The sequence below is a fragment of the Myotis yumanensis genome, unplaced genomic scaffold (assembly GCF_028538775.1).
Source record: "Myotis yumanensis isolate MYYU_CA2020_CCGP unplaced genomic scaffold, mMyoYum1.0.hap1 SCAF_24, whole genome shotgun sequence".
Taxonomy (NCBI): domain Eukaryota; kingdom Metazoa; phylum Chordata; class Mammalia; order Chiroptera; family Vespertilionidae; genus Myotis; species Myotis yumanensis.
Window position 1 is genome coordinate 5,150,790 of NW_027223775.1, and position 72,089 is coordinate 5,222,878.

Consider the following 72,089-nt stretch of genomic DNA (forward strand, 5'->3'; position numbering starts at 1 on the left):
GGAGATCCTGGCTGGAGGTACTGACTGGGCTGCTGATCGGCTGAAGGCTGTCTTTGTGTCGTTCTTTCTTCGCCGACTCCGTCCACACCTTTGGGACCCCTGGACCCGCTGGGATTGGACCCCAGCAGTGAATCTAGGTGAAGAAATACATACAAGCATTTTCTTACAATTGCTCTGGAACTCTGAAATTTTTTCAAACTAAACATTTAAAAATTAAAAAAAAAAAAAAAAGAAAAACCACTTTCTAAAACTTCTAGTGGCCTAGTCTATGTGGCTCAGTAGTTGAGCATGGACCTCAGGGTTTGATTCCCAGTCAGGGCACCAGCCCAGGTTGTGGGCTCAAGCTCTGGTAGGGGGCATTCAGGACGCAGCCTATCAGATTCACTGTCATCATCGATGTTTCTGCAAATCAAAACAACGAGATCCCATTTCATCTCCCAACCTCTCTCTGAAATCAATGAAAACATATTAAAAAATAGTCGAGAAAAATGGTGACCAGCAGGAAGGTAGGGAGGGAGAGAGTGTGAGAGCACGAGGGAGTGATAGAGGAGTGTGTGGGCGTGTGTGGAGTGTGTGTATGAGATAGGGGACAGTTAGATTCTCCAGGTCTTCAAAGGGGCTGCTAAACCGGGCAGTCTTAAATGGTGGAGCCCCGCTCCCTGCACGGACACTCCTGGGCAGCCGGCACGGGCACAGTGACCACACCATCTTGGGAAATAGAGCTGCTTGAGACTAGGATCCTGGCCTCAGCACCACCCAGTCTGATTTCAGACGCAGCCACTGGGGACAGAGACCTGTGACCACAGCTTCAGACCTGCAAACACCAAAAGTTCAGAAATCCCCATGGCAGATCCATGAGTAACAGAGCCCATTTCCCCTTCCTGCAGGTTCGCAGGCAGCACCATAGTAACTGATAGATAGATCCACCCCTGGCCAGGGCCTCAGCACTGCCACAGGAACTTTAGCCTGGAAGTGCGCAAGCACCTTGGAACTAATCCCACTTAGGGCCAGGGTCAGGAGTCCTGGGCTGGGAAAAATCGCCCGAACAGTGGGAACTAATCCTATGTGCACTGGCAGCTTCGGAGCCCTAGGCTGGGAGCAATTGTGTGAACACCCGGAATTTGTCCCACGGAGCACAGGCCCAGGGACCCTGATTCTCTGGGCAGGAGGCAGCACCAAGCACCAGTGACTTGACGGTATTTCTTATCAATTGCGCCTGAGATCCTGATTCCCTGTGCATTCATACTAAGAGCCAGTGACTCCAATTCCTGGTGCAAGGGCACACAGGGACCCTGATTCTCAAGGCGAGGTCGCGCGAAGCAACAGAGACTCTGATACTGGATTCCTGGGGAACTCTGACTCCTGGCGCATGTTAGGGGGCACTGATTTTCAACACGCTCCAGGGGGGTCTCTGTTTCAGCACAGTACAGGCAGGGTCCCTGATTCTAAAGGCACGCAGGAGGCTACATTGAGCACTGGCCACACTGACTCTGAGCGAGCCTGGTTCAAACCAACCCACAAGAACCACACATCTTAATGTCAGAGCTCTTCAGTGACACTAGGGTGGCGGGAGGCTCCCACTGCACACGGCCCAGGGCCACGCAACTCGACGTTTGAATCATCAGGAGATAATCAAAATGAAGAGACGACATAACACCCAGAGGAAAGAAAATGAGGAGTCGCCAAGAAAGGAAATTAATGAAGTTGAAGCATGCAAAATGACAGAAAAAGAATTCAGAATAATGGTTATAAAATTCATTCACTGGATGGATGAGAAAATCAACAACCTATGCAAGAATCAGGAAGAAATGAAAAGTGATATAGCTACAATCAAAAACACCATGGAAAGTTTCAACAGCTGACTAAAAGAAGCAGAGGACCGAATTAGTGAGTTAGAAGATAAGGCAGAGAAACAAGCTCAATCAGAACAGCAACTGGAGAAAAAAAAATTAAAAAGCAGGAAGAGAGCCTAAGGGAGCTTTGGGACAACATGAAACAAAGTAACATATGCATAACAGGGTTGCAAGAAGGACAAGAAGAGCAGCAAGACTTAGAAAATCTATTTGAAGAAATAATGACAGAAAATTTCCCAGATATGGGGAAGAAAAAAGTTACACAACTACAGAGAGTCCCAAGCAAAATGAACCCCAAAAGACCCAAACCAAGACACGTCATAATAATGATGGAAAATGTACAAGACAAAGAGAGAATCTTAAAGGCTGCAAGAGAGAAACAGAGAGTGACCTACAAAGGATCCCCCATTAGATTATCAAATGATTTCTAGCCAGAAAAGAATGGACAGAAATTTTCAAAGTGATGCAAAGCAAAGGACTGAATCCAAGAATACTCTATCCAGCAAGGCTATCATTAAAAATTGAAGGGGAAATAAGAAGCTTCACAGACAAAAAAAAGGCTAAGGGAGTTTATCACCACCAAGCCAGCCATGCAAGAAATGCTAAAGGGACTGGTGTAAAAAGAAGAAATAAAAAGCTCAGAAAGAAAACAGCCACACACACAAAAAGAAATGGCTACAAACAAGCACCTTTCAATAATAACTTTAAATGTAAATGGAATAAATGCTCCAACCAAAAGACATCGAGTGGCTGAATGGATAAAATACCATGACCCATACATCTGCTATCTACAAGAGACCCACCTCATTAGAAGGGACACACACAGACTGAAAGTGAAAGGATGGAAAAATATCTTTCAGGCAAATGGAAAGGAAAAGAAAGCTGGGGTAGCAATACTTATATCAGTCAAAATAGACCTCAAAGTGAAGGCCGTAACAAGAGATAAGGAAGGCCACTTCATAATACTAAAGGGATCAATACAACAAGAGGATATAACCCTGGAAACATATATGCACCCAATGCAAGAGCACCCACATACATAAGAAAACTTCTGGAAGATATCAGGGGAGAGATCGACAACAATACAATCATAGTAGGGGACTTTAATATACCACTGACATCACTATATAAATCCTCTAGACAAACAATCAGAAAAGAAATAGCAATCCTAAATGACTCAATAGATCAGATGAACTTAATAGACATCTTCAGAACACTTCACCCCAAAGACACGGAATATACATCCCACTCAAGTGCTCATGGGTCACAAATAGACTACATATTGGGTCACAAACAATGTCTCCCAAAATTCAAGAAGATTGAAATCATAACAAGCATCTTCTCAGACCACGATGGCATAATTTTAGAAATAAACTACAATAAAACAACCCAAAATACTCAAACACTTGGAAGCTGAATAGCATGTTATGAAATATTGATTTGCTTACCAATGATATCAAAGAAGAAATTAAAAACATCCTGGAAACTAATGACAATGAAAACACAACAATCCAAAACCTATGGGACACAATCAAAGCAGTCAGTCCTCAGAGGGAAGTTTATACCTCTACAGGTCTATCTCAAAAAAAAAAAAAAAAGAAAAAAATGGTATTAAATCATCTAACTCAAAAACTCAAAGAATTAGAAAGAGAGCAACAAGAAAAGCCCAGAGTGAGCAGAAGGAAGGAGATAATAGAGATTACAACAGAAATAAATGACATAGAGATAAAAAAAATACAGAAAATCAATGAAACCAAGAGCTGGTTCTTTGAAAGGATAAACAAGATTGACAAACCTCTAGGCAGGCTCACCAAGAAGCAAAGCGAGAGGACCCAAATAAACAAAATCAGAAATGATAGAGGGGAAATAACAACAGACCCCACAGAAATACAAATGATTGTTAAACAATACCACGGAAATCTCTACTCCAACAAACTAGACAACTGGGAGAAAATGGACAAATTCCTAGAAAAATACATTCCAAAACTCAATCAGGAAGAATCTAAAAATCTCAATAGGCCAATAACTTTGGAAGAATTTTAAGTAGTCATCAAAATGCTTACAGCAAACAAAAGCCTAGGACCAGATGGCTTCACAGGCGAGTTTTACCAAACATTCAAGGAAGAACTAAAACCTAACCTCTTCAGACTACTACAAAAAATTCAAGAGGAAGGAACATTTCCAAGCTCAATCTATGAAGCCAGCATCACCCTAATACCAAAACCAGGCAAAGACAACACAATGAAAGAGAATTACAGGCCAATATCCCTCATGAACATAGATGCCAAAATCCTCAACAAAATCTTATCAAATCGGACCCAGCAGTACATCAGAAAGATCATACACCATGATCAAGTAGGAGTTATCACAGGGATGCAAGGATGGTACAATATCTGCAAATCAATAAACGTGATACACCACATAAACAAATTGAAAGAAAAAAACTACATGGTCATATCAATCGATGCAGAAAAAACATTTGAAAAAATTCAATACCCATTTTGATAAAAACTCTCAGCAAGGTAGGAACAGAAGGATCATACCTCAACATAATAAAAACCATATATGACAAACCCACAGCCAATATCATACTCAATGGACAAAAACTAACACCATTTCCCCTAAGAACAGGAACAAGACAAGGATGCCCACTCTCACCACTCCTGTTCAACATAGTCCTGGAAGTATTAGCCATTGCAATTAGACAAGAAGAAGAAATAAAAGGCATCCAAATTGGAAAAGAAGAAGTAAAACTGTCCTTATTTGCAGATGACATGATATTATACATAAAAAACCCTAAAGATTCCATCAAAAAACAAGTAGACTTAATAAAAGAATTCGGCAATGTAGCAGGATACAAAACTAACCCCAAGAAATCTATGGCATTTTTATACACCAATAGTGAACTTGCAGAAAGAGAGACTAAAAAAGCAATCCCATTTACCATCGCACCAAAAAAAAATAATCTACTTAGGAATAAACTAAACGAAAAAGGTAAAAGACCTCTACTCAGAAAACTACAGGACATTGAAAAAAGAGATAGAGGAACACATAAAGAGATGGAAGAACATACCATGTTCTTGGATTGGTAGAATCAACATCATTAAAATGTTCATACTATCCAAAGCAATCTATAAATTCAACGTTCTTCCCATTAAAATACCAATGGCGCATTTCACAGACCTAGAATGAACTCTCCAAAAATTCATCTGGAATAAAGAAAGACCCTGAATAGCTGCAGCGATCCTGAGAAAGAACAAAGTAGGTGGAATCTCAATGCCAGATATCAAGCTGTATTACAAAGCCACTGTTCTCAAAACTGCCTGGTACTGGCACAAGAACAGACATATAGATTAATGGAATAGAATAGAGAGCCCAGAAATTGGCCTGAACCAATACGCTCAATTAATATTTGACAAAGGAGGTAAGAACATACATTGGAGTCAAGATAGTCTCTTCAATACATGGTGTTGGGAAAATTGGACAGATACATGCAAGAAAATGAATCTAGACCACCAACTTACACCATTCACAAAAATAAACTCAAAATGGATAAAGGACTTAAATATATGGTGGGAAACCATAAAAATACTAGAAGAATCCAAAGGCAACAAAATCTCAGACATATGCCAAAGCAACTTCTTCATAAGTACAGATCCTAGGGCATTGGAAACTAAAGAGAAAATGAACAAATGGGACTACATCAAAATAAAAAGCTTCTGCACAGCAAAAGAAACCTTCAACAAAACAACAAGAAAGCCCACTACATGGGAGAACATATTTGCCAATCTTATCACTGATAAGGGTTTAATCACCAACATTTATAGGGAACTCATACAACTCAACAAAAGGAAGATAAACAATCCAATCAAAAAATGGGCAAAGGACTTTAATAGACACCTTTCAAAAGAGGACATTCAGAAAACCAAGAGACATATGAAAACATGCTCAAAGTCACTAATCATCTGAGAGTTTCAAATCAGAACAACAATGAGGTACCATCTCCCCACACCTTTCACAATGGCTATCATCAACAAATCAACAAACGGCAAGTGCTGGAGAGGATGTGGAGAAAAAGGAACACTCGTGCACTGCTGGTGGGAATGCAGACTGGTGCAGCCACTATGGAAGACAGTATGGAGTTTCCTCAAAAAACTAAAAATGGAACTCCCATTTGACCCTGTGATCCCACTTCTAGGAATATATCCCAAGAAACCAGAAACACCAATCAGAAAGAATATATGCACCCATATGTTCATAGCAGCACAATTCACCATAGCTAAGATATGCAAACAGCCTAAGTGCCCATCAGTAGATGATGGATTAGAAAACTGTGGTACATCTACACGATGGAATACTATGCTGCCATAAAAAAGAAGGAACTCTTACCATTTGCAACAGCATGGATGGAACTGGAGAGCATTATGCTAAGTGAAACAAGCCAGTCAATGAAGGAAAAATACCACATGATCTCACTCATTTATGGATAATAAAGACCATAATAAACTTTTGAACAAAAATAGATTCAGAGGCAGAGCTGCCTCGAACGGACTATCGAACTATAGCTGGAAGGCTGGGGAGGGTTGAGAGGCAGGAGGGGGCGGGGGTAAGAGATCAACCGAAGGACTTGTATGCATGCATATAAGCATAACCAATGGTCATAAGACTCTGGGGGGTAGGTGAGGCCGGGGGATTGTCAAGGGCGGAAAAAATAAAGGAGACATATGTAATACTCTTTGTAATGCTTTAAGCAATAAAAAGAGAAAGAGAGAGAGAGAGAGAGAGAGAGAGAAAGAGAGAGAGAAGAAATATATATAAAAAAGAAACACAATATGAATTAGCCTTAACTTAGTGTAGTTTTAGAAAAAAAATAGTTCATTTGTAGACATAGATTTATATAATAAATATATTTTATAACCCCCCAAAAAATAAATAAATAAATAAAACTCCTATGTAGGAACCACTACTGCTTTGAGAATCTGTGACTAGTTGAACTAAATTTTAAGGTTATTTTATTTTATCCTTTTAATACTCACCTGGGGATATGTGTGTTTTTAGAGTGTGAAGGGAGACAGGGTCAGAAACAGAGACAAATACATCAATTTAAAAAAAAATGATCAGTTGCCTTCTATTAGGTGCCCTAACTGGGAATCAAACCACAGAACTGTTTGGTGTACAGGACAAAGATTCAACCAACTGAGTCATCTATCCAGGGCTTATGATTATTCACAGTGCACTGTTTTAGCTTTGAAAAAAAAAGTTTTATGTAAAACAGTATAACCTGGCCTGGTTGGTGAGGCTCAGTGCAGGAAGGAGCTGGTCAATAATTCTCTCTCATCATTGATGTTTCTGTCTCTCCCTCTCTCTCCTTTCCTCTCTGAAATCAATCTATAGTGATAAAAGTGTAATATGCTAATTAGACTAGTCATCTTCTGGATGACCTTCTGGATATACTTCCTGACAAAGCCAGGCCAAGGCGAAGCTGCCTGTCCCATTCCTGGGTGCCAGTGTCTGCAGCTGTGGCTTGGGAGAAGGAGAAGCCACATGCATGTGGTCTCAGATACCAGTAGCTGCGGCTGGCCCAGGGAAAGCCGCACCCCCCTGGTCCTGGTCCAAGTCCCTGGGGCCTGCAGCCAGCCAGAGGAGAGAAGCCTGAGTCCCAGGTGTGAGCTGAGGCAGAGGTCGTTAGGGGTGATTAGGGAGGCAGGAAGAAGGGTTAGGGGCGATAAGGCAGGCATGCAGGTGAACGGTTAGGAGCCAGCGGTATCGGTTGCTAGAGACATGTCCAACTTCCAGTTTAGGCCCAATCCCCTGAGGGGTCTTGGATTGCAGAGGGTGCAGGCTGGGCCAAGGGTTCCCCCCAACCCCCATGCACAAATTTCATGCACTGGAAATCTAGTATATCTATATAAATAAAAGGCTAATATGCTAAGTCCCTCTGCCCATCTGACCAGTTGCTTTGATGCACACTGACCACCAGGGGGCAGATGCTCTACATAGGAGCTGTCAAGCTGCAGTGACTTGGCAGCAGCAGTTCTCAGGTGATGCACCCTGAAACTAGAGAGGAGGGAGGCTGATTCCTTGCAGAACTGCATGATTCCACCTTTGGCTGTGGGTTATGTTGTTGCTAGGGCACTGTTGGCCCCAAATCTGGTTTACTACACATTTGCATTTGCATTCCATACCCTGTATGACAGCAACTTTGCAGAGTGCCCTCTCACACTCTGAGACCCCTTGGAAATGTTGGAGAGCCAGTTTTGGCCCAATGCCCACAGAGCAGGCCAAGGCACTCAACCTGCCAGAGGGATCATGCTCACTCCGCTGGGGTGCTGACATAGGGGTGGCCATTTGGGGAGGGACCTCAGGCGTTTGGCTCCAGGGTATGTCTGGCCCATCTTGCTCAGTCTCGCCCTACCAGCCACCTTCTAATTAATTTCCCTTTGATATGCACAAATCCATGCAATGGGTCACTAGTCCTATCTAATAAAAGAGAAACATGGTAATTAGCCATACATACGTTACCCTTCCCATTGGCTAATCAGGGCGATATGCAAATTAACTGCCAGCCAAGATGGTGGCTGGCAGCCAGGCAGCTTGAAGCGAACAGGAGGCTAGCTTGCTTCAGTGACAGAGGAAGCCAATGTTTCCCGCCTGCCTTGCTGGCCTCTGAGCTTGCAGTTTGAAACATTGTTACAAATATCGAAGCTAAACAAAACCCCATAAACCTGATTTCTGCAAGCCGGGATCTCAGAGCTGGAGTTGAAACAGTGTTTCGATTATAGAACCCAAACAAACCAGATACCCGCTTTCAGCAGCCGAGGCCTCAGAGCTAGAGCCAAGCCTCAGAGCTAAAGCTGGCCCAGAATTAAAAAAAAGAAAAAAAGGACATGTTGGGAGCTTCAGTCACCCGCCAGCCTGAAAACAGCCCTCATCCCCTCACCCAGACTGACCAGGCACCCCTGTGGGGACCCCCACCCTGAAGGGGGTGTGAACAGCTGCAAACAGCCATGAGCCCCTCACCCAGGCTGGCCAGAAACCCAAGAGGGACCCCCACCCTGATCCAGGACACCAATCAGGGCAAACCAACTGGCCCCTACTGGTGCACCAGGCCTCTATCCTATATAGTAAAAGGTCACCACTGGGATGCCTGGCCAGTCTGGGTGAGAGGCTGAGGGCCATTTTGAGGCTGGCAGGTGACTGAAGCTCCCAACCTGTCCTTTTTTTCTTTTATTTATCTGGGCCAGCTTTAGCTCTGAGGCTTGGCTCCAGCTCTGAGGCCTCGGGATCAGCACTGGGATCAGTGAGCTGCAAGGCCTCCTGGCACCAGGATCAGCATGACAGGGGGAAGCGCCCAAACCCCCTGATCAGCCTTCGGCTCTGTGTGTGACAGGGGGTGAAGCCACAACCTCCCTATCTGCCCTGCTCTGTTCCTGACAGGGGAAGGCGTCCCAACCCCCTGATCAGCCCTGCTCTGTGTGTGACAGGGTACGGCGCCCCAACCCCCCCTTTCACAGGCCCTGCTCTGTGTATGACGGGGTAGAGCCATAACCTCCCCATCAGCCCTACCCTGAGTGTGACAGGGTGTGGCGCCCCAAGATCTGATCCACCCTGCACTGTGTGTGACAGGGGGAAGTGCCCCAACTCCCCTATTGGCCCTACTCTGTGTGTGACAGGGGGGAGCTCCTCAACCCCCTGATTGCCCTGCGGCTCTGTGTGTGAAAGGGTGGGGTTCCCCAAACCCCTGATTGGCCCTGCTCTGTGTGTGACAGGGGGTGGCGCCACTACCTACCCATTGACCCTGCCTTGAGTGTAACAGGGAGCAGTGTCCCAACTCCCCAATCGGCCCTACCCTGAGCATGACTGAGGGTGGCATCGCAACCTCCCGATCTGCTCTGCTCTGAGCCTGACCAGGGGCTACACCTAGGGATTGGGCCTGCCCTCTGCCACCCTGGAGCAAGCCAAAGCCAGCAGGTTGTTATCTCCCAAGGGGTCCCAGACAACGAGAGGGCACAGGCCGGGCTGAGGGGACCCCCCTCCCCGACCGAGTGCACAAATTTTTGAGCACCGGACCACTAGTCTAATCTAATAAAAGAGAAACGTGCAAATTGGCTACACCTCCACTATGCCCAAGACACGCCCACCAGCCTGTCAGAGCGACTATATGCAAATTAACCCAACCAAGATGGCAACCAGCTGCCATGGAGCTGAAGAAAGCAGGAGACTTGGTTGTCCCAGCGATGGAGGAAGCCAAGCTTTCCACCTGCCTGGCCGGCTGTGGCCTGCGCTCAAGGCAACAAAGTTTCAATTATAGAAGATAAATAAATCCCAGATACGTGCTTCCAGCCAGCCTCCACTGGGAGCTTGAGTGGCTAGGGGCTGTGGCCAGCCTTCAAACAGCCGTCAGCCCCTCACCCAGGCTGGCTAGGCACTCCAGCAGGGAACCTCAACCTGATCGGGGACACACTTCATGGCAAACCAGCCATCTCCCACCCATTCACCAGGCCTCTAACCTATATAATAAATGGGTAATATGCAAATTGACCCTAACAGCAGAAAGACTGGGAATGACTGGGAATGACTGGTCACTATGACACACACTGACCACCAGGGGGCAGATGCTCAATGCAGGAGCTGTCCCCTGGTGGTCAGTGTGCTCCCACAGGTGGAGCTCTGCTCAGCCACAAGACTGGCTGATGGCTGCCAGAACAGCGGTGGTGGTGGGAGCCACTCCCACCTCCTCAGCAGCACTAAGGATGTTCAACTGCAGCTTAGATCTGCTCCCTGCTCATAAGTGGGCATACCCCTAGGGCTGCCCAGCTGCCAGAAGGATGTCTGACTGCCAGCTTGGGCCCAATCCCCCAGGGTGTACGCCTAAGACAGCAGGTGGACTTCCTCTGATTGGATCCAAGACTGCAAGAGGGCATAGGCCAGACTGAGGGACACATCCAAGTGCACAAATTTTTGTGCACCAGGCCTTTAGTCCTATCTAATAGAAGAGAAACATGGTAATAAGCCATACATACGTTACCCTTCCCATTGGCTAATCAGGGTGATATGCTAATTAACTGCCAGCCAAGATGGTGGCTGGCAGTCAGGCAGCTTGAAGCGAACAGGAGGCTTGCTTGCTTCAGTTACAGAGGAAGCCAACATTTCTTGCCTGCCTTGCCAGCCTCAGAGCTTGAACTTTGAAACATTGTTACAAATATCGAAGCTAAACAAAACCCCAAAACCTGCTTTCAGCCAGCCGGGACCTCAGAGCTGGAGTTGAAACAGTGTTTCAATTATAGAACCCAAACAAACCAGATACCTGCTTTCAGCAGCCGAGGCCTCAGAGCTAGAGCCAAGCCTCAGAGCTAAAGCTGGCCCAGAATTAAAAAAAAAAAAGAAAGAACAGGTTGGGAGCTTCAGTCACCCGCCAGCCTGAAAACGGCCCTCATCCCCTCACCCAGGCTGGACAGGCACCCAAGCGGGAATCCCACCCTGATCCAGGTCACCGTTCAGGGCAAACCAACTGGCCCCCAACCGTGAACCAGGCCTCTATCCTATATAGTAAAAGATCCCCACTGGGGTGCCTGGCGAGTCTGGGTGAGGGGCTGAGGGCCGTTTTCAGGGTGGCGGGTGACTGAAGCTACCAACCTTTCCTTGTTTTCTTTTTTTTTTTTTACTATGGGCCAGCTTTAGCTCTGAGGCTTGGCTCCAGCTCTGAGGCCTCGGGATCAGCACCGGGATCAGCGAGACTCGAGGCCTCCTGGCACCAGGATCAGCATGACAGGGGTCAGCACCCAAACCCCCTGATCGCCCTGCGGCTCTGTGTGTGACAAGGGACGGGGCCACAACCTCCCTATCCGCCCTGCTCTGTTCCTGACAGGGGAAGACGTCCCAACCCCCTGATAAGCCCTGCTCTGTGCCTGATAGGGGGGAGCTCCCCAACCCCCTGATCGCCCTGCGGCTCTGTGTGTGACAGGGTGCAGCGCCCCAACCCCCTGATCCACCCTGCTCTGTGTGTATCCTGATGTGGCATGCTAACCACCCCTCCCACGGGCCCTGCTCTGTGTGTGACGGTGTAGAGCCATTACCTCCCCATCATCCCTGCCCTGAGTATGACAGGGTGCGGCGCCCCAACCCCCTGATCCGCCCTGCTCTGTGCGTGACAGAGGGGAGCTCCCAACCCCCTGAGTGATGCTGCTCTGAGCGTGAGAGGGTAAAGAGCCCCAACCCCCTGATTCACCCTACTCTGTGCGTGACAGGGGGTGGCGCTGAAACCTTCCCATCAACCCTGCCTTGAGTGTGACAGGGGGTGGTGCCCCAACCCCCCAATCGGCCCTACCCTGAGCATGACTGAGGGTGGCATCACAACCTCCCAATCAGCCCTGCTATGTGCATGACAGGGGGTGGCACTCCAACTCCCCAATCGGCCCTGCTATGAGCCTGACCAGGGGCTGCACCTAGAAATTGGGCCTACCCTCTGCCACCCAGGAGTAGGCCTAAGGCAGCAGGTCGTTATCTCCCAAGGGTCCCACACTGCCAGAGGACACAGGCCAGGCTGAGGGACCCCCCTTTCCCCCGGAGTGAACAAATTTTTGTGCACTGGGCCTCTCGTCCTATCTAATAAAAGAGAAACATGGTAATTAGCCATACCTCTGCTACCCTTCCAATTGGCTAATCAGGGCGATATGCAAATTAATTGCCAGCCAAGATGGCGGCTGGAAGCCAGACAGCTTGAAGCGAACAGGAGGCTTGCTTGCTTCAGTTACAGAGGAAGCCAACGTTCCCCTACTGAGGCTGCCGGCCTCTGAGCTTGCAGTTTGAAACATTGTTACAAATATCGAAGTTAAACAAAACCCCATAAACCTGATTTCTGCAAGCCGGGATCTCAGAGCTGGAGTTGAAACAGTGTTTCGATTATAGAACCCAAACAAACCAGATACCTGCTTTCAGCAGCCGAGGCCTCAGAGCTGGAGCCAAGCCTCAGAGCTAAAGCTGGCCCAGAATAAAAAGAAAAAGAAAAAAAGAACCAGTTGGGAGCTTCAGTCACCTGCCAGCCTGAAAATAGCCCTCAGCCTCTTACCCAAGCTGGCCCAGCACCCAAGCGGGACCCCCACCCTGACCCAGGACACCCTTCCGGGCAAACCAGCCGGCCCTCACCCGTGAACCAGGCCTCTATCCTATATAGCAAAAGGGTAATATGCCTCCCGGCACCTGAATCAGCGGAGTCATGAGGCCTCCCGGCATCGGAATCAGGGTGACAGGGGGCAGCACCCAAACCCCCTGATCACCCTGCAGCTCTGTGTGTGACAGGGGGCGGGGCCACAACCTCCCTATCCGCCCTGCTCTGTTCGTGACAGGGGAAGGTGTCCCAACCCCCTGATCAGCCCTGCTCTGTGCCCTGATAGGGTGGAGCTCCCCAAACCCCTGATCGGCCCTGCTCTGTGGGTGATAGAGGGCGGCGCCCCAACCCCCCCCCCATGGGCCCTGCTGTGTGTGTTACAGGGTAGAGCCATAACCTCCCCATTGGCCCTGCCCTGAGTGTGACAGGGTGCAGTGCCCCAACCCTCTGATCTGCCCTGCTCTGTGTGTGACAGGGGACGGTGCCCCAACTCCCCTATCGGCCCTACTCTGTGAGTGACAGGGGGGAGCTCCTCAACCCCCTAATTGGCCCTGCTCTGTGTGTGACAGGGGGCAGCACCCCAACCCCATGATCAGCCCTTCTCTGTGCATGACAGGGGGTGGGGCCATAACCTCCCCATCGACCCTGCCTTGAGTGTGACAGGGGGTGGTGCTCCAATCCCCCAATTGGCCTCACCCTGAGCATGACTGAGGGTGGCATCACAACCTCTGGATCCACCCTGCTCTGTGCATGACAAGGGGTGGTGCCTCAACTCCCCAATCGGCCCTGCTCTGAGCCCGACCAGGGACTGCACCTAGGGATTGGACCTTACCTCTGTCACCCGGGAGCAGGCCTGAGCCAGCAGGTCATTATCTCCGAAGGTGTCCCAGACTGCCAGAGGGCACAGGCTGGGCTGAGGGTCCCCTACTTCCCCCCGAGTGCACAAATTTTCGTGTACGGGCCTCTAGTCTATATATATATAAGTCTATGCGACTTTCCAACCAACTGCCCATCCGACCAGTACATATGACACACACTGACCACCAGGGAACAGACACTCAATGAAATAACTGCCAAGAGATGGTGAACTCCCTCTTGCAAACTGCAATCCCTAGGGGGATGTCGGAAAGCTGGTTTTTGCCCAATCCCCACAGGCCAGGCTGAAAGACCCTACCTGTTAGAGGTACCCCGCTCACTCATGGCCCTTTGAGCCATGGCACTACTCCAGGTGCAGCTGGCCAGGGAGGGATTGTGGGAGGTTGGCTCCAGTGCATGTTCAGCCCATCTTGTCCAGTCCTGCCCCACCAGCCACCCTTAATTAATTTTCTTTCAATATGCACAAATCTGTGCACAGTTGAACTAGTCTTTCATAAAATTTATGGCCAAGATTGTGCTTAGCTGCAGAATGCCATACCATTTTGGGATACCCATGTAGCACATGTAAGGGAAACCATCCAAATAGACTTATTATGGGCAGTTAACTCATTCACGTTGCTTGTATGACAAGTGACCAGACAGGTAAGAAACATGATTAGAAATTCCCATGCAATGAATGTTTGGGAGAGGTGTGTGAACTGAACTGATTCTACTCAATGGACAAAAATATATAAAGATGTTTGTTAGTATTTTAAGGCTTATTGTCTAAAGTTTTGCATATGTCTCCCTTTTCCCAGATTGACAGCCCTCCCAGACATTCCCATCCCAGTTAATCCCCCACCACCATAGTGTCTGTGTCCATTGGTTATGCTAATTTTCCTGCATACAAGTCCTTTGGTTGCTCTCTAACCCCACACCTCCCCTGCCATCTGTTTCTGGCTCTATTCTTGTGCATCAAATCATGTTGATCATTATGTCCCACATATGAGTGAGATCATGTAATATTTATCTTTCTCCAACTGGCTTATTTTGCTTAGCATAATGATCTCCTGTTCAATTCATGCTGTTGCAAAAGGGAAACATTCCTTCTTTCTTTTCCCCATTGACCTCCCCTGGCCTCCCCTACACCCCAGTACTTGCCCTAACCCACATGCACGCCCCCGCTAGTGTCTTGTGTCTATTGATTCTGCTTATATGCGTGCATATAAATCCTTCAGTTGATCTCTTACCCTGTAACCCTCCTCTACCTTCCCTTTGTAGTTTGACAGTCTCATGCTTCTTTGCCTCTATCTATTTTTGTTCCACAGTTTATAATGTTCTTTATATGCCATAAATGAGTGAGATTATGAGGCATTTATCTTTCAGTGACTGGCTTATTTCACTTAGCATAATGCTCTCCAGTTCCATCCATGCTGTTGCAAATGGTAAGAATTCCTTCATTTTTACAGCTGCATAGTATTTCATTGTGTAAATGTATCACAGTTTTCTAATCCAGTCATCTGCTGATGGGCATTTAGGATGTTTCCAAATCTTAGCTATGGTGAATTGTGCTGCTATGAACATAGGGGTGCATATATCCTTTCTAATTGGTATTCCCACTCTCTTGGGATATTGTCTGAGAAGTGAGATCACTGGGTAAAATGGACGTTCCATTTTTAGTTTTTTTGAGGAAACTCCATACTGTTCTCCACAGTGGCTGCACCAGTCTGCATTCTCACCAGCAGTACATGAGGGTTCCTTTTTCTCCACATCCTTGCCAGGCCTTGGCGTTTGTTGATTTGTTGATGATAGCCATTCTAACAGCTGTGACATGGTACCTCATTGTTGTTTTTATTTGCATCTCTTGAATGATTAGGGACTTTGAACATGTTTTCTCTTGGCCTTCCTAAATAGAAAAGTATCTATTTAGGTATGTTGCCCATTTTCTGATTGGGTTTTTTATTTCCTTTTATTAAGTAGTATGAGTTCCCTGTAAATGTTGGAGATTAAACCTTATTGGAGATAACATTGGCAAATATTTTCTTCCAGGCAGTGGGCTTTCTTCTTGTTTTGTTGATGGTTTCTTTTGCTGTGCAGAAGCTTTTTCTTTTGATGTAGTACCATTTGTTGTTTTTTGTTGTTGTTTGTTTGTTTGTTTTTGTTTGTCCATTTGTTTTTGTCTCTTTAGTTTCCATTGGCCTAGGAGCTCTTTGGTAAAGATATTGCTATGACAAATGTCTGCTATTTTGCTGCCTATGGCTTATTCTAAGATTTTTATGGTTTTCCATCTTACATTTAAGTCCTTTATCCATTTTGAGTTTATTTTTGTGTATGGTGTAAGTTGGTGGTCTAGATTCTTTTTTTTTTTTTTTTTGCATGCATCGGTCAGTTTTCCCAACACCATTTATTGAAGGGACTGTCTTGTCTCTATTGTGTGCTCTTGATTCCTTTGTCAAATATTAATTGAACATACTGGCTTGTGTTAGTAAAATGCTGTATTCGATTTGCCAGGTTTGATTTCTGGTTTTTCTGTTCTGTTCCATTCTTCTATATGTCTGTTCTTGTGCCAGTATGAGGCATTTTTTAGAACAGTGGCTTGGTAATATAGCTTGATATGTGGTATTGTGATCCTTCCAACATTTTTCTTCTTTTTCATGATTGCTGCAGCTATTCAGGGTCTTTTTTATTTCAGATTAGTTTTTTGAGAATTTATTCTAGGTCTTTGAAATATGTTATTGGTATTTTAATGGGGATTGCATTGAATTTATAGATTGCTTTGGGTAGTATGGAGATTTTAATGATTTTGATTCTACCAATCCATGAACATGGTATATTCTTCCATTTGTTCATGTCTTCCTCTATTGCTTTTCTTTTTAGCACACTGAAATTTCTTGAGTACAGATTGTTTGTCTCCTCGGTTAAGTTTATTCCTAGGTATCTTATTTTTTTGTTGCAATGAAAAATGGGATTGTGTAAATTCCTCTTTCTATGAGTTCATTATTGATGTATAGACAAGCCATAATCTTCTGGGTGTTAATTTTATATCCTGCTACATTGCCAAATTTATTGTCTATTAATTTTTTATGGAGTCTTTGGGGTTTTCTATGTACAATATTATGTCATCTGTGAAGAAAGACAGTTTTATTTCCTCTTTTCCAATTCAGATGCCTTTTATTTCTTCTTTTTGTCTGATCACAATGGCTAGCACTTCCAGTAGTATGTCAAACAGAAGTGGTGAGAGTGGGCATCCCTGTCTTGTTCCTGTTCTTAGGGAAAATGGTTTTAGTTTTTGCCCATTGAGTATGATGTTGGTTTGGTGGAGTCTTTCAGGTTTTCTATGTACAATCTCATATCTTCTATGAACAATATAAGTGTTAATTATTAACTTCTATTTGGGATGCCTTTTATTGTTTCTTCTTGTATTATTGTTTTGGCTAGGACATCCAGTATTATGTTGAGTAAAAGTGGTGAAATTGGACATTCCTGTTTTGTTCATAATATTAGGGCACATATTTTAGTTTTGCTCATTGAGGATGATGTTGGCTGTGGATTTGTTAAACATGATCTTATTATGTTATGGTATAATAACTTTGTTGTTACTCTACTGAGAGTTTTTTTTTTCCATAAACTAGAAGCCCAGTGAATGAAATTAGTGTACTCGAGGGTGGGGGTCTCTCAGGCCAGCCACCACTCTCTCCAATCTTGGATTCCTTGGGGGCTGTCTGACTGCCACAGAGATCGGGCCTAAACAGACAGTCAAACATCCCTCTCACAATCCAGGTCTTCTGGCTCCCAACTCCTTGCCTGCCTGCCTGCCTGATTGCCCCTAACTACCCACCCCTGCAGGCCTAGTTGCCCCCAACTGCCCTCCCCTGATGGCCCGGTCACCCCTAACTGCTCTTCCCTGCTGGCCATCTTGTGTCTACATGGGGGCAGCCATATTTGATCACATGGGGCAGTCATCTTGTGTGTTGGAGTGATGGTCAATTTGCATAGTATTATTTTATTAGATAATATATATATGAAAAAATATATAGAATTATTTTCCCTTCATTCTATCTATCTATGTATTCACTTATTTTTGGAAAGTAAGAATAGAGAGTAGATAGCCCTGATTTGGTAGTTGAAACTAATTAAGCTATTATTAGAAGAAGAGAACAATCAGAAGATAAAATACAGAAGCAAAAAAAAACCAAAAAACAAAAAAAACAAGCAAACTAAGAAACAATCAAACAATAACAAGACAGAGAGAAAGAAAAAGGAAATAGAAAGAAAAAGAGAGAGAAAATTGTTGCTAGTGTAGAAAGAGAAGAGAGAAGTGTGCATGGACTTGGAGCAGGAGAGAGAAAATTAGATATTTGAGTATGATCAATATTTATCAGAGACTCCTAAAAAATAATAGAGAAAAGCTAAACAGGAACAAGGTATGAGAAATAGGACAAAAAAGGGGTAAAGTGAGAGTGTTGGCATAAAGAAAAAATTCAGATAAAGTAAAATAATGCTAAAACAAAACTAAAAATAAAGAAAGAATGTGGAACACCAATCCACAAATAAAATAAAATATAATAAAATAAAATAAAATAATAAATTAAAATAAATAAATAAATAAATAAAACTTTAAAAAGGTAAAATAATAAAAATTAAAAATAATAATTTTTTAAAAAGTAAGATAAAGAGAAAAAAATTTGGTTTCTTAAGTAAAAGATAAAAAAAGTGAAGTAGTGAAGGTCATTCACTTTAGCGGGCTTCAATGACTTATGGCAGTTTGTTTAAAACCCCTCTCTACTGTTCTGGCTGGCATATCTGACAGGTTGTCAGCACAGTATTGAAGTTCCCTGTGATCCACTGCTCCTCTGTGTCATAAGCCATAACCTTGTTTTCAAGAAGACAGGATCACTCTGCTCACTTTGTTTCTTTGCTTGCCTTCAGTTTTATTTACACAGGAGTCAATTACACAGGAGTTGCCACACAAATCCTGGGTGGCAGTGTTTTGTATTAGTTTCTGGGACCAAATGTCTCCTCAACCCAGAGTTTAGACTCCTCTTTCTCTGCTGCACTTAATATTAGCTTGGAGGGACGGACTGTCCCAGAGCTGGTTTCCTGCTCGTCTCTCCTGATTCTGATCCCCAGTTTCCACAAAAACAACTTTCCCCTGCAGTCTTGATGAGTCTTTTTAGTTTAAAGAGTCTATCGACTGGGCTTAGCAAGGAAGTGAAAGAGACAAAGGTGTTGAGGGATGTTTAATGAACTGAAGACACAGAGGTAAGACGAGCGCACAGGACGATTAATGTCAAACAGAGGGCTACAGCTCACTCAGGCATGTAGCAAACTCTGCACTCTCACCATCGCTTTTATTGGGGTTTGGTACAGGGTTAGTGCATCAGCAGTTCATCAACTAAATCTTGTTTTGTTCCATATTATTACAATAGCGTATTGAAGACAACTTGCAGCTGTGCCCTCCCTTTCTGTTCTACACCTACGACTATTTAATCTTAGCCTTTCTCAGGGAGGTAAATGTTCCTGGAACTCAAGATTGTGTGCCATTTTGACCCAGCGTGACTCGCTTGCAAGTCACGCTGTGCTCCTGATAGAACTTTCATTTCTTCTTGGCAGGACTTCAGATCCTTGTTTATAAATGTCCAGCTACACAAAGGAACCATACTGACTTGTGTCTTTCTTTCCTGGCACTGGATGGCTTGTATAGATCTTCAGGCTGCCTTTTTGAGCACAGTCTCTTACAGCTGTGGGCTTAGATCTAGAGTTCCCCTCTGCCAGCAGCCCTGTGGACCCCCTTCCACATCAAGGGCTACACTTACCCCAAGGGCTGTTGATTTTGTGGAGTAAAGTCTCCCTCTGATACTCTAGTCCCTGCTTCACCCATTTCTCCCTCCAGCCCGGAACCCAGATCCCACCTCTCTCTAGGTGATCTCTGACCTTTCCATCCATAGATTGCCTCACCAGCAGTGTTTAATTTGCCATTTTTGAGTGGGTGTTATTTGATTTAGCTGTTCCTTCTATCTGCTCTGTGAAAAGGTGCAGGATCTGTATGCATATTCAGGCACCACCTTGTCTCTCCATGTCAATTTTTTAGGTTTCTGTGGCCGGGAAGGCTGGAGTCTCAGTGTTTGTGAGTTCAAGCTGAGTTAGGTGGTCCCTGGGCATTGTGGTATAGGGTCCCAGGAAGTATCTGAGGTCTCCCCAGTTGAAGGTAAGGTTGGGCTTCCATTCACAGCTGCTGTACCTTTCAAGCTGGTGTGGTCTCTGCATCAGAGCCAGCCACTGTGGGAGAGATTTCAGCAATAGGAGAGGCTTCCCAGCCAGGGGAATCTGGTCTGCTAGTCCCCAACAGTCCTATGTAATGTAGCTGTCTGTCACTCATAAATACAGACACTCCCCACACATCCACACACACACACACACACACGCTCACTTCTTTTGCTGTCTCACTCACACACTATCTTTCAGCCTGCTGTACCACTGGCCACCATCTTCTCTACCCTGGTTTCCTTGATTTTTATCCAAGATTCCAGATTCTGATCAAATGTATTCAGGACATAAATATATTTATTTTCTAAATGGATCAAACCAGAAGTGATAAAAATTGGAAAGGTTCATGAGAGAATTGTTACCATTATTGGAAAAAAATAGAATAATTCTGGATTTTTCAAGAACTTAAAGTGTCTATGGGGAGACAAACAAGGTTATCAACTGCAGTGAACTCATTTGTGGCATTTGACACCTCAGGTAGATGTAAACCCAATGAAGACAGTGAAAGCAAGAGAAAATATGAAAATCCTGAGAAGGTGTGCTGGTCTTTGGAAGAACTACATGGTTATAGTACTTTATAAATACAGACAAATATGGTATATGTTTGAAAATAATTAATTGTTAGGGACAACATTCATAGGATCATAAACTTGGATGAGAGGAAATATATTGAATTTTGCCCACTGCACAGAGATTATGCATTTATATCTATAGTATGGGTCACTACAAAAGACATTAAAAATATATTGGAATTTCTAACTGATTTATCTAATATGGTGCAATACATAAGATATGGAAATATCCTTTGTCACATGTTTAAATAAAGATGTGGCAGTTCAAAAAATTAGGGATATTTTTAATTTAGATTGGATTGGTCATATGAATCCTATTAACCACTTATGGGTTACCCATGTGACATATCTTTCAGAGATTCATTGAGACATATTGATTATTAGAAATGGCATAAGTAAAGTGCTGCCTGATGACTCATTCTGGAAAAGCAGATCTTGGAAATAAAATCTTTCCAATGGTAAAACTCTAAATATGATGGGAGACATGAGATACCTTGGTGGCATGGGCAAATGGGCATTGTCCTGTGACTAACCTCATGGTTGATCTGATCAGCATAATAAATAGCAATCAAAAAAGAAATGAATGAGTCTCTCTTGCACTGAACTACATGGAGGCAAAAAATTCATGGTGTTTCTACATATGTTGAGAACAAACTCTATATCTTTTACTTCAAACTATTGAAACAAAAATAGCCTAACTGTGTCCCATGGCCTAAACATCCTTGAGCCTTTAACTATTCCTCAGAGAATCCCAGGAATGCCTTGTTACTAGTGCTGGACAATGATATGAAATTCATACTTCCATGTCCACAAATGATTTATTCTAATAGAGCAACACGTACTTCTGTACATATCAAATATGACTGCTGATAAACTGTGAGGAAAGACTTAGAATTTCCCCAGATGCCATAAGCCATTGACAGTCTTCATTACAGAAAATGATTGCGGACCTCTGATCACAGGTCATGAATTATCTTTAAAATATTTCCATGTATTTTTAAGTTCTTTGAAAATGTTTGTTTCTAAAAACCATCATTTTCAGGCTAATTAGCCATCTTTAGGCCTTCCTGATTGTAGAGATACCATGGAGCATCTGTCAATATGTTTTTATAATTTGTGTAAAGTTGGTACATGCTCAAGTTAAATCAGTCCTCGGCCATAGATGCTCTTTCTAAAGCAGTGGTTGTCAACCTTCTGGCCCTTTAAATACAGTTCCTCATGTTGTGACCTAACTATAAAATTATTTTCTTTGCTACTTCATAACTGTAATGTTGCTACTGTTATGAATTGTAATGTAAATATCTGATATGCAGAATGGTCTTAGGTGACCCCTGTGAAAGGGTCATTCGACGGCCAAAGGAGTTGTGACCCAAAGGTTGATAATCGCTATTCTAAAGGCTAATGATGGAACTCAGAAGCAATGTGAGAGGTGCCAATATAATCAGGTCAGAGAGGTCAAGGAACAAACGGCACCAGAGCGTTACCAGAGCGTTACATTTAACGGCACCAGGGCAATCGGGAAGGTCAGAAGGGGAAGATGAAACAATCAATTTTTATGGGAGACAGCTGCAGCCAGGGAGGTTACAGGAGATGGCCGCAGCCCGGGAGTAAACTGAAAAACAAACAACTTGATAAGAAACCAAACAGGCATTAACTCACAACGGCGCCAAGATTCCCAGAAGAGTGACCCCCTTGCTTCCCCCCCCTTGCTTCCCCCGCTTGCTTCCCCCGTTTGCTAGAGGAGTATATAACCTATGCTTAAACTCTTAATCGGGGCTGACAGCCGCTGCTCTGCTACATTCAGAGTAAGCTGTAAACCCCAACATGTTGGTAACTAAATAAACCCTTTGCCTTTTGCATAAGAAGTGTCTCTTGGTTCTTTGTGACAGCGGCTTGCATCCTGGGCTTTACATTTTGGAGGTCCCGCCGAGATATTTATTGCAGCCGCCTCTGGGTTCCAACAGACGCTTCTTGGGGTAAGTGACAGCTCCTTTCTGAATAGCAATCGCTTAGGTATTGGAAACAAAAATTTAGTCAGAGCTGGCAAATCTGTTCGGTCTGGTGGCTGTCGGGGAGGGGCATGAGCCTCCCCCGACTGCGGCAGACAGACGTGTCGGGAGGTCGCAGGCCACATCCCTGGGGGACGCCCTGGTGGAGTCTGGAGAGGACCAGGGACGCCTGGACTCTTGTCTATTCCTTCAGTTAGATACTGATTCTGATTCTGGTTCTGTTTCTGGTTTTGTAATTCTGTTGCCAGCTAGGTCAATTGGCTCTGTAAAACCTTCTTTTTGGATCCTTCGATTTTTGTCTCAACGCGTTGTGTCTGTCCTTGTCTTTTGTTCCTTGTTTTTTGTCATTGGTGTGTGTGTGTTCGTAGTCATGGGCCAGTCTGTCTCTACTCCTTTGTCTCTGACCCTGGACCGCTGGTCAGAAGTCAAGGGACGAGCTAAAAACCTTTCTCTTGTCATCAAAAAGGGTAAATGGCAGACTTTTTGTTCATCCAAGTGGCCCGCCTTTAATGTCGGATGGCCCCCGGAGGGGTCTTTCCATCTGCCTCTCATCAGGGAAGTAAGGAGACTGGTATTTCAGCCTGGCCGACACGAACATCCAGACCAGGAGCCTTACATCCTGGTCTGGCAGGACTTATGTGAGAACCCCCCGGCGTGGATCAAGCCCTTCTTACCCCCTGGTTCTCTCCCTAGGTCTTCGGTCTCTGCCTCTGAGCCAGCAATCCTCCCTGTGAAGCCGGCTCTCCCCTCTCCTCCACCCTCTGTTCCTCCGGTCCTCCCGGACTCACAGCCTGATCTTATTCTCCTAGATTTCCCACCACCTTATGCTTCGCCTTTGCAGCCTCCGGCGGCCGAGGCACTGCAGCGGCCCGACCAAGTGCCTTCTCCGGCGCCCGGTCCAGCCCCCCGGCCAGCGTCCCCAACGGTGGCCTCCCCAGATTCCACCCTTGAGGTTTCTCTGCTGCCACCGGGCGACGGGCCAGCACAGCGGACTAGGAGCCGGCGCCAACCGGATGAAGGACCTGTGGCCACTACTCTGCCGTTATGCCCTTACGGGCCTATGGTGGAAAATGGAAGCGGGGGGGAGATGCCGGGCCTCCAGTATTGACCATTTTCTTCCTCTGATCTATATAATTGGAAAAATAATAACCCTCCTTTCTCTGAAGACCCCACTCGGTTAACAGGTCTCGTGGAGTCCCTTATGTTTTCTCATCAGCCAACCTGGAATGATTGTCAACAACTTCTGGGGACCCTCTTCACTACAGAGGAAAGAGACCGGATCCTGTTAGAAGCTCGGAAGAACGTTCCGGGGCAAGACGGGCGTCCGACACAGCTACAGAATGTTATTGATGACACCTTCCCATTGGCTCGCCCCGACTGGGACCCTAATACTCCGGAAGGTAGGGAGCATCTGTCCTCCTATCGCCAGGCTCTCGTGGCAGGTCTCCGGGCAGCTTCTAGGCGGCCCACCAATTTGGCTAAGGTAAGGGAGGTCGTCCAGGGTTCTGATGAATCTCCTACAGTCTTTTTAGAGAGGTTAATGGAAGCCTATCGGAGGTTTACTCCCTTCGATCCGGAGTCGGAGGGCCAGAGGGCTTCAGTAGCCATGGCTTTCATTGGCCAATCCGCTGCAGATATAAGGCGGAAGCTGCAACGCCTTGATGGGCTGCAGGACCTCACTCTTAGGGACTTAGTTAAAGAAACAAATAAAGTTTTTCATAAAAGAGAAACGGAAGAGGAGAAAGAGGAACATAAGAAAAGGGAGAGAGAGGAAAGAGAGAATGCCAGGGATAGAAAGAGAGATAAAGCATTAACTAAAATCCTGGCCACGGCAGTCGATAACAATAAAGAGAAAGACAGGAAGGGAGGCAGTGCTGGGCCACGGCCGCGACCAAAATTGGACCCGGATCAGTGTGCCTATTGCAAGGAGTACGGGCATTGGAAGAAAGATTGCCCAAAGAGACCCAGGAAGGGCCTACAGGCTAAACCACCCACCTTGCTGGCCCTGGATGAAGACTAGGGGCGACGGGGCTCGGAACCCCTCCCCGAGCTCAGGGTAAAGTTTGATGTGAAGGGGACTCCTGTTGATTTTGAGGTGGACACCGGAGCTGTTTACTCGGCATTACAAGCACCACTGGGGCCGCTGTCAACTAAGCGGTCCCTGGTAAGGGGTGCCAATGGCAGCCGATACCGAGCCTGGACCACCAAAAGAACTCTAGACTTAGGAAGGGGAAAGGTCCATCACTCCTTCCTGGTGATACCTGACTGCCCAGCTCCCCTTATGGGGAGAGATCTGCTTACCAAACTAAAAGCCCGCATCACCTTCAACCCCGAAGGGCCCAGAGTTCTTGAGCCCCCTAGTCCAGCAACCAGTAGTAACAACTCTGACAATGTCTATGAAGGATGAATACCACCTATATGACTCCCCGGTAAAGAAACAGGATGTAACAAGGTGGCTTAACGAGTATCCAGATGCCTGGGCGGAGAAGGCCGGATTAGGGCTGGTGAGAAATCAACCTCCGGTAGTGGTTGCCTTAAAAGCTTCTGCAGTTCCAATTCGGGTGAGGCAGTATCCCATGAGTAAGGAGGCTCAGGAAGGAATCAAGCCACATATTCTAAAGCTACTGCAGGGGGGCATCCTGAAGCCCTGCCAGTCAGCTTGGAACACACCACTCCTTCCCGTCAAGAAACCAGGGACCGGGGATTACCGACCAGTGCAAGATCTACAAGAAGTTAACAGCAGGGTACAAGACATACACCCCACTGTCCCTAACCCTTACAATCTTCTGAGTTCCCTTCCACCTGACAGGAGCTGGTACACTGTATTGGATTTAAAGGATGCCTTTTTCTGCCTGCGACTCTGCAAAAGCAGCCAACCTCTATTCACCTTTGAATGGACCGACCCGGAGGCTGGTCTTGCAGGGCAACTGACTTGGACCAGGCTGCCCCAAGGATTTAAGAACTCCCCCACAATCTTCGATGAGGCCCTCCATCAGGACCTGGGCACCTTCAGAACCCAGCACCCGGAGGTAACCCTGCTCCAGTATGTAGATGACCTGCTGCTGGCCGCGTTGTCTCGAGAAGAATGTGAGTGCAGGACTCGCTCCTTACTACAGGAGCTCGCTCAGCTTGGGTATAAGGCATCAGCTAAGAAAGCCCAGCTATGCAGACAGGAGGTTACTTTTCTAGGGTACACTCTCCGGGGAGGGAAACGCTGGTTAACCGAGGCGCGGAAAAAGACTGTTGTGCAGATCCCCACACCAACTTCCAGAAAACAACTCCGAGAGTTCTTGGGGACAGCTGGGTTCTGTAGACTGTGGATTCCGGGATTTGCCTCGCTAGCCACCCCGCTGTACCCACTCCTGAAGGGGGACACAGAATTCTCTTGGGGGTCAGAACAACAGCGAGCCTTTGATGATATAAAAAGAGCCCTGCTATCAACCCCAGCATTGGCACTTCCTGATGTCGAAAAGCCCTTCACCCTTTACATAGAGGAGCAAGGGGGAGTGGCCCGGGGGGTCTTGACCCAGACTTTAGGACCCTGAAAAAGACCTGTAGCCTACCTATCCAAACGCTTGGATTCAGTAGCTGGGGGCTGGCCCCGCTGTCTAAAAGCTATAGCTGCCGCTGCCTTACTAGCCAAAGATGCAGACAAACTGACTCTGGAACAAAAACTAACTATTGTGGCCCCTCATATGCTGGAAAGTATCATCAAGCAGCCCCCAGACCGGTGGCTCTCGAATGCTCGCATCACGCACTATCAGAGCATTCTGTTAGACAAGGACCGAGTGACCTTCGGACCTCCAGTTACTTTAAACCCTGCCACTCTACTTCCGGATGAGGCTGCAGACCCGGTCCTACACTCCTGCCAGGATATCCTGGCAGAAAAAGCAGGAATCCATCGTGACCTAAAGGACTTCCCACTGCCAGACTCAGAGGTGACCTGGTTCACGGATGGCAGCAGCTTCCTGCAGGATGGTAAGAGATGCGCAGGGGCGGCGATAGTTAGCAAGGACAAGATTGTATGGTCTACAGGGCTACCAGAAGGGACCTCCGCCCAGAAAGCGGAAATAATTGCTCTCACAAAAGCCTTAAAGCTGGCTAAGGGGAAGAAGGCTACCATTTATACGGATAGCCATTATGCCTTCGCCACGGCTCATGTACATGGGGCCATATACCAGCAAAGGGGACTGTTAACCTCAGCTGGAAAGGACATCAAACACAAGGCTAAAATCCTTAGACTACTAGCAACTGTCCTACTGCCTACCAAATTAGCTATTGTTTATTGCCCCGGCCATCAAAAGGGGTCGGACCCTGTAGCCACAGGAAACCAGCGGGCAGACAAAGAAGCAAAGGCAGCAGCTCTTAAAGGGGCAGAGGTCCTAGCACTGGTGAACAAGGCTCCTAAGGAGGACACGACACCCGAAGCTACAAGGAGTAAAAAACAACAGGCGGCCTCCTACTTACAGCATGTACATCAGCTCACTCATTTGGGGGCCAGGAAGATGCAAGAGCTATTAAAAGAGCAGCCCTTCACTCTAGCAGCCAAGGAAAACAGAAACCTAGCTGAACAGGTGGCAAGAAACTGCCGAGCCTGTCAGGCTGTAAATGCACACCCGTCGCAAATGCCAGAAGGGAAAAGGCTCAGGGGAAGCCGGCCCGGCCAATTCTGGGAAGTGGACTTTACTAAAATCAAACCAGCTAAGTATAAATTAAAATTTCTCTTAGTTTTTATAAATACTTTCTCAAGATGGGTAGAGGCCTACCCCACCCGAAGGGAAACAGCACAAATAGTGGTTAAAAAAATTATGGAAAAACTTTTTCCTCAATTCAGACTGCCCCAGGTAATTGGGTCAGATAACAAACCTGCTTTCATGGCCCAGGTAAGTCAGGAAGTGGCCAAGATATTGGGGATTAATTGGAAATTACATTGTGCTTATCATCCCCAAAATTCAGGGCAGGTAAAAAAAAATGAATAGAACCATTAAAAAGACCTTAACTAAATTAACCTTAGAGACTAGCATTCAGGATTGGACCTTGCTCCTACCTTATGCCCTGTTCCGTGCTCGGAACACTCCCTCACCTTCTATGTATAATCTCACCCCTTTTGAAATTCTATATGAAACCCCACCTCCGGTCTCAAAAATGTTACCCACCATAGACAAAGACTCATTACCCCATACTCCTTTACTTGCCAGATTAAAGGCTTTAGAGGGAATCCAGCAATTCATCTAGAAGCCCTTGGCCTCTGCCTATCAGCCAGGAGACCTTAAAGTGCCCCACTCCTTCCACATTGAAGACTCGGTGTTCGTAAGGAGGCACCAGACCCACAGCTTGGAGCCCCGGTGAAAAGGACCCTACATGGTGCTGCTGACCACCCCGACTGCGGTTAAAGTAGATGACATCACTCCTTGGATCCATACCTCCCATCTCAAGCCTGCACCGCCACCGGAACCTGAATGGACAATGGAAAGGACTAATAACCCTCTTAAGCTTCGCTTTCATTGTAAGCCCCTGCCTGGCCAAACTGATGGCAAGTAACCCCCATACCCCTGTAACCTTAACCTGGGAAGTCATCAACCCGACAGGGCAAGTAGTCTGGTCAACCAGAGATGTCCATACTCCGGGTAGCTAGTGGCCTACCCTATCTCCAGACATATGCCAGCTAGCTGTCGGTCTAGACACATGGGACATATCAGAGGTAAAGAACCCTAACAACATCCCGGTAGCACCTAGTAAACCCTCCACTGGTCTCGACTTCAGGGGCTCCCCCAGTAGCAATACCAATGCGGGGTGCCAGAATTATGGCAAACGCACCCTCCTAGGCCACCTCACTTTCTATGTTTGCCCAAGAGATGATCGTAGTCAGAGTAAAATACAGAGCTATGGTGGGCCTGAATCCCTTTATTGCACAGCATGGGGGTGTGAAACCACGGGGTCAGCTTATTGGACCACCCGATCCAGTTCAGACTGGATAACTATCCACTAGCACAGAAAAAGGGGGGAATATAAAACAGAAGCTTTATATAATGGATTAAATATCTCTTTAACAAAACAAGGCAAAGGGGCGGACAAGCTTTCCCACTGGTATAAAAGAAGGACATGGGGGCTCAGGTTTTATGCCTCCGGATATGACTTTGGTCTCTAGTTTACTATTAAATTACAACAAGAGACCACACCAGTCCCAGTGGGGCCCAATCCAGCTGTCCATCCAGTCTCCCCACTTCGGGCCCACTACCTGGCAAGGCCAGTAACAGAATCTCCCCTAGTTACCAACCTTGTTCGGACTCCAAGGAGTGGGGCTCCTACCCTGAAAAGCCCAAGTGGTAGGCTCCCCCTGTTTAACCTCGTAAGTGGAGCCTACTCTGCCCTTAATGCAACCCAAAGCAATTTAACTCGATCCTGCTGACTCTGCCTCTCGGCAACACCCCCTTATTACAAGGGGACTGCAGTAAACGGAACTTATACCCTAACCACAAGCTCTGCCTGCAGTTGGGGAGGAGATCACAAGCTAACCCTCCCTGAGGTTTCTGGCAAAGGACTCTGCATAGATACCCCCCCGCTGAGCCACCAGCGACTCTGTGCCAGAACTGTCTCTATAAACTCCACAACTGGGTACCTGGCTCCAGAGGCAGGAACTTGGTGGGCCTGCAGTACCGGTCTGACCCCTTGTATCTCCACTGCTGTATTCAATAGTTCCCATCACTTCTGTGTCATAGTCCATTTGTTTCCTCGAGTATTATATCATGATGCAAATTCATTTGAGGATATGGTGGGGAAGCATATCACCCGCTTTAAGAGGGAACCAGTGTCTCTCACTATAGCAGTCCTCCTAGAAGTTAAAACAGCAGTGGAGATAGAAACTAGAACTACTGCCCTTATCCAGGGATCGAGCCATATGCACCAGCTCCAAGCTGCTATAGATCAGGATTTAAAGGAATTAGAAACCTCTATAACTACCCTTAAGGACTCCCTCACATCGCTCTCAGAGGTAGTTCTGCAAAATAGACATGGTCTCAACCTCCTGTTTATGCAGGAAGGAGGGCTCTGTGCAACCCTCAGGGAAGAGTGTTGTTTTTATACCAATCATACAGGGGTAGTGGAGGAGTCCATAACCAAACTTCGGCAGCGGCTAGCCGAGCAACAAAAGGAAAGAGAGACGCAAAAGAGTTGGTTTGAATCTTAGTTTACACAATCGCCATGGTTAACAACCCTGTTATCAGCAATCGCAGGACCGCTCATAATCCTGCTGTTAATCCTCTCTATAGGACCCTGCATCATAAATAAAATTATGGAATTCATACAACAAAGGGTAGGGGACATTAAACTCCTTATCATCAGGCAACAATACTCAGCTTTAGCTAAGCCTGAGGGTCTCTAAGATTAGAAACCATCCACAGAAAAAGGGGGGAATGAGAGGCGCCAATATAATCAGGTCAGAGAGGTCAAGGAACAAACGGCACCAGAGCGTTACCAGAGCGTTACATTTAACGGCACCAGGGCAATCGGGAAGGTCAGAAGGGGAAGATGAAACAATCAACTTTTATGGGAGACAGCTGCAGCCAGGGAGGTTACAGGAGATGGCCGCAGCCCGGGAGTAAACTGAAAAACAAACAACTTGATAAGAAACCAAACAGGCATTAACTCACAATGACGCCAAGATTCCCAGAAGAGTGACCCCCTTGCTTCCCCCCCCTTGCTTCCCCCGCTTGCTTCCCCCGTTTGCTAGAGGAGTATATAACCTATGCTTAAACTCTTAATCGGGGCTGACAGCCACTGCTCTGCTACATTCAGAATAAGCTATAAACCCCAACATGTTGGTAACTAAATAAACCCTTTGCCTTTTGCATAAGAAGCATCTCTTGGTTCTTTGTAACAACGGCTTGCATCCTGGGCTTTACAATGGGTGCGTTGGAATGAGTTTCTGTTCCATGCATGCCAGTCTAATGCTCAGACACTTTTGATGTATCACAAGTTGCCAATGCCAACACATTCCCAAGGATTTAAATGAAAATTGTTTATCATTGTATAATTAATGACATTTAAAACATGACAATATATCCTACCCTGGGAATATACCCAAAGCTTGGGCCTCTGAGCTGACCTTCAGCAAAAAAAGCCCAGTCTAAACCTAAAGAGTGATAATTATCCCCCAAGACTCAAGCCAAAGAGTCCAAGCCAAGAACAGGTAAGATGCAATCTGAATACCAGAATAATTTCTTAGAAAATCCCAGCCAGGTAAAAATCGCAACCAATCCAGACTACTGTCCTATTTCTCTAGAGAAAAAAAAATGCCTTTCATCCTAAAACATATCATTTATATGAAATTTACATTCTGGTGTCTACAAATAAAGTTTTATTTGAATTCAAGCATATTTTTGCTTTACTTATTGCCTAAGACTACTATCAAACAATCTGGAGAGCTTCGTAGTTTAAAGGGAAACAATGAGCCATCTTCTACAAAGCATGACATGTTCACAGTGGAAAGGGTATGATGTCCACAACCCAAAGCTTTTCCAGAAGAAGTGTGCATGTTGGTCTCCTTCAGCTTTAGTTGGTTCAGTGATTCTCCACTTGCAGTTCTGGCACCACATGTGTCCTAGTACAGCCTTCATCACTGTGTCAGTTCTCTGAAACTAGCAAGAGCCATCCATGAGTTCCTATGCTGAAGGAGTAAATCTGAGAATAGCACTGGGGCCCAGGGGCTATTTGGCCACTATTTATATATCTGTTTGTTCTCAAGCATTATCCCAGGTTTGTTCATGTACTTACCACTGTAAATAGACACTGTCTTCATGCCATATATGGCCTGTTATGACTCTATGTGTGACATTACAGCCAGTCGCAATGGATAACTCAGGTTGCTGGATATCCAGTTGGCCAATGGATTAACACTTTGTCTTTGAAACAAAATAACCTTTTAAAATATATCAGAGTATTTTGTGGAGAGGGGGTGACATGACTTGTCTGAATGTTTGCCCCACCTAGATTGAATTTCTTGGAGGTTTAGATGGAATGGAATCCACCTGTGATACCCAGATGGAGCTCAGACATAGACTGAAACCTTTGGCTTTCCACAGGTTTCTGGATAATCAAGATACCTATGTAGCTAGGCCCCTTCATTTAGTTCATGCCCATATATCAACAAGGCTATGAACCATGATGATCAAGTTTGATGAAATTTTTCAATAACCCAGGAGAAAGGAACATTGTTGAGGGACTTGATATCCTCTGTTATGGTCTCCCTGCACTTTCTCAGTAAGGACACTAAAGTGACAGAGTAGGAAGATGCTTACATGATTGTTTTCTTGGTGATGATTTTGAATGTTGTGTGGTGATGGAATCTTATTGTTTCCATTCACAGAAAAGAAGACCAATATTTGTTCCTGAAAATTACTATAGTTACTTGTGGTTGATGTCAAGTACTTGGTTAAAATCCTAGCTTCTGCACTGTTGTTAACCTCTAGGTCATCCTAAGTTTCCCTACCAAATGTCTCTTTGACAGAGAATCTTCTTGTGAAAAGTCTGCTGCTTATCACAATTAAATAATAAGATGCCAATGAATGTCTTACTCCTCAGAAAATAAGTGATAAGTGCTTGAACCAGCATAGATACCAGCTATGGAGAGAAAGGACCAGACCATTGTGATACACTTGTGGCCTTGACAAATATCTCAGGAAGATTAAAATATATTTTGGGCACAAAGCCCAGAAACATCCTCTGCTGTAGTCTTCCAGTGATTGAAAAACACAAAACAGTCTTACTGTGCCACAAAGAAGGTGTTAAAGGTTAGGACAAAGGTGATTTAAAGGTAGATGAGCTGTTAGTTTGGGGAATAGTATAAGATGTAGTTGGGCCAGGGAAAAGCTTGCAATAATCAGTAGAGCAAATCATGAGTCATCCTGGTATGAAAATAACTGATAGAATTTTTGTGAAAGAGTAGATGTAAATGTGTCAGAGGACCTGAGGCAGAATCCAGTACCCATGAAGAACATCCCTAAAAGCATCTCCTGCAGTGATTCATGAAGTACTTTTTGTCTGAGCATGCCTATAAATCACATAAAAGAGAAAACCAAGAAAGAAACAAACAAAATTAGGGTAGATCATATGTAGCCATTTTATATGGTTAAGATGATGTTCCTGGAAAAAAAGGTATGGATGGTCTCTGACAAGTAGGTAGGCATTCTCCATAAGACTGTCAAGAAGTATGTGATACAATATGTACCGACAGCGCCCCCCCCCCCCGCCCAGACCATGTAAGGGTAACTACTCCCACCTACTGCATAGCATGATGTACTTGCAGAGAAATGAGTTGTAGGTGCACAACCTATTGCTATTGCAGAAGTATGTGCATACTGGTTTTCTACAGTTTTGTTTGTTTGAGCTGGTGGGAGTTAAGACTTATGCAGCCACTGTGGAAAACAGTATAAAATTTCCTCAAAAATTAAAAATAAAACTCCCATTTGACCCAGTAATTTCACTTTTAGAAGCATCCCAATAAATCAAAGGCACCAATCAGAAAGAATATATGCACCCTTATGTTCATAGCAGCACAATTTACAATAGCTAAGATTTGGAAACAGACTAAGTGCCCACCATCAGATGAGTAGATTAAAAAACTGGCACATCTACACAATGGCATATTCATCTGCTGTATAAAATAAAGAACTCTTTACATTTACAAAAACATGGATTGGCCTGGAGACATTATGCTAAGCAAAATAAGCCAGTCAAAGAAAGATAAGTATCTCATGATGTCATTCATTTTTGGAATATAATGAACAATATAAATAATGAACATAGATCCTAAGAGAAGCATCGAACAGACATTTCAACCTCAGAGGAAAGGCGGGGGAGGATGGGCAGGGAGTGGGATAAAAGATAAACCAAAGAACTTCAATGCATATAAGCATAAACAATGGACAAATAAAATAATGATTTAAGAGGCCTGTGTTGGGTGGCAGCTGGGAGAGCTCAATGGGTACATATGTAATATTTCAACAATAAATAATTTTAAAAAATAATGGCTAATCAGCATGGAAAAGATCATTTTAGGGAAAAAAATTTTGAAAATTCTTAAACATCTATGCAAATATTATAAAGGTAATCCAATTCCCTAGATCAGATGATTGCTGGCTGTTTCTGTAATAGTCAGACAGTCCATGGCTTATGTCATCTACAGATACTCCAAATCTTTCTTCATAGTTTTTCAGCAGTCATAGATTATATGTAAAGAAGTATGTGTTGCTCTATTGTGGACATAGAGGTCTGAATTTCATAAAATTGTTCTATATTATGTGATATGGCATCCCTGGGACTTTCTAACAAATAGTCACAGGGCCTAGGATGCTGACCCCTGGGACAGATTTGAGCCATTTCTGTTTCAATAGTTTGAAGAAAAATATATAGGTGTGTTCTTTTTACATGTAGAAATAGCATAATTAATTAGCCTGCAAAGTAGTTCAGTGACAGACATTCATTTCCGCTTTGATTGTTCTGTATTATGCTGATCAGAACCAGCATGAGTTTAATGAATGGACAAAGCCCATTTACCATGCCAAGGAAATAGCCAATGTCTCTGATTCCATTTATATATTTCCCAGCAGGATGCTTTCTTTCCTAAGATGTGGTTTCCCTAGATGAGTCATCATGCAGTGCTTCACATATGTCATTTCCCATCATCAATATAATTCTCAATGAATTTGTGAAATATATGTCCATGGACACGACAAGAGTGGGCAATAGAATTCATATGACCAATCCACCCTAAATCATAAACCTCCATAGTCTTTGGAACTGCCACTGCTTTATTTAAAACAGGAGCCCTCATTGGTTTGGCTCAGTGGATAGAGTGTCAGCCTGTGGACTGAAGGGCCCTGGGTTTGTTTCTGGTCAGGGTCACATGCCCAGGTTGCGGGCTCAATCCCCAGTGTGGGGCGTGTAGGAGGCAGCTGATCAATGATTCTCTCTTATCATGGATGTCTCTATCTCTAGGCATTTGGAATCCTTGTGTGCCTTTCTTCCTCTCTGAAATCAATAAAAATACATTTAAAAAACAAACAAACAAACAAACAAACAAAAAACAACAAACAGGAGACAGGGCCCATTTCCATGTCATATTTATTATGCCATAATTGGAAGCATTTGACAGACAAACGTTTCAATATACTTTTAGCATCTTTTGTAGTGACCCACCCTGTATATATGTGCTGAATCTCTGTGTTGCCAAAATATATAATGTTCCCTCTCATCTAATTTTATGAACTTTTGAACGTTGTTTCCAACAATTAATTATCTCCACACAAATTATATACGATATTTTCTGCATTTATAAAGCACTGTTCTCATGTAGTTCTTCCAAAGAGCAGCATACCTTCTCAGGATTCACATTTTCTCTCTTGCCTTTACTGTCCTTGCATTTGCATCTGCTTAAGATGACAATTGCCACAGGAGAGATCACTGCAGATAATAACCATGTGTGTTACCTCTAATATATATTTCCAGTCCTTGACAAATCCTGAATTATTCTACTCTCCTTCAATATTATTAACCACCTTTACATGAACTTTTTCAATTTTTCTCACTTCTAGTAGGAACCATTGAGAAAATAAATCTACTTATGCCCCAAATCTCTTCAATCTGAATCTGTAATCTTGGATAAAAATCTAGGAATCCATTCTTGTTTGCTATTGTGGACCACTCAGAAAGTTTTCAGAACATCTACATCATCACAAATTACATCAGAACCGATAAAAAGGAAGCCAATTTGATTCCTACAGCAGTTCTCAATCCATTTACTAATTGTGTTCTAGTACTGAAAATTTTTCTTGAGTGGATGCTGGAATTACAAATTCTATTTTTTAAAATCTTCATGCTTAATTTTTCTTAATTTTCTTAAAACCTATTCCTCATTACCTGCCTGATGGTAACATCCGATAGCATATCTGCTACTGCACATTCTGCACAGAAGCTTCTCCTGATCTTTACTGAACACATGGTATGTAAACAAAAATATCTTACTATCATTTAAAAACAGAGAAATAATGTCACTACTCTTTTAAAATAAGTGGGGTGTGACAAAGAATCTTTTAGCATTATTTCAATGTTAAATACTAGAGGCCCAGTGTATGAATTCATACATAAGTAGGGTCCAACACGTCTGGCCCCTATTGGGCAATTGGAGCTGGGCCTGTCAAGAGGAGGAGAAGGCAGGGGGTTGGCTGTCTGGGCCACCCCAATCGAGGCCAATCAGGCTGGTTGGCTGGAGAGAGTGGCCCAGGGCAATTGGCTGGTGGGACTTGCCCCCAATTGGGGTGGGGGTGCTGACTAGGGGCCAGTTGTGCAGAGGGGCTGGGGGCGGTGGGCCAGCTGGCTCCCTGAATGGAGTGGGAGGTTGGTCAGGGGTAGAGCTGGCTGTGGGGATGGGCCATTGGCCAATCGGGGTGGTGGGGTTTAATTGAGGGTGAGGCCAGACTGGGGGAGGGGCCATAGGGGGTTGGCTGGCCGGCCCTTTCCCTGATTGGAGTGGGGGCAATTAGGAGTGGGGCCAGCTGGATAGAGGGACTGTGGGCACATTAGGGGGGTGGAGGCCCATCAGGGTCAGGACCAGCCAGGGAGAGAGGCTGCAGGAGATTGGACCATAGCCCTGCCCCTGATCAGGGTGGGGGGGGCAATTTGGGGTGGGGCTGTGTGGGGTGAGGGGCTTCAGGATGTTGGCTGGCTGGCTCCACCACCTATTGGGTTGGGGGGCGATAAGGGGCAGGGCCGGCCCCACCCCCTAATCAGGCCAGTTCACTGGCTGCAGTGGGCATCATAGTGACTGGTTGTTCTGGTCTTTTCCGTGTTCCAGTTGTTTTGGTGTTCTGGTGGCTGGCTTTAATATATATATATTAGAGGCCTGTTGTATGAAAAGATTCGTGCAATAGGCCTTCCCTTCCCCTGACTGCCAGCACCAGTTTTCCTCCGGCACCGGTTTTCCTCCGGCACCCAGGACCCAGGCCTTTGCTCCAGCTGGAGCCGCTTGCAAGTCTTTCGCTGCTCTGGCCGGAGCCACCTTCAGTCTTCACTCCTCTGCTTCGCACCTACATATGCAAATTAACCGCCACTTTTGTTGGCGGTTAATTTGCATATCGCTCTGATTAGCCAATGGTGGGTGTAGCGGAGGTACAGTCAATTTGCATCTTTGTCTATTATTAGAGAGGATATATCAAGTGGTTAATGAAATTATATAAATTTCAATTGTACAGTGTGATAATATAATATAGCATATTACTGTATATACACTTGATCCAAGTGTATTTGAGTACTTTTGCCATATTATCCTCACTCATGCTTTTCTACCTCTGGTAACCACCATGGATTTGTGTGGGTGTGAGGGGTTATGTTTCTCCCTTTGTTTTACTTGAGGCTTTTGTATTCCACATATGAGAGAATATACATAATGTGTGAACATATCTTCTTGGTTAATGACATCTCCCACTTTGAGGCTCCTTTATTATAAACTTTAAAAGACACATAAATAGCTCTATATATTTGTGTCCATCGAATGAAATCAGTTCATACACCTCTGCCCAAATTTCATTGTGAGGAAATTTGTAATCATGTTTCTTACCTGTTTTTTCATGAGTCATACAAGAAACTTGAATAAGGAACTGCCCCATACTGAGCTCATTTTCATTGTTACCCTTTCCCACTGTGTTGAGTGAATATCCAGAAATGCTCTGCTGTACTGAAGCTGAGTACTGTGTCTTGGTCATCAATATTATGAAAGATTATTTTTAAGCCAATCCATGTCTTTCCTTCCTCTCTCAGGAGCCCCTAGGGATCCCTCCATGAGTTCACAGGTCTAGGCTTAAGGAGTTAATCCAGAGGAGTTCTCACTAAGGACACTGTAGTATCAGAAGAGTGTAATGCTTACATTCTTGTTTTCAAGAGGGAGATGATTTTGAATGTTGTATTGTGATCCAATCTCACTTCTCTAACTTTACAAAATAACTTTCTTATCCAAATTTGACTCATTCATGATTGGGTACAGTGGCTCATCTCCGTTCATAGTTGATTGTGGACATTAACAACTCCAAAGTTGTGACAGAGTAGTTTTGGCAGGAGCAGACTAGTGGTATGACAGTGGTGTGTTGGTAGAGGGAGCCATGTGTGTGTCAGAGGAAGGACATTGGAATGAGAACACTGAACTGGCCCATTGGTTTGTGAGTAGTGAAGAACTTTTAGTGTGACAGTGAAGTGTGAATAGTGGCATATTTGGAAATATAAATGTTCTGTGTGGGAAGTTAGAACCCTGTGTTGTCACACTGGAATGTGGACCATGGAATGGTGGAGTGCAATCATGGAATGTGTGCTGTGGAAGCCCTGTTTTGTCATGATTGAGTGTGGACAGGGAGCACCCTAAAATGTCACAGTGGAGTGTTGTATAGATCAAAGTTGGTATTGGGAAATGAGATCTGATAGGTTTACCAATGTGTGTCATGCTTAAAAATTCCAATTGTTTCACAGAGGAGTGAGGAGGTTTGAGTTTCTAGAGTTTAATCTTTGATTGTTGGTGTCAGGAGAGTTTCAGTGCCATGTTGGAGCATTGCAGAGGGTGCCTTCTGTGTTAGAAGAAATGCAGTTGTGATTTCTAGTAGCTGTGGGGTGCTACAGAGTAGATTGTCCTGTGAGGGCTCAGAGAGAAACAGTGAAATATGGACAGCCAGAAATGTAGAGTGTAACAGTAAAGTATATCCATGGAATTTCTGGGCTGTGACAGCAGATAATGTGCAGCTGGTCTTTTTGGTTGTTACTGTGGTGTTTAGGCATTTGGAATCCTTGTGTGTCATGGTATTAAAGGAATTGAATTCCCTAGCATGTCATAATGAAATAGTGGTGGCCCAGAAATTCACAATGCAATAGGGTCAGTGGCATGACAGGAGGTCTTGGAGAAGAGTGAGTTCATTGACAGGTCTGGGATATTGTATTAGAGTTTGATGGTGAAGAGACACTGTTGGTTACAGTGGATTTAGGGCAGAATATCTCCCAGGTGTCAAAGTGGATTTACCAATGGGCTTTCTTTTGAGTCACACTAAAGTGTTAGCAGATGATCCCAGACAGTGGCACAGATGTGTTCGTGTTTTTGGAGTCATGAGGTGTGACAGTGCCTAATGGGTTTTGAGATCCCATCAGACTGACAGCAGGGTTTAAATGGTGGGAAAACCAGTATGTCACAGTGTTTTGTGGAAAGTTGGAACCCTGCAATGTCATCCATGATGTGGAAATGGGCCTCTTCATAGTTTCAGAGGCCTGCATTAGCTGTGAAGTTGAGACAAAGTATTGTGTACAGTGGAAAAATTCGTATATCACAATGGTATATCTGTACTGGGAGTTTCAAATATACCACTGTGGACTTTTGACAAGGTAGAGTGTGGAATCACTGTGTTGTGCAGTCATTTGAATACCTCAGATAACACAGTGGAATTTTGGCAGATAAAACTCAAGAGTGTAACTGTGGAGTTTCCCTTTATGCCTCAAAGCCCTATGTTGTTCCTGTAGAGTAGGCAATTCGATCCTTTCTTGTTATGATGTGCATTGGGAGGGGTGTGTATTCCAGTGAAATGTGTCACATGTAACACTGGAGTATAAATAGTGGGGTTAGTGCATTTAGGATATTTTCATTCTTGTGTTTCACACAGGAGCATAGGCAGCCATATCTCTGCAGTGGGGTGTCTGCTGTGTAAGCCCAGAAGATGTCCCAGATGTGTTTGCCTAGCATGACCTGTATGGTATCACAGTATAAAGTTTGAAATAGAAGCATAGCAGACTCACAGTGGGATGTGTGTTATAGGGGACCTAATGTGTCACTTGGAAGAGTAGGCAGTAACAGCTCTGAGGTAAAATGGTAGAATGTAGAGCAGATATCACAGGAATGTCATAGTAAATACTGTAATTGAGAGTTAGATGCCAACATTTAGTTCACATACATCTATCTACAAGGCAATGAACCATGATGTTCAAATTTGACAAGCCAAAACTCAATTCATGCAATTTTTCAGGAACCCAGGAGAAGGGAACATTTTTGGGGGGTTTTGATGTCTTCTGATAGGGTCTTTCTGCACTTTCTCAGTAAGGACATTTAAGTGAAAGAGGAAGGGGATGCTTACATGCTTGTTTTCTAAGTGGATATAATTTTTGAATGTTGTGTACAAATCTCCCTATTCCAATTTTATTAAATAAATTTATTTTCAAAGTTTGACATGAAAGAAGGCCAAGATTTGTTCCACAAAAGACCCATAGTCATTGTTGGTGATGTCAAGTTCTTGGTTGATGCTTCCAAGCATCTGCACTGTAGTTATCCACCTAATGTTCCCAACAGATTGTCTTTCTGATAGAAAAATGTGTAGGAAGATAGCTGCTGCCACCACTGTGACATGAAATCTCAAGTTTTCCAGATAAAAAATGCTCAGTAATTCAAGCAGGATAGATACCAGCTATGGTGATGAAGAACCAGCCCATATGGATACCTTTGTGGCTTTGAGAAATCCTTCAAAAAAAGTAAAATATATTTTGGGCACTAGGTCCAGGAACAGTCCCTGCTCTTATCTGCCTGAGTTTTGAAATTGCAAACCAGTCCCACTGTGCCACAGTGAATGCAGTAAAGGTCATGACAAGGTGATCTAGAGGTAGATGTGCTATGATTTTTGGAGTAGTGGAAAGAGTAATTGAGCCATGGAATAAAGCCTCCCATAATCAGTAGAGCAAAGCATGCATAATCCTGGTATTAAAATGTCTGAGAAACTTTACTTGAAAGAGTAGATGGTATTAAAATGTCAGGGAGTGCTGAGGCAGACACCAGCACCTATGAAGAAAGACCCCAAAACTACCTTCTATGACCATTAAGTTTGTTATTAATCACAGAAAGAGAAACAGCAAACAAAAAAGAAAATAAAGGGTATTCCAAATACAGTTGTTTTATGTATGTAAGCAGAAGATGTTCATGAAGAAATCAGAAAGGATGGCATGGATAGTTTGTGACAGTTCAGTAGGTCAGTATTTTTCATAAGATAATCAGGGGTCACAAGATATAGTGTAAACCTCCAGTCTCACTCTTAAACCCAAGTGTGGCTCCCCAAATGGAGTGGGAGGGACTCTTTAATCTTCTACATAGCAAGAGGTACTTGCAATTGAAAGGACATGAAAAATCTACTGCTTTTACTGGGAAGATTTGCATTGTAGTTTTGTTTGGTTCGGCATTTTCCCATGAGCAGGTATCCCAGTTCAGCACTCTTCACTTTGTCAGTCTCCCTAATATTAGCAACATCTCTATTGCACTATGACACCAGCAGTGCTTTTTTGAGTAAACTTCTAGCTGGGACCTGCATAACTTGCTTCTTAGCCTGGAAACAGCCTGAGTATCTCAGCCACTGTGCAGTCAGGCAAGCCAAGGAATGGCCTTAGAAATAGTCCATCGGTATGGCACAACATTCCAAAGCTTTGCAGGAGGTCTATTGCTGAATCACCTGAACTTGATGCTCTCTTACACATTATTATTGTATGGGCAGTGGCAACTTACATTGAGTCTAAAAAGACTTAGTACAAGACTGGCCTTCAGGGAATAGGCACTCATTCCTAGATCCCTTGCCATCTAAGTTCTTTCATGAGCCTCTACACAGAAAAGCAACTGCCATAAACTGATTTCATTTGAGTGTCCAACAAAAATACTTATAATTGTGTATGAATTTTATACATGTTAATAGTGTTCCTATAATCAAGAATGGAAAGAGAATGGTGAATTGGTATGAACAAAATATCTTTAATAAAACAGACCTCCCCAAAGCACTTAAACATCTCTGCAAAATTTATCAAGCTAATTCAAGAATTTAAATGGGAAATCCACAAATATTTTCTTTAATAGCAAGAGAAAGAATGGTTTGTTGATTCTATTGAAACTACAGGCATTTCTATATTGTTTGACAGTAATTATAGATAATATGTAAAGCAATAGATGTACTTGTACTGAAATAAAGCAAATGTGGACACCAGAATGTGAATTTCACATAATTGACATTTATTAGGCTGAGAGGCATCTGTTGCCTTTTGGAGAAGCAGTATAATGGTTTGGACTGCTGGGGATTCTGACTTGGGTGACACTCTCTAAAAGATTATTCTGGGATCCAGATTGAGTGGACCCTATTTTTGGCTTTTACTCTGGCAACATATGCTCAGTTCTTGGGGGCTAGTCATTGCTATTCAAGTTTAGACTGGCTCTTGTTACTGAGGTTCAGTACAGAGGTCCAAGTTTAGGGTAGAGTACCAGGATAGAATATACTCCCAGGCTTAAACAGTCAGTGATTATACTATGATGCACACTGATCATTTACACTACTGTTATTGTGTTGATGTTGGCAGTTTGTGATAAATCGAAAGGGTCTGAAAATTAGACTGACATACATGGAAAAGATACTCATTTCAACCCACCCATTGAATCTGAATTGTTTCATATGGCTTTTCAGAGAACAGCCAATGGACTGTTTTCATTTCAGCATACACGAATTTTACACAGAAGTATAAAAATATATTTAAAAATGCTCCATAGTGTCCCTATAGTCAGAAATGGCTAATTACAATGGAAAAGATGGTTTTAGGGTAATTATCATTCCCAAAGTTCTCAAACACCTATGAAATATTATAAAGGGATTCCAGGACCCTAGATCAGATGTCTGTGAGCTTTTTTTTGTAACAGATAGTCAATGGTTTATGGCATCTGCAGAAATTCCAGGTTTTTCCTCATGGTTTATCAGTAGTCATGATATGTAAACAAGTACATTTTGTTCTATTAAAATAAATCTTATCTGTGGACATGGAAGTGTGCATTTCCTATAATTGTCCTATATTAAATGACAAGGCATCTCTGGGATTCTATAAGAAATAATTATAGGGCATAGATTGCCAGGCCGCTGGAAAGTATAGGGCATTCTCGCTTCAGTTGTAGACACTATAATTGATTCACCACTGTAGTTCAGTACCAGACAGGCTCATTAATTTCTACTTTGATTGCTTTTTGTTATGCTTACAAGAACTACCATGAATTTAACAACCAGACAATGCTCATTTGCCTATCTCACCAAGGTATGCAATGCTACCTATTACATTTAAATTGTTCCCATTGGAAGGCTTCCATTCCTACGATCTGGTTTTCCCAAATGAGTCATCATGCAGCACTTCACATATGCCATTTCTAATAATCATATAATTATCAATGAATCTGTGGAAGATATGTCACATGGACACTTAAAGAGCTGGAAATAAGTTTGATATGACCAACCCACTCTAAATTATAGACCTCCTTATTCTTTTGAACTGCCCAATCTTTATTTAAAACAGGAGATAGAATATTTTTATGTCATATTTTTGATGCCATAATTGGATGTAATTGTCTGCCAAACATTCCAATATTTTTTTTAAAAAACTATTTTCCCTTTATTGATTAAGATATTAGAAATGTGACCGTATCCTCCCAATGTCCTCTCTACCCCCCCAATCCTGCCCTCACCCTCACCCCCTGTCATCCCCATCCATCCCTTATGCTTATATGCATGCATACAAGTCCTTTGGTTGATCTCTCCCCTTCACCCCCACCCTTTATGACCTTCCCTCTGAGTTTTGAGCATCTGATCAATGCTTCTCTGTCTCTACATCTGTTTTTGTTCATTGGTTTATGTTGTTCATTATAATCCACAAATGAGTGAGATCATGTAATATTTATCTTTCTCTGACTGACTTATTTCACTTAGTATAGTGCTCTCCAGCTCCATCCATGCTGTTGCAAATGGTAGGAGTTCCTTCCTTTTAACAGCAGCGTAGTATTCCATTGTGTAGATGTACCACAGTTTTCTAATCCGTTCATCTGCTGATGGGTACTTAGGCTGATCCCAAATATTAACTATTGTAAATTGTGCTGCTATGAACATAGGGGTGCATATATACTTTCTGATTGGTGTTTCTGGTTTCTTGGGATATATTCCTAGAAGTGGGATCACTGGGTCAAGTGGAATTCCATTTTTAGTTTTTTGAGGAAACTCCATTCTGTTCTCCACAGTGGCTTCACCAGTTTGCATTCCCACCAGCAGTGAATGGGTATTCCTTTTTCTCCACAGCCTCGCCAGCATTTGTCATTTGTAGATTTGTTGATGATAGCCATTCTGACAGGTGTGAGATGGTACCTCATTATCATTTTGATTTGCATCTCTCAGATGACTAGTGACTTTGAGCATGTTTTCATATGTCTCTCAGCCTTATGTATGTCCTCTTTCAAAAAGTGTCTAGGTCTGTTGCCCATTTAAAAATATATATATATTTTTATTGATCTCAGAGAGGAAGGGAGAGAGAGATAGAAACATCAGTGGTGAGAAACATTAATCAGCTGCCTTTGCATGCCCCCCACAGGAGATTGAGCCACAACCCGGCATGTGCCCTGACTAGGAATCAAACCATGACATCCTGGTTCATAGATTGACACTCAACCACTGACCCATGCCAGCCAGTCAGAATTGACATCTTTGCAGTGCTATCTTTTTCCATTCTGAAATGCTCTGCTTTGTGTGTGTGTGTGTGTGTGTGTGTGTGTGTGTGTGTGTTGGTTATTGACATTTTTTTAATTTTTTAAAAAATTCTTTATTAGTTAAGGTATAACAAATGAGTCCTCATCCCCCTATTAAATTCCCACTCATGCTGTCATCTCCCTGTTGTCCATGTTCATTGGTTTGGCTTATATGCATGCATACAAGTCCTTTGGTTGATCTCTTCCCCTTGTCCCCTCCTTCCCCAACTTCCCCTCTGGGGATTAATAGTCTGATTGCTGTTTCTCTGTCTTTGGATCTGTCCCTGTTCGTCAGTCTATGTTGTTCTCTATATTCCACAAATGAGTGAAATCATGAGGTATTTATCTTTCTCTGACTGGCTATTTCACTTAGCATACTGCTCTCCAGTTCCATCCATGCTGTTGCAAAAGGCAAGAGTTCCTTCTTTTATACCACAGCATAGTATTCCATTGTGTAGATGTACCACAGTTTTTTAATCCACTCATCTGTTGTTGGGCACTTAGGCTATTTCCAAATCTTAGCTATGGTGAATTGTGCTGCTATGAACATAGGAGTGCATATATCCTTTCTGATTGTTGTTTCTGGCTTCTTGGGATATATTTCTAGAAGTGGGATCACTGGGTTGTTGCCCATTTTTTATTGGATTGTTTATCTTCCTTTTGTTAAGTTGTATGAGGTCCCTGTAAATGCTGGAGATTAAACCTTTACCAGAGATAATATTGGCAAATATGTTCTCCCATGCAGCAGGTTTTTTTGTTGTTTTGTTGATGGCTTCTTTTGCTGTGGCAAAGCTTTTTATTTTTATATAGTCCCATTTGTTTATTTTCACTTTAGTTTCCATTGCCCTAGGAGCTGGGTCAGTGAAGAAATTCCTTCAGCAAATATGTGAGATTTTGCTGCCTGTGGATACTTCAAATATTTTTTATGGTTTCCCATCTTACGTTTAAGTCCTTTATCCATTTTGAATTTATTTTTGTGTATGGTGTAGTTGGTGGTCTAATTTCATTTTTTTTTTTTGCATGTGTCTGACCAAATTTCCCAGCACCATTTATTGAAGAGACTGTATTGATTCCATTATATGATCTTGCCTCCTTTGTCAAAAATTAATTGAGCATAGTGGTTTGGGTTGATTTCTGAGTTCCCTATTCTATCCCATTGTTCTTGCCCCAGTACCAGGAAGTGTTGAGAACAGCGGCTTTGTAATACAGCTTGATATCTGGTATTGAGATCCCTCCTATGTTGTTCTTCTTTCTCAGGATCACAGCAGCTATTCAGTTTTTATTATTATTATTATTATTATTCCAGATGAATTTAGGGGAAGTTCTTTTCAGATCTGTGAAATATGCTGTTGGTATTTTAATGGGGAGTGCATTGAATCTATAGATTGCTTTTGGAATTACAGACATTTTGATTATGTTGATTCTACCAATCCATGAACACGGTATGTTCTTCCATCTGTTTATGTCTTCCTCTATCTCTTTTTTCAATGTCCTGTAGTTTTTCATGTATAAATCTTTTACCTCCTTAGTTAAGTTTATTCCTAGATATCTTAATTTTTTGGTGCAATGGTAAATAGAATTTTTTTAAAATTTCTCTTTCTGTAAGTTCACTATTGGTGTATAAAAATGCCATAGATTTCTTGGCATTAATTTTGTATCCTGCTACATTGCCAAATTCATTTATTAGGTCTAATAATTTTTTGATGGAGTCTTTAGGGTTTTCTAAGTACAGTATCATGTCATCTTCGAATAATGACAATTTTACTTCTTTTTTTTCAATTTGATGCCTTTTATTTCTTCTTGTCTGATTGCTTTGGCTAGCACTTCCAGTACTATGTCGAACACGAGTGGTAAAAGTTGGCATCCCTGTCTTGTTCCTGTTCTTAAGGGAAATGGTTTTAGTTTTTGCCCATTGAGTATGATATTGGCTGTAGGTTTGTCATATAAGGCTTTTATTATGTTGAATTATGATCCACCTATTCCCACTTTGCTGAGCATTTTTATCAGAAAAGGGTGTTGGACTTTGTCAAATGCCTTTTCTGCATCAATCAATATAATTATGTGATTTTTGTCTCTCAATTTTTTTGTGTGATGTATCACGCTTATTGATTTGTGGATATTGTATCAGCCTTGCATCCATGGAATAAATCTCATCCAATATAATTTTACCATTTTTGTAGTGACCCCCTTGTTGACATAAGTGCAGAATCTCTTTTTTGTAGGTCAAAATCAATATGTTCCCCATCATTCATATTTAGAATCCTTTCAAAATTGTTTCCAACAATTAATTTTTTCACACATATGCCATATTTTCTGTATTTCTAAAGTATGATGTTCACATAATTCTTCCAAACAAGAGCACACCTTCTCAGGATGCACATTATCTCTCTTGCCTTCACTCTCTTCCTTGGATTTTCATCTCCTTAAGATATCAACTGCCACTAGTGAGATTACTGCAGTTGATTACCTTATTTGTTTATTCTTAGATATATACTAGAAGCCCAGTGCACAAAATACGTGCATGGGTAGGGTCCCTAGGCCTGGCCGGTGATGAGGGCCTATTGGGCCATCTCACCCTGTCCCAATTGGGGCCAGGCCAGTCAGAGCCTGCTGGCTACCAGTCAGGGCCTGCGGCTTGCTGGGCAGGCTGCTGGGTGGTATGGCGTTCCCTGTTTGGGTGCCAGATATGGTGATCCCTGTTCATGGCATCGGATATGGGGAGAATAGCATTCTCTCTTCTTGCGACCAGTGCAGAGAGAGAAAACTTGGGGGTTGATAAATCTTGAATAGAATGCGACGAGGTTTATTGAAAATGAATAAAACAAGACTAAGACAGAAAAAGAGGAAAGCTGGAACTGGGTGTGGCATCTGCTCTTTGTTAGATGAACAGGGCCCAGAGCCAGCACAGCACCTTTTATTTATAGCCCCAAACCAGGAAGTTTTACTAAGGGTCAATAGAAAGGGGATGTGTGCGTTCTTGTAGCTTCCTAGAAAATAGTCACCTCTGGGCGGGTCACAATCAAATTCATTCCTGGTGCTAGACTAGATTTAGATAAAAACCCATTTCCTGGCACCTGGCTCTGAAGTCAACTGAGACATTCCAACCTCCTGGTTAGATACGCCCCCAAGATAAGGCTTTGCCTTCATCATGGGTTCAGTTGACATGAATTTAAAAGAATGCCAGTGCCTTCCCTGGCAAGAGGCCTTACACAGGCTGGGGCCTCCTGCTGGCTGAAAAACAGGGCCTTCTGGATGCGGGAAGGTTAGGGAGAGGTTAGTTGGCCATGGGAGGTTGACTGTGGGAGTACACTGTTCCCTGAGGGTCACTGTGTGTCATAGTGACTGGTTGACTGGCGTTCTGGTCATTTGGTTGTAATGGTCACTTAGGCTTTTATATATATATACTAGAGGCCCAGTGCACAAAAATTTGTGCACTCGGGGGGCAGGGGTCCCTCAGCCCAGCCTGTGCCCCCTCACAGTCTGAGATACCTCAGGGGATAACCACCTGCTGGCTTAGGCCCGCTCCCAGAATAAATCCCAGAATAAAAAAAAAAAAAAAGACAGGTTGGGAGCTTCAGTCACCTGCCAGCCCTCATCCAGGCTGTCCAGGTTTGCCCTGAAGGGTGTCCCAGATCAGGGTGGGGGGCCCACTTGGGTGCCTGGACAGCCCAGGGGATTGGGCCTAAGATGACAATCAGACACCCCTCTGGCAGCCCTGCAGCCCTCGGGGGATGTCCACTTGCCAACAGGGAGCAGGCCTAAACTGCAATCGGACATCCTTAGCACTGTTGAGGAGGCAGGAGAGGCTCCCACCACCACCGCTGTACTGGCAGCCATCAGCCTGGCTTGTGGCTGAGCAGAGCTCCTCCCATGTGAGAGCGCCCTGACCACCAGGGGGCAGCTCCTGCATTGAGAGTCTGCCCCCTGGTGGTCAGTGTGTGTCATAGTGACCAGTCATTCCCAGTCCTTCTGCTGTTAGGGTCAGTTTGCATATTGCCCTGTTACTATATAGGATAGAGACATGGTGCATGGGTGGGAGCCGGCTGGTTTGCCCTGAAGAGTGTCCTGGATCAGGGTGGGGTCCCGCTTGGGTGACTGGACAGCCTGGATGAGGGGATGATAGCTATTTGCAGCTGGTTACACCCCCTTCAGGGTGGGGGTCCCCACTGGGGTGCCTGGCCAGTCTGGGTGGGGGGCTGAGGGCCGTTTTCAGGCTGGCAGGTGACTGAAGCTCCCAACCTGTCCTTTTTTTCTTTATTCTGGGATTTATTTACCTTCTATAGCTGTCACTGGACCTGATAGCCAGCTTTAGCTCTGAGGCTTGGCTCCCGCTCTGAGACCTTGGCTGCTGAAAGCAGGAATCTGGGCTTTGTTTAGCTTCTATAAGTGAAACACTGTTGCAACTCCAGCTCTGAGGCCCCGCTGGCTGAAAGCAGGTTTCTGGGGATTGTTTAGCTTCTATAATTGTATCATAGTTGCTTAGATTGCAGCTCAGAGCTGGGTGGCGGCAGGCAGGGAATGTTGGCTTCCTCCATCACTGGAGCAAGCAAGCCTCCTGTTCGCTTCAGCTGCCTGGCTGCTAGCCGCCATCTCGGTTGGCAGTTAATTTGCATATCGCACTGATTAGCCAATGGGAAGCATGTCAGAGGTATGGTTAATTACCATGTTTGTCTATTATTAGATAGGACTAGAGGCCCAGTGCACAAAATTCATGCACTGGGGGTTCCCTCAGCTCAGCCTGCCCCTCTCACAGCTTGGGAGCCCTCAGTGGATGTCCTACTAATGGCCACAGTCTAGCAGCAGAGGCTCGGATCAGGCGTCCCATGTGTTTGTGTGTGTGTGTGTGTGTGTGTGTGTGTGTGTGTGTGTGTGTCCCCACTGGGGGTCTGCCCCTAGCCAAATTGGAGACTCAGAGCAGGCACTGTCTGTGTGTGAGTGTGTGTGTCTCCTGGGGGCCTGCCCCCAGCCACACCATGGAGGCTTGGAGCAGGAGCCCCTCTGTGTTGATCTCTCAGGCTCCTGGCCTCCACTGCATGTTGTACTCTCCCTTGAGCTATGGCCAGGATGGGGTTGCTGCTTGTAAGCCAGGCTTTCCTGCTCCAGGATCGCCATGGCGATGGGGGAGCAGGCCCAGCTGGGGGCTGCCCACAGGCCGGGCTTTCCTGCTCCCATATCAGGCACAGCTGGGGCCTGCCTACAGGCCACACTTTTCTACTTGCCGATGGCCGGTTCACCACAGTGAACCAGGGCCCAGCAGCACTTTCCTGCTCTCCAATAGTCATAGGGTCTCTGCTGGGGGCAGGGCTTAGCAGTGCAGGGCTTAGGCGGCATGGGGGTCCCGGCTGGGGGTTCAGGTGGCACATAGGGGTCCAAGCTAGGGGCCTGGCTTATGCCCTGCTTCCCAGGGCTGCACATAGGGCCCAGATGGCAGCTCATGCTGTCCTGCCCTGCCTGTAGTATAGGATAGAGGCCTGGTGCACAGGTGGGGACCGGCTGGTTTGCCCTGAAGGGTGTCCCAGATCAGGGTGGGGGTCCCGCTTGGGTGCCTGGCCAGCCTGGATGACAGGTTGATGGCTGTTTGCAGCTGGTCACACCCGCTTCAGGGTGGAGGTCCCCACTGGGGTGCCTGGGCAGTCTGTGTGAAGGGCTGAGGGCCGTTTTCAGGCTGGCGGGTGACTGAAGCTCCCAGCCTCTCCTTTTTTTATTTTATTTTTTTTTATTCTGGTATTTATTTACTTTCTATGGCTGTCACTGGAGATGAGAGCTGGCTTTAGCTCTGAGGCAGGCTCCAGCTTGAAGCCTCGGCTGCTGAAAGCAGATATCTGGGCTTTGTTTAGCTTCTATAATTGAAACTCTGTTGCCATCACTGCAGCTCTAAGCTCTGAGCCTGCTGCCGACTGAAAGCAGGTTTCTGGAGCTGGTTTTGCTTCTATAATTGCAACATTGTTGCATCTGGAGCTCAGAGCTGGGCAGCAGCAGGAGGGGAACTTTGGCTTCCTCCGTCACTGGAGCAAGCAAACCTCCTGTTCACTTCAGCTGCCTGGCTGCTGGCCGCCATCTTGGTTGGCAGTTAATTTGCATATCCTGCTGATTAGCCAATGGGAAGTGTTTGGGGGTATGGTCAATTTGAATGTTTCTCTTTTATTAGATAGGACTAGAGGCCCGGTACACAAAAATTTGTGCACTGGGGTTGGGGAGGGCATCCCTCAGCCCGGCCTGTGCCCTCTCACAGTCTGGGACCCCTCGGGGGATGACTATCTGCTGGCTGAGGACTGCTCCCCAGGGGATTGGGCCTAAGCTGGTTTTCAGACATTCCTCTGGCAGCCCAGCAGCCCTTAGGGGATGTCCACTTGCCAGCGAGGAACAGACCTAAGCTGCAGTCGGACATCCTTAGCGCTGCTGAGGAGGCAGGAGAGGCTCCCACCACCACCGCTGTACTGGTAGCCATCAGCCTGGCTTGTGGCTGAGCAGAGCTCCTCCATGAGGGAGTGCACTGACCACCCCCAGTTCATTGAGCATCTGCCCCCTGGTGGTTAGTGTGTGTCATGGTGACCAGTCATTCCCAGTCTTTGTGCTGTTAGAGTCAGTTTGCATATTACCATTTTACCATATAAAATAGAGGCCTGTTGAATGGGTGGGGGCTGGCTGGTTTGCCCTGAATGGTATCCCGGATCAGGGTGGGAGTCCCGTTTGGGTGCCTGGCAGCCTGGATGAGGGGATGATGGCTGTTTTCAGGCTGCCCGCACCCCCTTCAGGGTGGGGGTCCCCACTGGGGTGACTGGCCAGCCTGGATGAGGGGCTGAGGGCAGTTTTCAGCCTTCTGACACTCCCTTAAGGGTGGGGATCCCCACTGGGGTGCCTGGCCAGCATGGATGAGGGGCTGATGGCTGTTTTCAGGATGCCTGCACCCCCTTCAGGGCGTGGGTCCCCACTTGTGTGCCTGGCCAGCCTGGATGATGGGTTGATGGCTGTTTGCAGCTGGCCACTCCCCCTTCAGTGTGGGGGTCCCCACTGCGGTGCCTGGCCAGTCTGGGTGGGGGGCTGAGGGCCGTTTTCAGGCTGGCGGGTGACTGAAGCTCCCAGCCTCTCCTTTTTTTCTTTTTTTTTTCTGGGATTTACCTTCTATAGCTGTCACTGGAGCTGAGAGCCGGCTCCAGCTCTGAGGCCACGGCTTGCTGAAAGCAGGTATCTGGGTTTGTTTAGCTTCTTTAATTGAAACTCTGTTGCCATCACTGGTGCTCTAAGCTCTGAGCCCGCTGCCGGCAGAAAGCAGGTATCTGGAGTTTGTTTAGCTTCTATAATTACAACATTGTTGCATCTGGAGCTCAGAGCTGGGCTGAAACAGGCGGGGAACCTTGGCTTCCTCCATCACTGGAGCAAGCAAGCCTCCTGCTCGCTTCAGATGCGTGGCTGCCGGCCTCCTTCTTTGTTGGCAGTTAATTTGCATATCCTGCTGATAAGCCAATGGGAAGGGTAGCGAACTTAAGGTTAATTACCATGTTTCTCTATTATTAGATAGGACTATATTGTGATCTGAGAAGATGCTTGGTATGATTTCAAATTTTTATTTTATTTTATTGCTAAAAGTATTACAAAGGGTATTACATATGTGTCCTTACCACGTCCCCTCCCTTGACAATTCCCTGGCCTCCCTTAACCCCCTGTGTCTTATGTCCATTGGTTATGCTTTTATGCATGCATACAAATCCTTCAGTTGATCTCTTACCCCCCACCCTCCTGCCCCTCAACACTCCCTGGCCTTCCCACTGCAGTTTGACAATAAGTTTGAAGCAGCTCTGCCTCTGTATCTATTATTGTTCAAAAGTTTGTAATGGTCTTTATTATCCATGAATGAGTGAGATCATGTGGTATTTTTCCTTCATTGACTGGCTTATTTCACTTAGCATAATACTCTCCAGTTCCATCCATGCCATTGCAAATGGTAAGAGTTCATTCTTTTTTACAGCAGCATAGTATTCCATCGTGTAGATGTACCACAGTTTTCTAATCCATTCATCTGCTGATAGGCACTTAGGCTGTTTCCAGATCTTAGCTATGGTGAATTGTGCTGCTATGAACATATGGGTGCATATATCCTTTCTGGTTGGTGTTTCTGGTTTCTTGGGATATATTCATAGAAGTGGGATCAAAGGGTCAAATGGGAGTTCCATTTTTAGTTTTTTAAGGAAACTCCATATTGTCTTCAATAGTGGCTGCACCAGTCTGCATTCCCACCAGAAGTGCACAAGTGTTCCTTTTTCTCCACATCCTCTCCAGCACTTGTCGTTTCTTGATTTGTTGCTGATAGCCAGCCTGACAGGTGTGAGATGGTACCTCATTGTTGTTTTGATTTGCATCTCTCAGATGATTAGTGACTTTGAGCATGTTTTCATATGTCTCTTGGCTTTCTGAATGTCCTCTTTTGAAAGGTGTCTATTTAGATCCTTTGCCCATTTTTTGTTGGGATTGTTTATCTTCTTTTTGTTAAGTTGTATGTGTTCCTTATAAATTTTAGAGATTAGGCCCCTATCAGATATGAGGTTGGCAAATATGTTTTCCCACACAGTGGGATTTCTTGTTGTTTTTTTTATGGGTTTTTTTGCTGTGCAGAAGCTTTTTATTTTGATGTAGTCCCATTTGTTCATTTTCTCTTTAGTTTCAAGTGCCCTAGGAGCTGTATCAGTGAAGAAATTGCTTCAGCATATGTCTGAGATTTTGTTGCCTTTGGATACTTCTAGATTTTTTTTGGTTTCCTGTCGTACATCTAAGTCCTTTATCCATTTTGAGTTTATTTTTGTGTATGGTGTAAGAAGTTGGTGGTCTAGTTTCATTTTCTTGCATATATCTGTCCAATTTTCCCAACACTATATATTGAAGAGACTATCTTGGCTCCATTGTATGTTCTTGCCTCCTTTGTCAAATATTAATTGAGCATATTGGTTCGGGCGAATTTCTGGACTCTCTATTCTATTCCATTAATCTATATGTCTGTTCTTGTGGCAGTTTTGAGAACAGTGGCTTTGTAATACGGCGTGGTATCTGGCATTGAGATCCCACCTACTTTGTTCTTTCCCAGGATCGCTGCAGCTATTTGGGGTCTTTTTTTATTCCAGATGAATTTTTGGAGAGTTCCTTCTAGATCTGTGAAGTATGCCGTTGGTATTTTAATGGGAAGTGCGTTGAATTTATAGATTGCTTTGGGTAGTATGGACATTTTCATGATGTTGATTCTACCAATCCATGAACACGGTATGTTCTTCCATCTGTTTATGTCTTCCTCTATCTCTTTTTTCAACATCCTGTAGTTTTCTGAGTAGAGGTCTTTTACCTCTTTAGTTAAGTTTATTCCTAGGTATCTTAATTTTTTTGGTGCGATGGTAAATGGGATTGTTTTTCTAATCTCTCTTTCTGAAAGTTCACTATTGGTGTATAGAAATGCCTCAGATTTCTTGGCATTAATTTTGTATCCTGCTACTTTGCCAAATTCATGTATTAAGTCTAGTAGTTTTTTGACGGAGTCTCTAGGGTTTTGTACTTATAATATCATGTCATCTGCAAATAAGGACAGTTTTACTTCCTCTTTTCTAATTTAGATGCCTTTTCTTTCTTCTTCTTGCCTAATTGCAATGGCTAATACTTCCAGTACTATGTTGAACAGGAGTGGTGAGAGTGGGCATCCCTGTCTTGTTCCTGTTCTTAGGGGAAATGGTGTTAGTTTTTGTCCATTGAGTATGATGTTGGCTGTGGGCCTGTCATATATGGCTTTTATTATGTTGAGGTATGATCCTTCTACTCCCACCATCCTGAGAGTTTTTATCAAAAATGGGTGTTGGATTTTGTCGAATGCTTTTTCTGCATCCATTGATATGACCATGTGGTTTTTTTCTTTCAATTTGTTTATGTGATGTATCATGTTTATTGATTTGCGTATATTGTACCATCCTTGCATCCCTGGAATAAATCCTACTTGGTCATGGTGTATGCTCTTTCTGATGTACTGCTGGATCCGATTTGCTAAGATTTTGTTGAGGATTTTGGCATCTATGTTCATGAGGGATATTAGCCTGTAATTCTCTTTCATTGTGTTGTCTTTACCTGGTTTTGTTATATGCTGGCTTCATAGAATGAGCTTGGAAGTGTTCCTTCCTCTTGAATTTTTTGTAGTACTCTGAGGAGGGTAGGTTTTAGTTCTTCCTTGAATGTTTGGTAAAACTCCCCTGTGAAGTCGTCTGGTCCTGGGCTTTTGTTTGCTGGAAGCTTTCTGATGACTGCTTCAATTTCTTCCATAGTTATTGGCCTATTGAGATTTTTAGATTCTTCCTGATTGAGTTTTGGAATGTTGTATTTTTCTAGGAATTTGTCCATTTCCTCCAGGTTGTCTAGTTTGTTGGAGTAGAGATGTCCGTGGTATTGTTTAACAATCATTTGTATTTCTGTGGGGTCTGTTGTTATTTCGCCTCTATCACTTCTGATTTTGTTTATTTGGGTCCTCTCTCTTTGCTTCTTTGTGAGCCTGGCTAGAGGTTTGTCAATCTTGTTTATCCTTTCACAGAGCCAGCTCTTGGTTTCATTGATTTTCTGTTTTGTTTTTTTTGTCTCTATGTCATTTATTTCTGCTCTAATCTTTATTATCTCCTTCCTTCTGATCACTCTGGGGTTTTCTTGTTGCTCTCTTTCTAATTCTTTGAGTTGAAGAGTTAGAAGATTTACTACCATTTTTTCTTGTTTTTTGAGATAGGCCTGTAAAGCTATAAACTTCCCTCTCAGGACTGCTTTCATTGTGTCCCAGAGGTTTTGGATTGTTGTGTTTTAATTGTCATTAGTGTCCAGGATGTTTTTAATTTCTTCTTTGATCTCATTGGTAACCAAATCAATATTTCATAACATGCAATTCAGCTTCCAAGTGTTTGAGTATTTTGGGTTGTTTTTATTGTAGTTTATTTCTGACATTATGCCATCGTCATCTGAGAAGATGCTTTTTATGATTTCAATCTTCTTGAATTTTGGAAGACTTTGCTTGTGACCCAATATGTGGTCTATTTTTGAATATGTCCCATGAGCACCTGAGTGGAATGTATATTCCATGGCTTTGGGATGAAGTGTTCTGAAGATGTCAATTAAGTCCATCTGATCTAGTGAGTCATTTACGATTGCTATTTCTTTTCTGATTGTTTGTCTAGAGGATTTATCCAGTGCTGTCAGTGGTGTATTAAAGTCCCCTACTATGATTGTATTGTTGTCCATTTCTCCTTTGATATCTTCCAGGAGTTTTTTTATGAATTTGGGTGTTCCTGCATTGGGTGTATATATGTTTACCAGGGTTATATCTTCTTGTTGTATTGACTCCTTTAGTATTATGAAGTGGCCTTCCTTATCTCTTGTTATGGCCTTTACTTTGAGATGTATTTTGTCCGACATATGTATTGCTACCCCTGCTTTCTTTTTTTTCCATTTGCATGAAAGATATTTTTCCATCCCTTCACTTTCCATCTGTTTGAGTCCCTTCTAATGAGGTGGGTCTCTTGTAGACAGCAGATGTATGGGTCATGGTTTTTTATCCATTCAGCCACTCGATGTCTTTTGGTTGGAGCATTTAGTCCATTTACATTTACAGTTATTCTTGAAAGGTACTTGTTTGTAGCCATTTCTTTTTCTATGTGTGGCTGTTTTCATTCTGAACTTTTTATTTCATCTTTTTACACCAGTCCCTTTAGCATTTCTTCCATGGCTGGCTTGGTGATGATAAACTCCCTTAGCCGTTATTTGTCTGTGAAGCTTCTCATTTCCCCTTCAATTTTGAATGATAGCCTTGCTGGATAGAGTATTCTTGAATTCAGTCCTTTGCTTTACATCACTTTGTAAATTTCCGTCCATTCTTTTCTGGCCTGATGTGTTTCTGTTGAGAAATCATTTGATAATCTAATGGGAGATCCCTTGTATGTAACTTTCCATCTCTCTCTTGCAGCCTGTAAGATTCTCTCTTTGTCCTGAACATTTGCCATGGTAATTATGATGTGTCTTGGTGTGGGTCTTTTGGGGTTCACCTTGTTTCGGACTCTCTGTGCTTGTGTGATTTTTTCTTCCCCACCTCAGGGAAGTTTTCTGATATTATTTCTTCGAATAGGTTTTCTAATCCTTGTTCATCTTTCTGTTGTTCTGGCATCTCTATTATTCGTATGTTGTTTCATTTCATGTTGTCCCGAAGCTCCCTTAGGCTCTCCTCCTGTCTTAATTTTGTTATCCAATTGCAGTACAGTTTCGGTGTGTTTTGCTTCCTTGTCTTCTAATTCACTAATTCGGTCCTCCACTTCTCCTAGTCTACTGTTGATACTTTCAATGGTGTTTTTTATTGCAGCTATATCGCTCTTCATTTCTTCTTGGGTATTACTTAAGTTGTTGATTTTTTCATCTGTTTCATCTAGCTTCTTGCTTATGATATTGATTTTTTCCTCCATCCGGTGTATGCACTCTAGGACCCTTATTCTGAATTCTTTTTCCATCATGTTGCATGCCTCTGTCGCACTTAGCTGCTGTTCTGGCGAGTTCTCCTTTTCTTTCCTTTGGGGGTTTCTTTGTCTACCCATGTTTGATCTCACTAACATATCTAGTTGTTGAGTCATCCTGTGGCTGCTCCCTGGGTGGCAGTGGCTCCTCGGGCTGTGGTTGCTCCTTTGGCAGTTGTGGTAGCAGCTGCTCCTCTGTTGTAGCAGGTCCTCTGGTGGGTGCTGTTCACAGCTGTGGTGGCTCTTCTGGCTGGTGGAGGGAGGCTTCACACACAGTAACTGTTCCCCAAACAGAGCGTGTGGTGATCAGGAAGCCGCTGTTGCTTGGATCTGCTGCGTTGATTTAAAGTCACAAAATACAACACAAAAAGGCATAATGTACCAGGCACTGAACACGAATGTATTTACGATATTAATAACCTCAAATAAAGGTGGCCACCCGAGCTAAGAGAGTTAGAAGATAAGGAAGAAAGAAGAGAAAAAGATAGAAGAGAAAAAAGAAAGAAAGGAAAAAAAGAAAAAAGGAGTGAAAAATGTAATTGGAAAAAGGGAGGGGAAAAAAGAAGAGGGAAAAAAAAGTAAGAGAGAAAAAAGAATGAAGTATAAGAGGGGAAGAGACTATTTATATGAGGAGACAACTCCTATAGAACCGCCACTAATCCCAACAAATTACAGCAATAGATTCCTGGAGATGAATACAAACTACAAACAACCAATAATATCAAGCGACGCAAGGGAAAACAGAAGCACACAAATAACTGGGTGGTGGGGGATGGCAGAAAAATAAAAAGAATAAGCAGAATAACCTCACAAACAATCCTAAAAAAAAAAAAAAAAAACCAATATAGTCGACAATAAAACAATAGAGAAAAGAAGAAGTAAAAAAAAATTGGGTAGTGAAGAAAGATAAGGGAAAGGTGTATAAGGTATTTAGAGCAGGGGATTGGACATAGGATATATAAGTAGGGTGAAATTTTGACAGGGGGTAAAAAGAATAGGGAAAATCTAAAGCTGGAGCAAGGTAAGAGAAACAGGACAACAAAAGGGAAAAAGTGGGGAAGAGGGTTTTAGCACAGAGGCAAAATTGAGGTAGAGAAAAATGTTGCTAAAGGAGCGATGAAAATAGAATGGAGAAGATTAGTCCCAAAATAAAATAAAGTCAAAATAAAATGGCACTTTAAAAAATGATAAAATGGTAGCAGTAATAATACTAGTTAAAAATAAAAATGTAGTAATAGAAAGGGTAAAATCAGGTAATGAAAAAAAAAGAAAAAAGAAAAAAATGGTTTCTTAGATAAAAGGTGAAAAAATAATTAAAAAAATAAAAATGTGCAGTAATGAAGGTGCTTCAGATCTTCTACTCTTCTTTTTGGCACACCCGGAATTCAGGAGAATGTTGAATTTCCCTCTGATACACTATTCCTGCGTGTTGTAAGCCACAGTCCTGATTTTAAGGCTGCCTTTATCTGTATTTACAGAAGAGTCATTCCGTGGCTCTGCCTCTGGGTGGCAGTGTGTCTGGATTGACCTCCGAGGCTATAAGTCCTCTATGACCAGGAGTTCTCTATTGTACCTGAACCAGCTCCGCCCAGAGCTGGCTCCCCAGTCACCACTCCCAGCTCTGTTTCCCAGGCTCCCCAAAAACAATCTTCCCCTACAGGCTCCGCTAGCGACCCCAACTGGGCAATCCCATGCACTGGGTTCAACAATCAAACTCACAGATTTAAGAGGAAGTGTGTACACAAGAGCCTGGGAATCTGTGCGAACTAGCAGGGCTCCACCTTCCAGGTCTGCGTGGAGTCTCTGCCCGCGCTCTGGCCCCTGGCACCAAGTAGCCGGCCGGCTGGCAAAATCTGAGGCTGTCCCTTTGCATCCAGTCCAACTATGGGCTTATTTGTAGTGTTACCTTTTGCCAGCCGCCCTGCGGGAGCCCTTCCCCACTTGCGGGTCACGCTGGCCCCAACGGCCGCGGATGTTGTGGGTTGCAGATTTCCCCCCCGCGTACGGGCGCATGGTTCTTGCTCCAACCTGAATTGCAAACTGCACCGTTGGAGGAAGTCTAACCTTTCCATGGGGGGAAGCAGGGCTCATCTGAGTTCATGTAGTCGCCTGCTTGAGAGCTGTTGCCTCCGGATTAGTAGCCGATCTCAGGATGCCGGTAACAGCTACTCAAGATGGCGCGGTTTTGCAGCTGAGCCGGCATCCCGGGAGGTTTCAGCCTCAATCTCTAACCATCCCTATTTTCTAGGAGTTCTCTGTCTTTCCTGGCTGCAGACTGTCTCTCAGCTGAATCTCCTCTGCTTATTCGGGCTGTATGTTACCCGTTTCAGCTGCTCACCCCTATCTGCTCCGGGACAAAGCACCGACACGTCCGTCTAAACCTCTGCCATTTTTTCTCCGCCCACCGATTTCAAACTTTTTGAATTGGAAGAGAATTTGCCTGTCTTCCCATGTGCACTTGAAAAGAATGTATATTCTATAGAGTTGGGGTGAAATGTCCTGAAGATTTTAAATTCGTATAATATAGTGAGTGTTTAGGATTGCTGTTTCTTTGCTGATTTTTTGTTTAGAAGATTTATCCAGTGATGCCAATGGAGTATTAAAATCCCCTACTATAATTGTATTACTGTCAATCTCTCCCTTAATACCCTCTAATAATTTTGTTATATATTTAGATGTTCCTGTATTGGGTGCACATATATTTACCAGAGTTATAGCCTCTTGTTGTTTCAATCACTTAGGTATTATGAAGTGACTTTTATTTTCTCTTGTATGGCCTTCACTATGAGGTGTATTTTGTCAGTTATAAGTATTGCTAACTCAGCATTTTCTTTAAATTTCCATTTAATTGAAAATATTTTTTTCTATCTGCAATTTTAGTCTATGTAAGTTCTTTATTTTGAGATGGGTCTCATAGATAGGGTGTACAGTATATGGGTAATGTTTTCTTATTCATTAGCTACCCTTTGTCTTTTTATTGGAGCATTTAATCCATTTGTGTTTGATGTTCTTATTGATAGGTACTTGTTTGTTGCCATTTTTATTCTTTATGTCTGTGTTACTTTTTCCCTTTTTAGTTCTTCTTTTTACAACAGTACCTTAAATATTTCTTGCATTGCTGGCTTGGTGGTGAGATAAACTCCCTTAGTTGTTTGTTGTTGTTTTTTGTTTGTTTGTTTTTGTTTTGTTTTGTTTTTGTCTGTAAAGCTTCTGATTTCCCCTTCAATTTTGAATGATAGCCTTGCTTGGATTCAGTCACTTGCTTTGCATAATTTTGTATACTTCATGGCATTACCGGCTGTTCTAATGTGTTTCTGTTGTGAAATTAGTTAATAGTTTAATGAGAGATCCCATGTAGGTAACTTTCTGTCTCTCTGGCAGCCTTTAAGATTATTTGTCTTTTACATTTGCCAATTTAATTACAATGTGTCTTGGTTTGATGATTTTTTTTTTTTTTGATTCATCATCGTGGGGCTCTGTTTTTCTTAGACTTGTGTGACCCTTTTCTTCCCAAGTCAGGGAAGTTTTCTGTCATTATTTCTTCAAATAGGTTTTCTATCCCAGGCTCAGTTCACTTTCCTTCGGACACCCCTATTATGTGGATGTTGTTTTGTTTTATGTTGTCCCATAGCTCCCTTAGAATCTCCTCATGATTTTTACCAGGACTACTTGGGTTTTCTTTTTTCCTGTCTTCTAACTTGCTGATTCTGTTGAAAATTTCCATTTTGTTCTTTATTGCAGCAATGTCTTTATTTTCTCTTGATAATTATGTCAGTAAATTTTCACTGAGATATTTGAGCATACTTCTAAATATTATTCTAAATTCTTTCTCTGACAAATTATTTGCCTCCATTTCATTTAGTTGCTTTTCTGTTGATTCATCCTTTTCTTTAATTTGAAGGTTGTTTATTTGTCTCCCTCTTTTTGCTGTTCTTTTGTAATCATTTTTATGTATTATATTAAGCAGCTATGCCACAAAGAAATTTTGTGTTGGTTTTATGTAGTGGGTGTTTTGTGGGACCCTGTTGTGCTGTCTTTCAGGTATCCTTGGCTGGATGTTCTAGAGAGGCCCCCTACTTGAGATATTTGGGTTGTTCTGATGTAGTTTAGTCTTGAATATTGTCATATTTATGGATAGAGTATCCTCTCAGTCTGTCTGATTATGTGGCTTACTCCCTACAATATCGTGTCTGCCATTGTCAACTTGTTTATTGAACAGCACAAAATACAAGACATAACACAGAAGGAAATATATAAAATGTACACAAGACTCTACAACCCCCAAAAAAGTGACTACCAGAGAAAGGAGAACCAAGAAAGCAAAAAGAGATCAAGAATGATAGAGAAAAATAAAGACAGAATATGGGGAGGGGGGGAAATACAACAAAAATAAACAAGTAAACCAAAAAGCACAAACAACAATCACCTAGAAAATTGTGGATGACAGAATTTGTAGATGTGGAGGTTAAATAAAGAAAATAGGGTTAAGAAATTTGAGGAATAGAGAAAGGACCATGGCTTAGAATAGAGGTGGGAGGAAATAAATGAGAATACAAGAAAAAATTATTAGAATAGAGTAGATAACAGATGACTTACATTTAGGTAGAGAAATAGTTTAAAAATTAAAAGAAGAGAACTGTGGTGCATCTACACAATGGAATGCTATGCCACTATAAAAAAAGAAGGAACTTTTATCATTTGCAACAGCATGGATGAAACTGGAGATTATTATGCTAAGTGAAATAAGCCAGTCAGACAAAGATAAATATCACATGATCTCACTCATATGTGAAATATAGTGACCAACATAATTTGATGAACAAGAATAGATTCAGAGACAAATGGTAGGGGAGAGAGGTGAGAGAGCAACCAAAGGACTTGTATGCATGCAAATTAGCATAACCAATGTACATAGACACTGGAGCAATGGGGGCTTCTATGGGGTGTGAATAGCTGGGGGGTCAATTGTAAAAAAAAGAGACATATGTAAAACTTTAGACAATAAAAATAGATATAGATATTTTTGAATGAACAAAACCATTAAAAGAAGAAAAGAGCATGAGGAGAGAAAAAACTGAGTAGTGAAGATAAAGAAAAGAGGGTGAAATTGAGAAGGAACAGGGAAGAGAAAATTAGATATATGAATAAACCAACAAAGATTACAAAAATAATAAATCAATAAAGCAGATAAAGTAATCAATGTTTAAAAAAGGGAAATGAAAGGAAAGAGTAAAACTAAAAAGAAGAAAGGAGAAGGAAAACGTGAGGAAATAAAGAGAAGAGTGGACAAAAAAAGGCACAATAAATAAAATACTAATGATAATAACAAAAAATTTTAAAGTGAAGAAAAGAGTCATTCACTTCAGCCAGTTTTTAATGTTTCAGGGTAGCTGTATTAGGACCCTATTCTTCTGTCTGCCAATTCTGGGCTTCCTATTAGGTACTTAGGGGATAATGACTTTAGACACTGTCTTTTTGTCTTTTAACACCCTGATGGAAGCTCCAAGTGAACCATTGGTCCACTGCTTGTGTCTGTCTCTACAGGCCTTGGCTGCAAGCAGTTGGGGCCAATCTACACTCTTTGCCTGTCCACCAGCTGTCAATTTAAATCACTCAAGTGTCTGTTTGTGACAGGCCTTTAGGTGGGGTTGGTGCTGTTTCACTTTTAGGAAATACGATGGATGTTTTTCCTGTCCCAGAGCTACTCTTCAGAAGTGGCACAAAATATTACTCTGACGTTGGTTGGACAAAGATTCTTATATGGAGGCCAGTGGGGTCAGCTGAAGTTTTTATTAGTCTGATTCCCATTTAGCAGAGTGGATGACCCCTCCTTGAGACTATTCAGACCAACATGCCTGGCCTCTGCCTATTTTTCCTCTTCAGAGTTCAAAATACAAGGTGTGACAGGCTGTAATACCTGACCTGAGGATACTGGGAAGGGCTAGCTCCTCAGTGGAGCAATGACCTTTAAGTTTAGAAGTCTAAGAGCATCCCAATGCTGGACTCCTGATTACTTCTTTCTGCCCTTCATCCCTCCTCAGCCTTTCCACAGGTACCTCAAGTTCCAACATCCTCCATCCAAATCCTTTGGTAAGTGTGTATAACTGAAAAATCCTATATTTTGGGTTTAGAAGATAAAAACAAAGATAATTCAAATAAACCCAAAAAACAAAACAACACAACAACAGCTAAATTGTGACTTTCTTATCCCCCAGCACCACTCTATTTTTCCCTCCTGATACCTTTTTGCAGCACAACCTCATGTGGATGTGGTCTCAGCTCCAGACTCCAAGGCTACCAGCAAGCCTAAGTCTTTTCCTTTTCATATTGGATGCTACATCTGCTCACTGGACCGGGTTTCTATTTTTCTGAGGTAATAGGTTCTCCCATAACTCAGCTTCCTACTCTCTCTCTCTCTCTCTCTCTCTCTCTCTCTCTCTCTCTCTCTCTCCTAGCCTGACACATCTCTTGTGCCCATGCCACCCTTGCTATCAGTCTTCAGGCATTTTATGTCCTTCATTGTTATGAGTTGCCTCCTCAATAGGGCTTCATTTGTTTATTCTGGGTGAGTGTTCTCTGACTTAGTTGTATTTACAATCTGGCCCTATACACTGTACATGACAAGTCTGTTTATTTGGCTTCAAATTCTTTCTCCCCAGTTTCTTTGATTTTCCCAGACTCCAGGTTCAGATTGAAGAATTCAGGATATGAATAGATTTATTTTCTCAGTGGTTCCAACCAGAATTGAGAATAATTGGAAAGCTTCATGATAGAGTTGTTAATATTGGAGGAAAGTAGAATAATTTTGGATTTGTCAAGGACTGGAAATAGGTATAAAGGAAACATACAAAGTTATCAACTGCAGTTATCTCTTTTTTAGCACTTGACACCTTACGTAGATGTAAATACAAGAGGATGGTAAAGGCAGGAGAGAACATGTGAATCCTGATAAGGTGTGCTGCTCTTTGGAAGAACTACATGAATACAGTACTTTACAAATGCTTGAAAATATTGTCTATGTGTGATAATTGTTAGGGACAATGATAAAAAGATCCCAAACTTGAATGAGAGGGGACATGTTGATTTTTGTCCACAACAGAGAAATTCTTCACTTTTATCTACAGGTGACTCACTGAAAAGACACTAATGAAAATATTGGAATGTTTGGCTGACAAATTCAGGCAAATATGACACAATAAATATCTCAATAAAATATCCCCTATGTTTATGTTTAAATAATTAAGGGGCAGTTCTAAAGAATAAGGAGTGTTATAATTTGGAGTGGATTTCTCATATGAATCCTATTTCCCCACTCTTGGAGTGTTCACATGACATATATTTCACAGATTAATTTATAATTATATTGATGACTGGAAAGGGTATATGTGAAGAGCTGTGTAAGAAGTCATGTAGGAACACCAGATCTTGGGAACAGAAGCCTCTCAAAGGGAAAAATCTAAATGTGATGGGAGACATTGGATACCTTGGTGGCATGGGCAAATTGGTATCATCCAGTCACTAAACTCATGGTAGATATGATCAGTAAAATTAATAACCAAAACCTATAATCTAGGGTCTTGGACTTCCTCTACAATGTTTGCATAGGTGTTTGAGAACTTTAAACATGTTTATTTCCCTAATAACATATTTTCCATGCTAATTAGCCATTCCTTCCAGTGTTTCTCAACCTTCCTAATGCCGTGACCCTTTAATACAGTTCTTCAGGTTGTACTTCTTTGCATGTAATCTATGTCTGCTAACAAACAGCTAAGTAAAGACTTGGAGTTTTCATGTTTGTCATAGGCCATTGACTCCCTGACTGTACCAAAAAAAAGATCACAGACATTTGATCTAGGGTCTTGGGATCCCTTTAAAATATTTGGATAGGGGTTTGAGAACGTTGGAATTGCTTATTTTGTTAAAACCACCTATTCCATGCTAACTAAACAGTATTAATTATAGGATCACTATGGATCATCTGTAAATTTGTTTTCGTACTTCTGTGTAAAGTGGCATGTGCTCAAATGAAATCAATCCTCTATAGTGGCTACTCTCTGTAAAGGCTCATAATGAAACTCAGAAGCAATGCATGGGTGTCTGTTCCATGCATGCCAGTCTAGATTTATCACAAGGTGCCCATGCCAACACAATAACAATGACCAGTGGGCATCATTGTATAATGAAAGACTGTTTCATGGCTGATAATGTATCCTACTGTTGGAAACTGCCCTAAGCTTTGTTGTCTAAACTGAACCTCATCAAAAAGAGCCTTGTTGAAACATTAACTGCAATAACTTGCCCGCAAGACCTCAGCCTGTGTCCCCAGAATGCATGCCAATAAAAGGATCCACTCAGGCTTGCTACCAGAATAATCTCTTAAAGAATCTGAGCCAGGTCAAATCCCCAGCAGCCTGGACAATTTTCTACTTCTCTGTAGGACAAAAGATGCCTTTCAGCCTAATACATGCCAATTATATGAAATTCACATTCTGGCATCTAGAAATAAATTATATGAATGCAAGCATATCTACTGCTTTACATAATGTTTATGACTACTGTCAAAAAATATGGAGAAGCTTGTAGTTTCAATGGAAACAATCATCCATTCAGTCACTTGCTGTTAAGAAAATGCTTATGGACTTTGCATGTTAAGTTCTTGAATTTCCTTGATAAACTTTGCATGGATGTTTAAGTACTTTGGAGAGGTCTGCTTCTACACAGAAAATATTTCCCATAACAGTTATCCATTCTTTGTCATTACTGATTGTAGGGACAATATGGAACATGTATACAAATTGATACATAATTGTGTGTATTTTTGTTGTACACTCAAGTGAACCAATCAATGGAAGTTGCTGCTCTGTTTAGAGACACGTGATAGAACTCAGAAAGCATGAATATTTAGGAATAAGTGCCTGTTCCCTGCAACCCAGTCTTGTAATGAGACTTTTTAGACTTGGTGTAAGTTGTCAAAGCTAACACAAGAATAATTCCTAGGAGAGCATAACATTAGAGAGAATCAAGAGGTCACCTGCCCAGTTTTGGAATATTGTATGATACTAGTTGACTGTACCATGGCTGTCTTACCTCAGAGGAGCTAAAAAACCCAGGCTGATTACAGGCTGAATGGGTGAGGTATGAAGGTACCAGCTCTATGTCTACCCCAATAAAGCACCTGTGGTGTCATAGTGCAATGGGACTCTTTCTATCATCAGGGAGACTGACACAGTGAAGAGAGATGAAATGGGACACCTGCTATAAAAGAACTTCAAATATTAAATCATTTTAGTATTTGAACAAACAAATAGCTGAACAAACAAAGCTGCAGAATAACAGCATGCAGATTTCCCCCCAAATGCAGTAGGTTGTGCACGTCCTACCTTTTCTGTTGCAAGGACACAATGTTATGCAGAAGATAGGGGGGTTTCTCTATATGGCCTGAAAGTGACACTGGAGTTTCATATTGTACAACTTGATCCCTGATTATCTTTTTGAAAATGCATACTTTTTAGACTCAGTGTACTGAGTTGTCATCCATGCCATCATTTCCAGGTTGCATCATGAATATCATCTGCATCCATATATAAAATGGCTATATATGGACTACCCTAATTTTGTTTGTTTGCTGTTTCTCTTTCTGTGATTCATGTCCATGCTCATACCAAACACACGTTATAGTTCCCTTGTAGGAGAAGGTGTTTTGTGGGATGTTCTTCACAGGTTCGAGTCTGCCTCAGCTCCTCCTGACACTTTCACGCCATCTACTCTTTCACAGAAAGTTTCTCAGACATTTTCCTACTGGATTACTAATGGTTTCCTCTACTTGTTATGGAAAGCTTTGTCCCCTGAGTCAATTTCTCCTTCTGCTACTCCCAAAAATTATGCCTCAGCTACCTCCAGATCATCTTTGCTCTGGCCTTTTCAATATTCACTGGGGCATAGTGGGACTGGTATGAGCTTCCCAAACAATGGCAGATAGGGCATGGGTTATTATGCCCAACATATATTTTACTCTAGGCATTATGCTCAACATATATTTTACTCTCCCAGAGGGATTTGTCAAGGACACAGATGTACCCAAATAGGCTGGCTCTTCCTCTTCAAGTCTGGTATCTCTGCTGCTTGAATAACTGGGTGCATATTTCCTGGAATGTATGACATATGGTTCCATTTGCATAGTTTTCATTTCATAGTGTTGGCAGAAGCTTTCTTCCTACAAGAGTCCCTGTCAGAAAAACATTCTGCTGAGAACCTTAGGATGATGTAGAGATTAACCACAGTGCAGATACTCAGGACTTAAAATCAAGGACTTGGCATTACCCACAAGTAACTCTGGTTCTTTTGAAGGAAAAATCTTGGCATTCTTTCAAATCAAACTTGGAAAAAGAAGTTATTTCATAAAATTGGTGAACTGAGATTCCATCACAATGCAACATTCAAAATCACCTCCATTCATAAAACAGCATGTAAGCTCCCTCCTCATCAATAATTTTAATTTCCTAGAAATAGAAAAGCAGGGATATCATAAGAGAGGGCAATATTCTGTTCTTATGCATTACTGAAAAATTGCATGAACTAGACTGACAGGTTATCAAACTTGATCGTCATGTTTTATTGCCTGGTAGATATATGGGTTTGAACTAAATGGTGGGGCTTAGCTACATATGTATCCTGATCACCAAGAGAGCTGTAGGTGGTCAAGGTTTCAGAGTCTGGAAGAGGTCTATCTGGCCATTATAGGTGGTTCCAATTCCATCTAAACCTCAAGGTGGTTCATACTAGGTGGGGAAAATATTCAAATGAAGGTTATATCTCCACCCCTCAAAATGATCTGAAATATATTCAAAATGGTTTTCTTGGCTTCAAAGATTAAATGCTTAACCATAGGCTGCAACATCACCAAGAAATCTGAGATTTTTCCTTAAGATCAACTGATGTCACCCACAGACTCATAAGAGACATGTGTGCAAGAACTTCATAGTCAATTAAAATTGGCAAGGGCAGGAAAAGTCATGGGATAACCCTGGAAGACAAAGCAGATTTATAAGTAGTGGTCAAATTGCCTTTGGGCCACATTGTTACCAATTAACCTGAGCTATCCATTGTACCCTGGCTGTGATTTAACCACAGACTAACAAAAGGCCATATTTGAAGGATGACAAAGTCAATTTAAAGTGGCAAGTACATGATCTTGGATAACTTTGGATGACAAAGCAGATATATAAAAATTGGCCAAATTGCTCTTAGATCCCAAAGCTATCCTCTGGATCACTCCTAAAGCCTAGACACCTGGCCCCGCAGATGACTCCCTAGGAACTCTTAAGAGAGGAAGGAAAGACATAGCTTTCTTAAAAATAATCTTTCATTATACTGACAACAAAGAGGCAGTTCTCAGCTGCAGTACAGCAAATAATTTTGGGATATTCATGTAGCGCAGTGGGTAAGGGAAACTTGAAATGGGCTGAGCATGGGGCAATTCACTTTCTTATTCATGTTGCTTGTATGACAAGTTAGAAGAGAAGTAAAGAACATGATACAATAACAAGGGTATAAATTACCTGTGTGCATCAATGTATAACTGTTTCAAGCCTGGGATTGTATCCAACACTGGGAATATGCACTAAACTTATGCCTCTGAGCTGAGCCTCAGCATCAAAGAGCCTAGTTTAAGCCTGAATAGTGATAACTAGCCTCCAAGACCTGAGCATGTCTCTTAAGAGTCCAAGCCAAGAAAGGCCAACTCATCCCGGATCCCAGAATAATCGCTCAGAGAGTCCCTGCCAGGTCAAAACCCCCAGCAGTGTGAACTATTGTCCTACTTCTCTGAAAGGCAAAAGATGTCTTTCTGCCTAATACATGTCAATTATAATAAATTCACATTCTGGTGCCCACAAATAAAGACTTATTTGAATGGCAGCACATCTGTTGGTTAACATATTGTCTATGGCTATTATCAATCAAGTGCAGTCGTGTAAAGTTTTATTGGAAATAATAAGCAATTCTTTCTCTTTCCATTAAATAAAAAACTTATGGACCTCTCATATAAGATCCTAAATTCTCTTCATTAACTTTGAATAGATGTTTAAGTACCTTGGAGACATGTGCTTCACTAAAGAAAATATATCCCATACTAAGTTGCCATTCCTCTACATTTCAGATTATAGGAACAGTATGGAACATGTACAAAAACTTATACATAATTCAGTGTATTTTTTGTTGTACCCTAAAAAGAAACCAGTCTATGGCTGCTGCTGCTCTTTGTAGAGGAACATGATAGAACTCAGAAAACACTAGGTCTTTGAATGAGTGCCTGTTCAATGCAGGCCAGTCTTGTACTTAGACCTGTCACTCTCAGTGTAAATAGCCACTTCTAATAAAAGAAAAATGCCTAGGAGAGCATAAAAATTCTGAGTCTTATCGGGAGTCTTCTGTCCAGCTTTGGAATGCTGTGTAATGCTGGTGGGATACATATAAGACTATTCCCTGTTTTGTCTTAACTCACAGAGGCTGACACACCCAGGCTGTTTTGGGGCTGAAGGTATAAAGTATGCAGATACCAGGTATATAATTACTAAAAAACAAACAAAACAAAAAAACAAACAAAAAAACACATATGGTGTCATAGTGCTATGGAGCTCTTGCTGGAATTGGGAGGATGGGCACATTGAACGGGGCTGAAATGGGACACCTGCTCTATAAGAACTGAAAATGAGAAATTGCTGAACCAAAAAAAGCTGCAGAAAACTAGCATGCACCCTTCTTCAGGAAACACAGTAGGTTGGGCATGCCCTACCTTCTCTGATTCAAGCACATCTGAGGGCGGAACTGGAGGTATTTCTCTTTCTGTGATGTATCACCATACTCATACCAAACATACTTCATGTTAACCCTGCAGAAAAGGTGGTTTGGGCACATTCGTTATGGGTACCAGCATCTACTTCAGCTCCTCATGACAATTTCACACATGTATGTTTCACAGAAAGTCTCATTTTTTCTACCAGTAATTTTTATGGTTTGTTCTACTGATTATGGGAATCTTTGTCTGCTGGTTTAATTATTCTTTGTACTACTCCCAAAATTACAGGTCATCTACCTCTAGATCACCATTTTTCTGGCCATTAACATCTTCGTTTTGGCACAGGGGGCCTGATTTGTAATTTCCAAACATGGGCATACAAGCACACAAGCATAGGGGATATTCTTGGGCCTTGTTCCCAACATATATTTTCCTCTCCCTGAGGTATTTGTTAAGGCCACAAGAGTATCCAGATAGGCTGGTTCTTCCTCACCAGAGCTGGTACCTATGATGCTTGATTTAGGGAACAGTTATTTTCTGAAAGTATAACATATGGTTCCATTTGGATCAAGTTATTTCATGTTATGGTGGTGGGAGCTGCCTTCTCCCTATCAAAGAGACATTCTTTGGGATCCTTAGGATGACCTCGATGTTAACCACAGTGCAGATGCTCACAAGTTGCAAACAAGGACTTGATATAACCCATATGCAACTATGGTTCTTTTGAGGAAAAAAATCTAGACTTTATTTTATGTCAAACTTGGAAGAGAAAGTTCCTTAAAATATTGAACCAGTGTGATTCAATTACCAGGCAACATTCAAAACCATCATCATCCCCCTTTTCTGACACTTTAGTGTTCTTACTGAGTAAGTGCAGGGAGGCCATAACAGAGGCCATCAGGACCCACCACAAAGTTCATTTATCCAGGTATGCTGAAAAATTGGATGAACTTGACCCAGACAGTGTCAAACGTGATCATCATGGTTTACTGTCTTGTAGGTAGATGGGCGTGAACTAAATTTTGGGTCCTAGCACATAGGTATCCTGATGACCCAGAGACTGGTGGGAAATTGAAACTTTAAGTGTCTGGCTAAAGTCAATCTGGTCATCACAGGTTGCATCCATCCCCTTTAAGTTTCAAGGCAGTTCAAACTATGTGAGCAGACATTCAGATGAGAGTCAAAATGGACTGAGATATATTCAAAGGGTATCTTTGGTTTCAAAGAAGAAATGTTTAAGCATGTGTCACCTCCTTATGATGCAACCTGAGCTAACCATTATGAAGTGGCTCTGTTGTGACCCACAGAACCATAATTGTCCATGTATTGGATTATGGCAAGGTCAATTTAAAGTGCAGTACGTGAGAGAGCCCTGCATGACAAAGAATAAATATAAGTGGTGGTCAAATTATATCTAGGCTGTGTTGCTATCCTCTGAATTTCTCCTTCAGCCTAGACCTAAGGACTCATGGATGCTCCTTGAGAAATCTTGAGAGAGGAAGGAAAGACATAACTTGGCTTAAAGATAATCTTTCATGATATTGACAACCAATATACAGTGCCTATCTGCAGCATGGCAGACCATTTCTGGATATTTATGTAGCACATCAGATAAGGGCTGAGTATGTAACAATTCACTTCATTATCCATATTTCTTATATGACAAATGAACACAGAGATAAGAACATGATTGAAAATTCTCTTACAATGAAATTAGAGCAGAAGTGTGTGAACTTATGGGCAAATATATAAAAAAGATATTTGTGTGTTTTTTTTAATACTTATCATGGGGCATCCTCAAAGTAGAAGACTAATCAAAAGGTTGCATTGGCACATTAAATATATTCTCTCACATGTGGAAAACAAAGAGGGAAATATAATGCCCTTAACCCAACACAAATCCCTGGTGGTTACCAGAAGGGAAAAAGCATGAGTGAAGTAAAGGTGGAAAAAAATTAAAAACACAAGGAGACTAAACTTGGGTGGTGAGCATATGCTATGTTTTATTATTATTTCATACAATTAAAATTAATTTAATTTTATTAATCACTCAATGATGTAACACTTAAAAATGAAAGTTTTGTAAAGAATTGCTGTCATTTCCTTTTCTGTTTTAGAAGAGAAATAACTATTTTCTCTGTTTTTAAATGATGTTTACATATCATGTGTTTAGTAAAGATCAGGAGAATCTTCTATTCAGACTGTGTTATAAAAAAACATGAGTTAAAAACAATTTCTAATTCCAGATTCCACTCAATATTTTTTTTTTCAGTAATGGATGACAACATCAATAGATGAAGGATTGAGGACTGTTATTGCAATCCAGTGAGCTTCCTTTTTACTAGTTCCCATGCATTTTGTAATGACATAGATCTTCTGTAAATTTTCTGGGTTGTCCACCACAGTAGATCTGGGTGGCTTCCTTAATGTTTTATCCAATACACCAGATTCAAATTGAAGAGATTCAGGACATGAAGAGGTTTATGTTCTCAATGGTTCCAACCAGATATGAGAAAAGTTCATGATAGCATTCTTACAAAC

The 72,089-nt window shown here is 42.9% G+C and overlaps 1 protein-coding gene across 1 annotated transcript; it reads left to right on the forward strand.

Moving 5' to 3' along the window:
- Positions 1-23,033: 23,033 nt before the first annotated feature.
- Positions 23,034-26,208, forward strand: LOC139000453 (uncharacterized). The gene is given in 3 exon segments (XM_070402631.1): positions 23,034-23,435; positions 23,520-25,010; positions 25,012-26,208. Coding segments are annotated over 3 exon segments (3,090 nt in total).
- The last annotated feature ends 45,881 nt before the right edge of the window (positions 26,209-72,089 follow it).